Source organism: Oncorhynchus mykiss, chromosome 6 (genome assembly GCF_057628025.1).
Source record: "Oncorhynchus mykiss isolate SJ-2025 chromosome 6, ASM5762802v1, whole genome shotgun sequence".
Lineage (NCBI taxonomy): Eukaryota > Metazoa > Chordata > Actinopteri > Salmoniformes > Salmonidae > Oncorhynchus > Oncorhynchus mykiss.
Window position 1 is genome coordinate 6,046,154 of NC_143027.1, and position 57,518 is coordinate 6,103,671.

The 57,518-nt window shown below is 41.8% G+C and overlaps 1 protein-coding gene across 1 annotated transcript; it reads left to right on the forward strand.

Moving 5' to 3' along the window:
* Positions 1–21,008: 21,008 nt before the first annotated feature.
* LOC110510489 (uncharacterized) lies at positions 21,009–56,620 on the forward strand. Its single transcript, XM_090239237.1, has 11 exons — positions 21,009–21,170; positions 21,345–21,371; positions 25,838–26,196; positions 32,014–32,263; positions 43,572–43,598; positions 44,966–45,298; positions 53,585–53,728; positions 53,999–54,257; positions 54,323–54,420; positions 54,650–54,727; positions 54,821–56,620. Exons 2-11 carry the CDS (start codon positions 21,350–21,352, stop codon positions 56,131–56,133), a joined length of 2,883 nt encoding a protein of 960 aa, XP_090095363.1. The 5' UTR covers positions 21,009–21,170; positions 21,345–21,349; the 3' UTR covers positions 56,134–56,620.
* Positions 56,621–57,518: the final 898 nt, after the last annotated feature.

Consider the following 57,518-nt stretch of genomic DNA (forward strand, 5'->3'; position numbering starts at 1 on the left):
ATCTCCGCCTCGATCCACCGGCCACTTCCAGGGCTTTCGAATCTCCGGAGCCCAGAATCAATAACCCGCCGTGTTACTCTGGGGAGCCCACTGAATGCCGCTCGTTCCTCACCCAGTGTGATATTGTGTTTTCTCTCCAGCCTAACACTTACTCCAGGAGCACAGCTCGTATCGCCTACGTCATATCTCTCCTTACTGGACGGGCTCGTGAGTGGGGCACGGCAATCTGGGAGGCAAGGGCTGAGTGTACTAACCAGTATCAGGACTTTAAGGAGGAGATGATACGGGTTTTTGATCGTTCTGTTTTTGGGGAGGAAGCTTCCAGGGTCCTGTCTTCCCTATGTCAAGGTAATCGATCCATAACAGACTACTCTATTGAGTTTCGCACTCTTGCTGCCTCCAGTGACTGGAACGAGCCGGCTTTGCTCGCTCGTTTTCTGGAGGGTCTCCGCGCGGAGGTAAAGGATGAGATTCTCTCCCGGGAGGTTCCTTCCAGCGTTGATTCCTTGATTGAACTCGCTATTCGCATAGAGCGACGGGTTGATCTTCGTCACCGAGCTCGTGGAAAGGAGCTCGCGTTCTCCGTTGCCCCCCTCTCCGCATCACTACCATCTTCCTCTGCCGGCTCGGGTGCTGAGCCTATGCAGCTGGGAGGTATCCGCATCTCGACTAAGGAGAGGGAACGGAGAATCACCAACCGCCTCTGTCTCTATTGCGGTTCCGCTGGTCATTTTGTCACTTCATGTCCAGTAAAAGCCAGAGCTCATCAGTAAGCGGAGGGCTACTGGTGAGCGCTACTACTCCTGTCTCTCCTTCAAGATCCTGCACTACCTTGTCGGTCCATCTACGCTGGACCGGTTCGTCAGCTTCCTGCAGTGCCTTAATAGACTCTGGGGCGGAGGGCTGTTTTATGGACGAGACCTGGGCTCGGGAACATGACATTCCTCTCAGACAGTTAAGGGAGCCCACGGCCTTGTTCGCCTTGGATGGTAGTCCTCTCCCCAGGATTCAGCGTGAGACGCTACCTTTAACCCTCACTGTCTCTGGTAATCATAGCGAAACCATTTCTTTTTTAATTTTTCGTTCACCTTTTACACCTGTTGTTTTGGGCCATCCCTGGCTAGTTTGTCATAATCCTTCTATTAATTGGTCTAGTAATTCTATCCTCTCCTGGAACGTCTCTTGTCATGTGAAATGTTTAATGTCTGCTATCCCTCCTGTTTCCTCTGTCTCTTCTTCACAGGAGGAGCCTGGTGATTTGACAGGGGTGCCGGAGGAATATCACGATCTGCGCACGGTGTTCAGTCGGTCCAGGGCCACCTCTCTTCCTCCACACCGGTCGTATGATTGTAGTATTGATCTCCTTCCGGGAACCACTGGGAACCACTCCTTCCGGGAACGACTATACTCTCTGTCGGCTCCCGAACGTAAGGCTCTCGAAGATTATTTGTCTGTAGCTCTTGACGCCGGTACCATAGTCCCCTCCTCCTCTCCCGCCGGAGCGGGGTTTTTTTTTGTCAAGAAGAAGGACGGGTCTCTGCGCCCCTGCATAGATTATCGAGGGCTGAATGACATAACAGTGAAGAATCGTTATCCGCTTCCTCTTATGTCTTCAGCCTTCGAGATCCTGCAGGGAGCCAGGTTTTTCACTAAGTTGGACCTTCGTAACGCTTACCATCTCGTGCGCATCAGGGAGGGGGACGAGTGGAAGACGGCATTTAACACTCCGTTAGGGCACTTTGAATACCGGGTTCTTCCTTTCGGCCTCGCTAACGCTCCAGCTGTCTTTCAGGCATTAGTCAATGACGTCCTGAGAGACATGCTGAACATCTTTGTTTTCGTTTACCTTGACGATATCCTGATTTTTTCACCGTCACTCCAGATTCATGTTCAGCACGTTCGACGTGTCCTCCAGCGCCTTTTAGAGAATTGTCTTTTTGTGAAGGCTGAGAAGTGCACTTTTCATGCCTCCTCCGTCACATTTCTCGGTTCTGTTATTTCCGCTGAAGGCATTAAGATGGATCCCGCTAAGGTCCAAGCTGTCATTGATTGGCCCGTCCCTAAGTCACGCGTCGAGCTGCAGCGCTTTCTCGGCTTCGCGAACTTCTATCGTCGTTTCATCCGTAATTTCGGTCAGGTGGCAGCTCCTCTCACAGCCCTTACTTCTGTCAAGACGTGCTTTAAGTGGTCCGTTTCCGCCCAGGGAGCTTTTGATCTCCTCAAGAATCGTTTTACATCCGCACCTATCCTTGTTACACCTGACGTCTCTAGACAGTTCGTTGTCGAGGTTGACGCGTCAGAGGTGGGTGTGGGAGCCATTCTTTCTCAGCGCTCCCTCTCTGACGACAAGGTCCACCCTTGCGCGTATTTTTCTCATCGCCTGTCGCCGTCGGAACGTAACTATGATGTGGGAAACCGCGAACTGCTCGCCATCCGCTTAGCCCTAGGCGAATGGCGACAGTGGTTGGAGGGGGCGACCGTTCCTTTTGTCGTTTGGACTGACCATAGGAACCTTGAGTACATCCGTTCTGCCAAACGACTTAATGCGCGTCAGGCTCGTTGGGCGCTGTTTTTCGCTCGTTTCGAGTTCGTGATTTCTTATCGTCCGGGCTCTAAGAACACCAAGCCTGATGCTTTATCTCGTCTCTTCAGTTCTTCAGTAGCCTCCACTGACCCCGAGGGGATTCTCCCTGAGGGGCGTGTTGTCGGGTTGACTGTCTGGGGAATTGAGAGGCAGGTAAAGCAAGCACTCACTCACACTCCGTCGCCGCGCGCTTGTCCTAGGAACCTTCTTTTCGTTCCCGTTCCTACTCGTCTGGCCGTTCTTCAGTGGGCTCACTCTGCCAAGTTAGCCGGCCACCCTGGCGTTCGGGGTACGCTTGCTTCCATTCGCCAGCGTTTTTGGTGGCCCACCCGGGAGCATGACACGCGTCGTTTCGTGGCTGCTTGTTCGGTCTGCGCGCAGACTAAGTCCGGTAACTCTCCTCCTGCCGGCCGTCTCAGGCCGCTTCCCATTCCCTCTCGACCGTGGTCTCACATCGCCTTAGATTTTATCACCGGACTGCCTTCGTCAGCGGGGAAGACTGTTATTCTTACGGTTGTCGATAGGTTCTCTAAGGCGGCTCATTTTATTCCCCTTGCTAAGCTCCCTTCTGCTAAAGAAACGGCACAAATCATCATCGAGAATGTTTTCAGAATTCATGGCCTTCCGTCAGACGTCGTTTCGGAAAGGGGTCCGCAATTCACGTCTCAATTTTGGAGGGAGTTTTGCCGTTTGATTGGGGCTTCCGTCAGTCTCTCTTCCGGCTTTCACCCCCAGTCTAACGGTCAAGCAGAACGGGCCAATCAGACTATTGGTCGCATCTTACGCAGTCTTTCTTTTCGTAACCCTGCGTCTTGGTCAGAACAGCTCCCCTGGGCAGAATACGCCCACAACTCGCTTCCTTCGTCTGCGACCGGGCTATCTCCTTTTCAGAGTAGCCTCGGGTACCAGCCTCCGCTGTTCTCGTCTCAGTTCGCCGAGTCCAGCGTCCCCTCCGCTCAGGCTTTTGTCCAACGTTGCGAGCGCACCTGGAAGAGGGTCAGGTCTGCACTTTGCCGTTATAGGGGGCAGACTGTGAGAGCCGCTAATAAGCGTAGAACTAAGAGTCCTAGATATTGTCGCGGTCAGAGAGTTTGGCTCTCCACTCAGAACCTTCCCCTTAAGACAGCTTCTCGCAAGTTGACCCCGCGGTTCATTGGTCCGTTCCGTATTTCTCAGATCATTAATCCTGTCGCAGTGCGACCTCTTCTTCCGCGATATCTTCGTCGCGTCCACCCGGTCTTCCATGTCTCCTGTGTTAAGCCCGTTCTTCGCGCTCCTGCTCGTCTTCCCCCCCCCCCCCCATCCTTGTCGAGGGCGCACCTATCTACAGGGTCCGTAAGATTTTGGACATGCGTCCTCGGGGCCGTGGTCATCAGTACCTAGTGGATTGGGAGGGGTACGGTCCTGAGGAAAGGAGTTGGGTTCCCTCTCGGGACGTGCTGGACCGTTCGCTGATCGATGATTTCCTCCGTTGCCGCCAGGTTTCCTCCTCGAGTGCGCCAGGAGGCGCTCGGTGAGTGGGGGGGTACTGTCATGTATTGTCATGTTGTGTCTTGTTCCTGTTCTTTTTCTTCACCCTGTCTCCCTCTGCTGGTCGTATTGGTTTGCCTTTTCTCACCCTCCTTCCCCCAGCTGTTCCTTGTCTTCTCTAACCACCTCGTTCACCCCTTTTCCCACCTGTTCCCTTTTTCCCTCTGATTAGGTCTCTATATCTCTCTCTGTTCCTGCTTCTGTCTTTGTCAGATTCTCGTTTGTGTTTCTCATGCCAGAACCAAACTATCGTCGTGTTTGCTTTACCTTGTCCTGTCCTGTCGGAATCTGCCAGTCCATCTGAGCCTACGTGTGTTTTGCCATTAAAGGAACTCTGTTTTGTTAATCCGCTTTTGGGTCCTCACTCACGCACCTGACAATAAGTGCCTTCCTCACCATCTTAAATAAGCATGCTCCATTCCAAAAATGTGGAACCAGGAATAGATATAGCCCTTGGTTCACTCCAGACCTGTCTGCCCTTGACCAGCACAAAATATCCTGTGGCGTTCTGCATTAGCCTCGAATCGCCCCCGTGATATGCAACTTTCAGGGAAGTTAGGAACCAATATACACAGGCAGTTAGGAAAGCTAAGGCTAGCTTTTTCAAACAGAAATTTGCATCCTGTAGTACAAACTCAAAAAAGTTCTGGGACACTGTAAAGTCCATGGAGAATAAGAGCACCTCCCAGTTGCCCACTGCTCTGAGGCTAGGAAACACTGTCACTACCGATAAATCCACAATAATTGAGAATTTCAATAAGCATTTTTCTACGGTTGGCCATGCTTTCCACCTGGCTACCCCTACCCCAGTCAAGAGCCCTGTGATCCCCACAGCAACTCGCACAAACCTCCCCCACATCTCCTTCACCCAAATCCAGATAGCTGATGTTCTGAAAGAGCTGCAAAATCTGGACCCCTACAAAAAAAAGACTCTCTTCTCTGTATACATCAATGATGTCGCTCTCGCTGCTGGTGATTCTTTGATCCACCTCTACGCAGACGACACCATTCTGTATACCTCTGGCCCTTCTTTGGACACTGTGTTAACTAACCTCCAGATGAGCTTCAATGCCATACAACTCTCCTTCCGTGGCCTCCAACTGCTCTTAAATGCAAGTAAAACTAAATGCATGCTCTTCAACCGATCGCTGCCCGCACCTGCCCGCCCGTCCAGCATCACTACTCTGGACGGTTCTGACTTAGAATATGTGGACAACTACAAATGCCTAGGTGTCTGGCTAGACTGTAAACTCTCCTTCCAGACTCACATTAAACATCTCCGATCCAATATTAAATCTAGAATCAGTTCCGATTTCACAACAAAGTATCCTTCACTCATGCTGCCAAACATACCCTCGTAAAACTGACCATCCTACCGATCCTCGACTTCGGCGATGTCATTTACAAAATAGCCTCCAACAATCTTCTCAACAAATTGGATGCAGTCTATCACAGTGCCATCCGTTTTGTCACCAAAGCCCCATATAGTACCCACCACTGCGACCTATACGCTCTCGTTGGCTGGCCCTCACTTCGTACTCATCACAAAACCCACTGGCTCCAGGTCATCTACAAGTCTCTGCTAGGTAAAGTCCCACATTATCTCACATCACTGGTCACCATAGCAGCACCCACCCGTAGCACGCGCTCCAGCAGGTATATCTCAATGGTCACCCCCAAATCCAATTCTTCCTTTGGCTGCCTCTCCTTCCAGTTCTCTGCTGCCAATGACTGGAACAAACTGCAAAATTCTCTGAAGCTGGAGATTCCCCATCTCTCTCACTAGCTTTAAGCACCAGCTGTCAGAGCAGCTTAAAGATCACTGCACCTGTACATAGCTCATCTGTAAACAGCCCACCCAACTACCTCATCCCCATACTGTATTTATTTATCTTGCTCCTTTGCACCCCAGTATCTCAACTTGCACATTCATCTTCTGCACATCCTACCATTCCAGTGTTTAATTACTATATTGTAATTAATTTGCCACCATTACCTATTTAATGCATTTACCTCTCTTATCCTACCTCATTTGCACATGCTGTATATAGATTGTTCTACTGTATTATTGATTGCATGTTTATTCCATGTGTAAGTCTGTGTTGTTGTATGTGTCAAACTGCTTTGCCTTATCTTGGCCAGGTCGCAGTTGCAAATGAGAACTTGTTCTCAAATAGCCTACCTGGTTAAATAAAGATCAAATAAAAATTTAAAATAAATAAATGCAGATGTCAATATGACTGATAGGTGAGTAATTAAATAGACATGCAGTAACCATGCCTGACCAGCAGATGTCTCTGTTTTACCACCAGAGGAGCAGGAGGAACCATGAGGACTTTCAGAGTAGCAGTTGTCCATTCAACAGCTGACTCCAATAGTTGATTCCAACTCTTTTGATTTGATACCCAAACAGACACACAGAGAAATATCAGCATCATGTTGCTTGTTTTACTATATAGAAAGTGTTTTGTTGCTTTGTATCACACATAGTATATGTTACTTCAACAATATAGTATTAAATCAGTATCACTAAATACCATATCAGTTTTCTGTCTCCCATACCTTGATACCTTGATAATCAGAATATAGTGTGAATAATGTTGTAGCTTTTCATTGACGGTGTTTATAAGATGTTCCCTTTTAAATGTTCTGGTTATTTAGTGGAGCTTTGTCCTTTTGAGAGGCTGTTTTTACACCAGAAACTGTATTTATTTAAGACACATAGTGATGTCATAAGTCAATGGTGCCACCTGACATTGATTTTAAAAGGCAGGATAATGATAAATAGTTCCACTTTCCAGATCTGTCTACATTTGTAAGATATCCAGACACAATGCATGTCTGACTCCCTCCGGAGGTGTTCAGGAAAATAACAATCACATCATAATGTGTCTTTTCATCATCTACCCCAGTGGTTCACAAACTTTGTATCGTCCCGTACCCCTTCAAACACTCAATCTCCAGGGGTCTGCACTGCTCTCTACTACACCATGCGCCCTACCCTACACACACACACACACACACACACACACACACACACACACACACACACACACACACACACACACACAACTCCTGAATACTCCAAACACACACACACACACACACACACAACTCCTGAATACTCCAAACACACACCACTAAAATATAAGTGATGGAAATGAGAGAGGTGAAGGGAGGTGAAGGTGAGGGAGAAGGAGAAATGAGTTAGAAAGTGAGGGGTGGAAAGAGGAAAAGAGTGAGGACGTTCAGGGTTAGGGGTGATGAGAAGGAAAGGTTGCTGATGAAGGAGGGGAGAGGAGAGGAGAGGGGGCTGGCGAGAGGTGAGGAGAGGAGATAGGAGAGAGGTTAGGAGAGGTGACAAGCGAGAGGTGAGGAGAGGGGACAGGTGAGAGGTGAGGAGAGGAGATAGGAGAGAGGTGAGGAGAGGTGACAGGTGAGAGGTGAGGAGAGGGGACAGGTGAGAGGTGAGGAGAGGGGACAGGTGAGAGGTGAGGAGACACACACACACACACACACACATACAACTCCTGAATACTCCAAACACAGCTTGTTGTTGTAATGCTATGCACTCTATCTAGGTTGTTGTAATGCTATGCACTCTATCTTAGAGGTTGTTATAATGCTATGCACTCTATCTAGGTTGTTGTAACACTATGCACTCTATCTAGGTTGTTGTAATGCTATGCACTCTATCTTAGAGGTTGTTGTAATGCTATGCACTCTATCATAGAGGTTGTTGTAATGCTATGCACTCTATCATAGAGGTTGTTGTAATGCTATGCACTCTATCATAGAGGTTGTTGTAATGCTATGCACTCTATCTAGGTTGTTTTAATGCTATGCACTCTATCATAGAGGTTGTTGTAATGCTATGCACTCTATCATAGAGGTTGTTGTAATGCTATGCACTCTATCTAGGTTGTTGTAACACTATGCACTCTATCTAGGTTGTTGTAATGCTATGCACTCTATCATAGAGGTTGCTGTAATGCTATGCACTCTATCTAGGTTGTTGTAACACTATGCACTCTATCTAGGTTGTTGTAATGCTATGCACTCTATCATAGAGGTTGCTGTAACACTATGCACTCTATCTAGGTTGTTGTAATGCTATGCACTCTATCATAGAGGTTGTTGTAACACTATGCACTTTATCTAGGTTGTTGTAATGCTATGCACTCTATCATAGAGGTTGCTGTAATGCTATGCACTCTATCTAGGTTGTTGTAATGCTATGCACTCTATCTTAGAGGTTGTTGTAATGCTATGCACTCTATCTTAGAGGTTGTTGTAATGCTATGCACTCTATATTAGAGGTTGTTGTAATGCTATGCACTCTATCATAGAGGTTGTTGTAATGCTATGCACTCTATCATAGAGGTTGTTGTAACACTATGCACTCTATCATAGAGGTTGTTGTAATGCTATGCACTCTATCTTAGAGGTTGTTGTAATGCTATGCACTCTATCTATGTTGTTGAAATGCTATGCACTCTATCTAGGTTGTTGTAATGCTATGCACTCTATCATAGAGGTTGTTGTAATGCTATGCACTCTATCTTAGAGGTTGTTGTAATGCTATGCACTCTATCTAGGTTGTTTTAATGCTATGCACTCTATCTAGGTTGTTGTAATGCTATGCACTCTATCTTAGAGGTTGTTGTAATGCTATGCACTCTATCTAGGTTGTTGTAACACTATGCACTCTATCTAGGTTGTTGTAATGCTATGCACTCTATCATAGAGGTTGTTGTAACACTATGCACTCTATCTAGGTTGTTGTAATGCTATGCACTCTATCATAGAGGTTGCTGTAATGCTATGCACTCTATCTAGGTTGTTGTAATGCTATGCACTCTATCTTAGAGGTTGTTGTAATGCTATGCACTCTATCTTAGAGGTTGTTGTAATGCTATGCACTCTATATTAGAGGTTGTTGTAATGCTATGCACTCTATCATAGAGGTTGTTGTAATGCTATGCACTCTATCATAGAGGTTGTTGTAACACTATGCACTCTATCATAGAGGTTGTTGTAATGCTATGCACTCTATCTTAGAGGTTGTTGTAATGCTATGCACTCTATCTATGTTGTTGTAATGCTATGCACTCTATCTAGGTTGTTGTAATGCTATGCACTCTATCATAGAGGTTGTTGTAATGCTATGCACTCTATCTTAGAGGTTGTTGTAATGCTATGCACTCTATCTAGGTTGTTTTAATGCTATGCACTCTATCTAGGTTGTTGTAATGCTATGCACTCTATCTTAGAGGTTGTTGTAATGCTATGCACTCTATCTAGGTTGTTGTAACACTATGCACTCTATCTAGGTTGTTGTAATGCTATGCACTCTATCATAGAGGTTGTTGTAATGCTATGCACTCTATCTAGGTTGTTGTAACACTATGCACTCTATCTAGGTTGTTGTAATGCTATGCACTCTATCTAGGTTGTTGTAATACTATGTACTCTATCTTAGAGGTTGTTTTAATGCTATGCACTCTATCTTAGAGGTTGTTGTAATACTATGTACTCTATCTTAGAGGTTGTTGTAATGCTATGCACTCTATCTAGGTTGTTGTAATGCTATGCACTCTATATTAGAGGTTGTTGTAATGCTATGCACTCTATCTAGGTTGTTGTAATGCTATGCACTCTATCTAGGTTGTTGTAATGCTATGCACTCTATCTAGGTTGTTGTAATGCTATGCACTCTATCTAGGTTGTTGTAATGCTATGCACTCTATCTAGGTTGTTGTAATGCTATGCACTCTATCTAGGTTGTTGTAATGCTATGCACTCTATCTTAGAGGTTGTTGTAATGCTATGCACTCTATCTTAGAGGTTGTTGTAACGCTATGCACTCTATCTTAGAGGTTGTTCTAATGCTATGCACTCTATCTTAGAGGTTGTTGTAATGCTATGCACTCTATCTTAGAGGTTGTTGTAATGCTATGCACTCTATCTAGGTTGTTGTAATGCTATGCACTCTATCTTAGAGGTTGTTGTAATGCTATGCACTCTATCTAGGTTGTTGTAATGCTATGCACTCTATCTTAGAGGTTGTTGTAATGCTATGCACTCTATCTAGGTTGTTGTAATGCTATGCACTCTATCTAGGTTGTTGTAATGCTATGCACTCTATCTAGGTTGTTGTAATGCTATGCACTCTATCTTAGAGGTTGTTGTAATGCTATGCACTCTATCTAGGTTGTTGTAATGCTATGCACTCTATCTTAGAGGTTGTTGTAATGCTATGCACTCTATCATAGAGGTTGTTGTAATGCTATGCACTCTATCTAGGTTGTTGTAATGCTATGCACTCTATCTTAGAGGTTGTTGTAATGCTATGCACTCTATCTAGGTTGTTGTAATGCTATGCACTCTATCTTAGAGGTTGTTGTAATGCTATGCACTCTATCTAGGTTGTTGTAATGCTATGCACTCTATCATAGAGGTTGTTGTAACGCTATGCACTCTATCTTAGAGGTTGTTGTAATGCTATGCACTCTATCTAGGTTGTTGTAATGCTATGCACTCTATCTTAGAGGTTGTTGTAATGCTATGCACTCTATCTAGGTTGTTGTAATGCTATGCACTCTATCTTAGAGGTTGTTGTAATGCTATGCACTCTATCTAGGTTGTTGTAATGCTATGCACTCTATCTAGGTTGTTGTAATGCTATGCACTCTATCTAGGTTGTTGTAATGCTATGCACTCTATCTTAGAGGTTGTTGTAATGCTATGCACTCTATCTAGGTTGTTGTAATGCTATGCACTCTATCATAGAGGTTGTTGTAACGCTATGCACTCTATCTTAGAGGTTGTTGTAATGCTATGCACTCTATCTAGGTTGTTGTAACGCTATGCACTCTATCTTAGAGGTTGTTGTAACGCTATGCACTCTATCTTAGAGGTTGTTGTAATGCTATGCACTCTATCTAGGTTGTTGTAATGCTATGCACTCTATCTTAGAGGTTGTTGTAATGCTATGCACTCTATCTAGGTTGTTGTAATGCTATGCACTCTATCTAGGTTGTTGTAATGCTATGCACTCTATCTAGGTTGTTGTAATGCTATGCACTCTATCTTAGAGGTTGTTGTAATGCTATGCACTCTATCTAGGTTGTTGTAATACTATGTACTCTATCTTAGAGGTTGTTTTAATGCTATGCACTCTATCTAGGTTGTTGTAATACTATGTACTCTATCTTAGAGGTTGTTTTAATGCTATGCACTCTATCTTAGAGGTTGTTGTAATACTATGTACTCTATATTAGAGGTTGTTGTAATGCTATGCACTCTATATTAGAGGTTGTTGTAATGCTATGCACTCTATCTAGGTTGTTGTAATGCTATGCACTCTATCTTAGAGGTTGTTGTAATGCTATGCACTCTATCTAGGTTGTTGTAATACTATGTACTCTATCTTAGAGGTTGTTTTAATGCTATGCACTCTATCTTAGAGGTTGTTGTAATACTATGTACTCTATATTAGAGGTTGTTGTAATGCTATGCACTCTATATTAGAGGTTGTTGTAATGCTATGCACTCTATCTTAGAGGTTGTTGTAATGCTATGCACTCTATCTAGGTTGTTGTAATGCTATGCACTCTATCTTAGAGGTTGTTTTAATGCTATGCACTCTATCTTAGAGGTTGTTGTAATGCTATGCACTCTATCTAGGTTGTTGTAATGCTATGCACTCTATCTTAGAGGTTGTTGTAATGCTATGCACTCTATCTTAGAGGTTGTTGTAATGCTATGCACTCTATCTAGGTTGTTGTAATGCTATGCACTCTATCTTAGAGGTTGTTGTAATGCTATGCACTCTATCATAGAGGTTGTTGTAATGCTATGCACTCTATCTAGGTTGTTGTAATGCTATGCACTCTATCATAGAGGTTGTTGTAATGCTATGCACTCTATCTTAGAGGTTGCTGTAATGCTATGCACTCTATCTAGGTTGTTGTAATGCTATGCACTCTATCTAGGTTGTTGTAATGCTATGCACTCTATCTAGGTTGTTGTAATGCTATGCACTCTATCTTAGAGGTTGTTTTAATGCTATGCACTCTATCTTAGAGGTTGTTGTAATACTATGTACTCTATCTTAGAGGTTGTTGTAATGCTATGCACTCTATCTAGGTTGTTGTAACGCTATGCACTCTATCATAGAGGTTGTTGTAATGCTATGCACTCTATCTAGGTTGTTGTAATGCTATGCACTCTATCATAGAGGTTGTTGTAACGCTATGCACTCTATCTTAGAGGTTGTTGTAATGCTATGCACTCTATATTAGAGGTTGTTGTAATACTATGTACTCTATCTTAGAGGTTGTTTTAATGCTATGCACTCTATCTTAGAGGTTGTTGTAATGCTATGCACTCTATCTTAGAGGTTGTTGTAATGCTATGCACTCTATATTAGAGGTTGTTGTAATGCTATGCACTCTATCTTAGAGGTTGTTGTAATGCTATGCACTCTATCTTAGAGGTTGTTGTAATGCTATGCACTCTATCATAGAGGTTGTTGTAACACTATGCACTCTATCTTAGAGGTTGTTGTAATGCTATGCACTCTATCTTAGAGGTTGTTGTAATGCTATGCACTCTATCTTAGAGGTTGTTGTAATGCTATGCACTCTATCTAGGTTGTTGTAATGCTATGCACTCTATCTTAGAGGTTGTTGTAACACTATGCACTCTATCTTAGAGGTTGTTGTAACACTATGCACTCTATCTTAGAGGTTGTTGTAATGCTATGCACTCTATCATAGAGGTTGTAGTAACACTATGCACTCTATCTAGGTTGTTGTAATGCTATGCACTCTATCTAGGTTGTTGTAATGCTATGCACTCTATCTTAGAGGTTGTTGTAATGCTATGCACTCTATCTTAGAGGTTGTTGTAATGCTATGCACTCTATCTTAGAGGTTGTTGTAATGCTATGCACTCTATCTTAGAGGTTGTTGTAATGCTATGCACTCAATCTTAGAGGTTGTTGTAATGCTATGCACTCTATCATAGAGGTTGTTGTAATGCTATGCACTCTATCTAGGTTGTTGTAACACTATGCACTCTATCTTAGAGGTTGTTGTAATGCTATGCACTCTATCATAGAGGTTGTTGTAATGCTATGCACTCAATCTTAGAGGTTGTTGTAATGCTATGCACTCTATCATAGAGGTTGTTGTAATGCTATGCACTCTATCTAGGTTGTTGTAACACTATGCACTCTATCTTAGAGGTTGTTGTAATGCTATGCACTCAATCTTAGAGGTTGTTGTAATGCTATGCACTCTATCTTAGAGGTTGTTGTAATGCTATGCACTCTATCTAGGTTGTTGTAACACTATGCACTCTATCTAGGTTGTTGTAATGCTATGCACTCTATCTAGGTTGTTGTAACACTATGCACTCTATCTAGGTTGTTGTAATGCTATGCACTCTATCTAGGTTGTTGTAATGCTATGCACTCTATCTAGGTTGTTGTAATGCTATGCACTCTATCTAGGTTGTTGTAATGCTATGCACTCTATCTTAGAGGTTGTTGTAATGCTATGCACTCTATCTAGGTTGTTGTAATGCTATGCACTCTATCTTAGAGGTTGTTGTAACGCTATGCACTCTATCTAGGTTGTTGTAATGCTATGCACTCTATCTAGGTTGTTGTAATGCTATGCACTCTATCTTAGAGGTTGTTGTAATGCTATGCACTCTATCTTAGAGGTTGTTGTAATGCTATGCACTCTATCTAGGTTGTTGTAATGCTATGCACTCTATCTAGGTTGTTGTAATGCTATGCACTCTATCTAGGTTGTTGTAATGCTATGCACTCTATCATAGAGGTTGTTGTAATGCTATGCACTCTATCTAGGTTGTTGTAATGCTATGCACTCTATCTAGGTTGTTGTAATGCTATGCACTCTATCTAGGTTGTTGTAATGCTATGCACTCTATCTAGGTTGTTGTAATGCTATGCACTCTATCTTAGAGGTTGTTGTAATGCTATGCACTCTATCTAGGTTGTTGTAATGCTATGCACTCTATCTAGGTTGTTGTAATGCTATGCACTCTATCTAGGTTGTTGTAATGCTATGCACTCTATCTTAGAGGTTGTTGTAATGCTATGCACTCTATCTTAGAGGTTGTTGTAATGCTATGCACTCTATCTAGGTTGTTGTAATGCTATGCACTCTATCTAGGTTGTTGTAATGCTATGCACTCTATCTAGGTTGTTGTAATGCTATGCACTCTATCATAGAGGTTGTTGTAATGCTATGCACTCTATCTAGGTTGTTGTAATGCTATGCACTCTATCTAGGTTGTTGTAATGCTATGCACTCTATCTAGGTTGTTGTAATGCTATGCACTCTATCTAGGTTGTTGTAATGCTATGCACTCTATCTTAGAGGTTGTTGTAATGCTATGCACTCTATCTAGGTTGTTGTAATGCTATGCACTCTATCTAGGTTGTTGTAATGCTATGCACTCTATCTAGGTTGTTGTAACACTATGCACTCTATCTAGGTTGTTGTAATGCTATGCACTCTATCTTAGAGGTTGTTGTAATGCTATGCACTCTATCATAGAGGTTGTTGTAACGCTATGCACTCTATCTTAGAGGTTGTTGTAATGCTTTGCACTCTATCATAGAGGTTGTTGTAATGCTATGCACTCTATCATAGAGGTTGTTGTAATGCTATGCACTCTATCTAGGTTGTTGTAATGCTATGCACTCTATCTTAGAGGTTGTTGTAATGCTATGCACTCTATCTAGGTTGTTGTAATGCTATGCACTCTATATTAGAGGTTGTTGTAACGCTATGCACTCTATCTAGGTTGTTGTAATGCTATGCACTCTATATTAGAGGTTGTTGTAATGCTATGCACTCTATCTTAGAGGTTGTTGTAATGCTATGCACTCTATCATAGAGGTTGTTGTAATGCTATGCACTCTATCTTAGAGGTTGTTGTAATGCTATGCACTCTATCTTAGAGGTTGTTGTAATGCTATGCACTCTATCATAGAGGTTGTTGTAATGCTATGCACTCTATCATAGAGGTTGTTGTAATGCTATGCACTCTATCTAGGTTGTTGTAACGCTATGCACTCTATCATAGAGGTTGTTGTAATGCTATGCACTCTATCTAGGTTGTTGTAATGCTATGCACTCTATCATAGAGGTTGTTGTAATGCTATGCACTCTATCTAGGTTGTTGTAATGCTATGCACTCTATCATAGAGGTTGTTGTAATGCTATGCACTCTATCATAGAGGTTGTTGTAATGCTATGCACTCTATCTAGGTTGTTGTAACGCTATGCACTCTATATTAGAGGTTGTTGTAATGCTATGCACTCTATCTTAGAGGTTGTTGTAATGCTATGCACTCTATCTTAGAGGTTGTTGTAATGCTATGCACTCTATCTAGGTTGTTGTAATGCTATGCACTCTATCTTAGAGGTTGTTGTAATGCTATGCACTCTATCTTAGAGGTTGTTGTAATGCTATGCACTCTATATTAGAGGTTGTTGTAACGCTATGCACTCTATCATAGAGGTTGTTGTAATGCTATGCACTCTATCTAGGTTGTTGTAATGCTATGCACTCTATATTAGAGGTTGTTGTAATGCTATGCACTCTATCTTAGAGGTTGTTGTAATGCTATGCACTCAATCTTAGAGGTTGTTGTAATGCTATGCACTCTATCTTAGAGGTTGTTGTAACGCTATGCACTCTATCTAGGTTGTTGTAATGCTATGCACTCTATCTTAGAGGTTGTTGTAATGCTATGCACTCTATCTTAGAGGTTGTTGTAATGCTATGCACTCTATCTTAGAGGTTGTTGTAACGCTATGCACTCTATCTAGGTTGTTGTAATGCTATGCACTCTATCTTAGAGGTTGTTGTAATGCTATGCACTCTATCTTAGAGGTTGTTGTAATGCTATGCACTCTATCTTAGAGGTTGTTGTAATGCTATGCACTCTATCTTAGAGGTTGTTGTAATGCTATGCACTCTATCTTAGAGGTTGTTGTAATGCTATGCACTCTATCTAGGTTGTTGTAATGCTATGCACTCTATCTAGGTTGTTGTAATGCTATGCACTCTATCTAGGTTGTTGTAATGCTATGCACTCTATCTAGGTTGTTGTAATGCTATGCACTCTATCTTAGAGGTTGTTGTAATGCTATGCACTCTATCTTAGAGGTTGTTGTAATGCTATGCACTCTATCTTAGAGGTTGTTGTAATGCTATGCACTCTATCTTAGAGGTTGTTGTAATGCTATGCACTCTATCTTAGAGGTTGTTGTAATGCTATGCACTCTATCTTAGAGGTTGTTGTAATGCTATGCACTCTATCTAGGTTGTTGTAATGCTATGCACTCTATCTAGGTTGTTGTAATGCTATGCACTCTATCTAGGTTGTTGTAACGCTATGCACTCTATCATAGAGGTTGTTGTAATGCTATGCACTCTATCTAGGTTGTTGTAATGCTATGCACTCTATCTAGGTTGTTGTAATGCTATGCACTCTATCATAGAGGTTGTTGTAACGCTATGCACTCTATCATAGACGTTGCTGTAACGCTATGTAAGACCTACAGAACATGGAAGAGCTTAATCTTCCCTCCAACATAAAGTTGATCATGTCAAAACTTCCCCACAAACTAATGTAAAACTGGAGGTCTACAGAATGTGATATGTTAGAGAGAAGACACCTGAGAGCCCAGTTCAGTGACTTTGTGACGTTCATGGAAAAACAGGCCAAAATATTGCAGGATCCGTTGTATGGAGATATTCAATATCCCCTAAAAAACCTTTAAAAGAACAAACATTCAAAGTAAAGAGACCAGACACCTGCCCTTCTGATGCTCCCAGTAGTAAAGAGACCAGACACCTGCCCTTCTGATGCTCCCCGTAGTAAAGATACCAGACACCTGCCCTTCTGATGCTCCCCGTAGTAAAGATACCAGACACCTGCCCTTCTGATGCTCCCAGTAGTAAAGAGACCAGACACCTGCTCTTCTGATGCTCCCAGTAGTAAAGAGACCAGACACCTGCCCTTCTGATGAGCCCAGTAGTAAAGAGACCAGACACCTGCCCTTCTGATGCTCCCAGTAGTAAAGAGACCAGACACCTGCCCTTCTGATGCTATCAGTAAAGCGGGAGGAGACTGTCAGCAGTGCTCTTGTTTCTCTGGAAGCTGGTGAAGATACCGAGGTCGGTACAGATGGTGCACTTGCAATTGCGCCAGTTCAAGTAAAGCTGGAAAATGGAAGCAAGTCTGTGTTAACCAATGCATTTGTTGATTCTGGTAGTTTAGCAACATTTTGTACTGAGAGACTCATGATGCAGCTGAAAGCTAAAGGCAGTGAGACTGATATTCTGCAACACAATGAGGCATTAGAGTCCTACCAAGAGCTTTGAGATATCTGGGTTAGAGATTGGCAAAGTGGAAGGAGACATTTCTTGCTCTATCAAAGCAAATTCTACGAGCTCTGCAAGCTAAAGTGCGGATGGGACGAAGTCATCCCAAAGAACACTCTATTTCATGGAAGAAATGGCTCTGAGCTGGACCAGCTGTCCAGTTTCCAGATTGACAGGTGTATGATGCCTGAGAACTTTGGTCAAGTCAAGACGGCAAAGCTGCATCACTTCGGTGACGCAAGAGAACAAGGTTATGGCACGGCAAGTTACCTTGGGTTCACAAACAGTATGGAAAAGGTCCACATCCCATTCATACTGGGGAGATCAAGAGTGACTCCACTCAAGCAGATGATCCCCAGAATGGAACTTGATGCAGCAACATTGTAGATGCCAGTGGACAGGATGTTAAGGTTGGAGCTCCAGACTGAACTTGAGGAGTCAACTTTCTGGACAGACAACCAGTCTGTGCTAAAATACATCCGCAATGATACCAAGAGATTCCATACCTTTGTGGCTAATAGGGTTGCTATGATCCGTGACCTGTCGAAAGCAACACAGTGGAGATATTTGAACTCCCAACACAACCCAGCCGACGATGTCTCGAGGGTTACATGCTGAAACATTCCTGAACTCAAAGAGATGACTCAAAGGACCAGAATTCCTGAAGAAACTAGAAACACAATGGCAGAAAGTCCCCGAGGAGCTTGGCTCCATCCCTCTGGATGATCTGGTTGAGAAAGGACATCTTATTCCACATCCATGAGCAGGTTCGCCACTCTGGGAGAGGTCACATGCTTTCCATACTTCACCAGCAATATTGGATACCCTGTGCCAAACTCTTAGCAAGGAAGATCCTTAAGAGCTGTGTCTTCTGCAGGCGATGTAAGCTAGAGCTGGAGAACAGAAGATGGCCGACCTTCCACAAGATCAGGTGTCACCTGATTTGCTGCCATTCACCCATGTGGGCATAGATTACTTCAGCCCCATAGAGGTGAAGTGAGGCCACGTTCATGTGAAATGATATGGTGGGATCTTTACTTGCCTTGTGAGTTGAACTGTCCATCTAGAAGTTGCTAGTTATCTGGATACTGATTCCTGCATCAATGCCCTGCGCAGGTTCATCTGTCGAAGGGGCTCAGTAATAAGTGTCAGAACAGACATTGGCACCAACTTTGTTGGAACACACAGAGAGCTAGGAGAAGCTCTGAAAGAGCTGGAACACAACAAGATTCAAATGAATTACTGAAGGATGGAGTAACATGGCCATTCAACCCTCGCTCTGGAGCCCACCATGGGGGGTTATAGGAGAGGTTGATCCCTCTGGAGCCCACCATGTGGGGTTATGGGAGAGGTTGATCCCTCTGGAGCCCACCATGGGGGTTTATGGGAGAGGTTGATCTGTCTGGAGGCCACCATGGGGGGTTATGGGAGAGGTTGATCTGTCTGGAGCCCACCATGGGGGTTTATGGGAGAGGTTGATCCATCTGGAGCCCACCATGGGGGGTTATGGGAGAGGATGAGCAGACTGGTGGAAAAAGATCCTCTATTCAGTCCCTAAAGAGCAAGTACTGGATGATGAGGCTTTGCAGAAGTTGAGGTGATCATGAACAACAGACCAATCACAACTGTAACAAATGACCATAATGATCTAGAACCCCTACCTGCTACCATCAGCTTCATCTGAAAAGTTTGCGCTGTTCTTTGAAGTACAGTGCACAGCGTTGTATGAGATTTTCAGTTTCTTGGCATTTTCTCACATGGAAAAGCCTTCATTTCTCAGAACAAGAATAGACTGACTTTTTCTCTGCATGCTTCTTTATTACTCTTATATCTAACAAAAAAAATGAATCTCCAATAAACTTAAAGAAGAAGAAGAAGAAGAACACATAAAATGACCTGTTTGTTTGTCTGGTCAAAAGACTCTACCACTCCCGTGTCTGATTGGAGAATATGTTTTTTGTGAGATATAAGAAGAATAAACCTTTTTTGTTGCACCATATCCCTGGATCTCATTGAATGTTTTGGCCGTTTGGGAACTTGGAATGTGGACTGTATGCGTCCGAAACAACCCCACTTCAGGCTTGGGAAGTGGTTCTGGTCAAGAGGAAGGAAGCCCCTACAATCATCATAAATATGGAAGAACTGTTCAGATTGTTTTGGCTGGGAAGCATGCAGACGCCTTAATTCAGCCTCCCATACTTACAGTCTTTACCCCCAGCCCTGTCCCCTACACACCCTAACCCAAACTCAGTCTTTACCCCCAGCCCTGTCCCCTACACACCCTAACCCAAACTCAGCCTTTACCCCCAGCCCTGTCCCCTGTCCCCTACACACCCTAACCCAAACTCAGTCTTTACCCCCAGCCCTGTCCCCTACACACCCTAACCCAAACTCAGTCTTTACCCCCAGCCCTGTCCCCTACACACCCTAACCCAAACTCAGTCTTTACCCCCAGCCCTGTCCCCCTGCACACCCTAACCCAAACTCAGTCTTTACCCCCAGCCCTGTCCCCTGTCCCCTACACACCTTAACCCAAACTCAGCCTATACCCCCAGCCCTGTCCCCTACACACCCTAACCCAAACTCAGCCTTTACCCCCAGCCTCCTATATGGTATGTCTGACGTTCTGACGTAAGTTCACTGCAGTTCCCAACATTGACCAGCAGGTGGTAATGATACTCTCTTCTCAGACAGTAAATGACCACCAGTCAGCTACATTTATTTTGTTAGGAGGGGATGGAAAAGCATTGAGACTGTTTGTCATGGAAGCAATTTCACTCATTTACTCATGTGAATGTGTCCAAAGAGATAAGAGAAGCTAATATTGATAGACACTGTTAAATCTTTACAGCTCAGGATAATATGACTATAATTAAAGATCATCACTACCATCTGCTGGCTGGATCGGTCTTCTGATTTTAATTGAAACAGTTTTTAGAACTTTAGAGATGATGAACTAAAATATGATAGAAGATATAACAGCATAAATTAGAGACAAGGTCACAAACCCTCTAATGTTGGTCACTAGTTAACAAGGTCACAAAACCTCTAATGTTGGTCACTAGTTAACAAGGTCACAAACCCTCTAATGTTGGTCTCTAGTTAACAAGGTCACAAACCCTATAATGTTGGTCACTAGTTAACAAGGTCACAAACCCTGAACCATTTATACATTTTACCAGACTCTCTGTAGTGAGTCTATTCCTTTTCAAACTTTTTTAGTAATTGAAACCACAACTCAGGCATTGCAAGCACTATGCTCTACCAACTGAGCTACATTATTCCATTCTGATTTTAACCCTAAACCACACTGCTAACCTTATGCCTAACATTAAACTAAGATCAGAAATGTACATTTCTGTTTTCATGACATGTTACGAAGGCCTGTAGACAATTTGGACTTTGTGACTGGGTTTTCTATTAACCAGAGAGGCTGGGGGGGGGGAGTTTACTCCAAATACCTGAGCAAAGGGGAAAGTTGTGTCTCAGTATAGGACTGAGGTGTAGATTGTTCTGTAAAAACGTGTAGATATGCACATATAGTCACTATTAGAGTTGTTATGAATTTAAATCAACTATTTTGAATGTGAAGTCGAGGACGTGAAGACCAGTAAAGGTAAGAGGAGATCTCAGTATATTTCACTTTCCAAACTAGACACAACAGTCCTGTTTTAAAACAATGAGGACTGGAGAAAGAGGAAGTGATGTTTGTATCTGTGTGATTGAGCAAAAGAGAGAATTTGATGAAAGGTAATGATGTAAATATGAATGTTTTCTCTTTTTATTGCAGTTAAAATGGCAGAGTCCAGAGTTCATAGTAAGTCACCATGCTATAATTAATGATTAACTTTTCTTTCATGTATCTGGGAGAACAGAACTAAACCAACTATTGAAAATGAAACGTGTTTGTGGTTTTATTTGTCTTTATGTGTAAATGTGTGTCTGGATGAAATGTGTTTGTAACATGAGGGGCGACAGGTAGACTAGTGGTTAGAGTGTTGAGCAGGTAACCGAAAGGTTGCTAGATTGAATCCCCGAGCTGACAAGGTAAACATCTGTTGTTCTGCCCCTGAACAAGGCAGTTATAACCCACTGTTCCTAGGCAGCAGGAACAAGGCAGTTATAACCCACTGTTCCTAGGCAGCAGGAACAAGGCAGTTATAACCCACTGTTCCTAGGCAGCAGGAACAAGGCAGTTATAACCCACTGTTCCTAGGCAGCAGGAACAAGGCAGTTATAACCCACTGTTCCTAGGCAGCAGGAACAAGGCAGTTATAACCCACTGTTCCTAGGCAGCAGGAACAAGGCAGTTATAACCCACTGTTCCTAGGCAGCAGGAACAAGGCAGTTATAACCCACTGTTCCTAGACAGCAGGGTTGGCTGTCATTCTAAAGTGCCTTGCTCAAGGGCATATCAACAAACATTTTCCTTGTTGCCTCAGGGATTCAAACCAGCGACGTTTTTTGTATTTATTTTATTTCACCTTTATTTAACCAGGTAGGCTAGTTGAGAACACCTTTATTTAACCAGGTAGGCTAGTTGAGAACACCTTTATTTAACCAGGTAGGCTAGTTGAGAACACCTTTATTTAACCAGGTAGGCTAGTTGAGAACACCTTTATTTAACCAGGTAGGCTAGTTGAGAACACCTTTATTTAACCAGGTAGGCTAGTTGAGAACACCTTTATTTAACCAGGTAGGCTAGTTGAGAACACCTTTATTTAACCAGGTAGGCTAGTTGAGAACACCTTTATTTAACCAGGTAGGCCAGTTGAGAACAAGATATACATTTTGTGCAAAAGGCATGAGGAGGTAGGTGAATAATATACAAATAATACAATTTAGCAGATTAACACTGGAGTGATAAATGATCAGATGGTCATGGACAGGTAGAGATATTGGTGTGCAAAAGAGCAGAAAAGTAAATAAATAGAAACAGTATGGGGATGAGGTAGGTAAAATTGGGTGGGCTATTTACCGATGGACTATGTACAGCTGCAGCGATCGGTTAGCTGCTCAGATAGCAGATGTTTGAAGTTGGTGAGGGAGATAAAAGTCTCAACTAGCTGAGTTTGTGTCTGTGAGAAACAGCTCTACTGCTCCACAGTGACCTCTCCCTCCAAACATCTCTTTATTATAGAACCCATTTAATCCAGTCTGACACAATATGGAAGAAAATCAACCTTTTGTACTTTACTGGCTCTAGAGAAGTTAAAGTTGTACATATAAACAAATAAGTTGTTCTCCTGAGTGGAGCAGCGATCTATGGTGCTGTGTCTCAGTGTGAGAGGTGTCTCTACAGTCTCTGGTTCAATTCCAGGCTGTATTACAACCGCCCATGATTGGGTGCCCCGTAGGTCAGAGCACAATTGGTCCAGCGTCGTCTGGGGTAGGCTGTCATTGTAAATAAGAATTTGTTCTGAACTGACTTGCCTCGTTACATAAATAAAATGTGTATCCAGAGCAATTAGGATTAAGTGCCTTGCTCAAGGGCATATCAACACATGTTTTCCTAGTTTCCTCAGGGATTCAACCCAGCGACGTTTCGGTTACTGGTCCAATGCTCTTAAGTGCTCAGCTACCTGACAAACATGTCTGACTAATGGAGAAATACAGAGCCTCTAATTTATTCTATATATTTAGTCATAACAGATCCTTTTCTTCAGTAGATTTAAGTTGAGTTCGGTTCAGAATTTACTTCTAAATGATGTTCCAGATGATTTACCATCATCCATTAACCTTCACTGAGGTTTAAATCAGAGATTTTTACTGTAAAACATAATATGTTGTTATTTCAGGGGGAATTGGCCATGTATAGACCCATAAAGTGAATTAGTATAATAAATGAGGCTTGGACACTGGGGTAGACCTGGTTAGTATGAATGTTGAGGCTTGGACACTGGGGTAGACCTGGTTAGTATGAATGTTGAGTCTTGGACACTGGGGTAGACCTGGTTAGTATGAATGTTGAGGCTTGTACACTGGGGTAGACCTGGTTAGTATGAATGTTGAGGCTTGGACACTGGGGTAGACCTGGTTTGTATGAATGTTGATGCTTGGACACTGGGGTAGACCTGGTTAGTATGAATGTTGAGTCTTGGACACTGGGGTAGACCTGGTTAGTATGAATGTTGAGGCTTGGACACTGGGGTAGACCTGGTTAGTATGAATGTTGAGGCTTGGACACTGGGGTAGACCTGGTTAGTATGAATGCTGAGGCTTGGACACTGGGGTAGACCTGGTTAGTATGAATGCTGAGTCTTGGACACTTGGGTAGACCTGGTTAGTATGAATGTTGAGGCTTGGACACTGGGGTAGACCTGGTTAGTATGAATGTTGATGCTTGGACACTGGGGTAGACCTGGTTAGTATGAATGTTGAGTCTTGGACACTGGGGTAGACCTGGTTAGTATGAATGTTGAGGCTTGGACACTGGGGTAGACCTTGTTAGTATGAATGTTGATGCTTGGACACTGGGGTAGACCTGGTTAGTATGAATGCTGAGTCTTGGACACTTGGGTAGACCTGGTTAGTATGAATGTTGAGGCTTGGACACTGGGGTAGACCTGGTTAGTATGAATGTTGAGGCTTGGACACTGGGGTAGACCTGGTTAGTATGAATGTTGAGGCTTGGACACTGGGGTAGACCTGGTTAGTATGAATGTTAGGGCTTGGACTTTGGGGTAGACCTGGTTAGTATGAATGTTGAGGTTGGACACTGGGGTAGACCTGGTTAGTATGAATGTTGAGGCTTGGACACTGGGGTAGACCTGGTTAGTATGAATGTTGAGGCTTAGACACTGGGGTAGAATCCATATAAAACTTAAGAAATTTTAGGTACTCACACAGAACTTTAAGGATCATCCACACAGGATTGGTCAGACGTCCACACAGAACATCAGAACATAAAAACGTTTGCCCACACAGAGTCAAACGTACCCCGCTCACACAGAACGGTCCGACAACTATTACCTAGTGATCCCATAACAAAATACTCACACAGAGTAATGCAGGGCATACCTGGCTAGCACATTTAAAATAATTGGAATTCACCACCTCTGAGGGTCACTTAGACAATCACACAGACGCACAGAATGAGGTCCTTCTTCCAATAGGGCTTCACCAAGTGTCATGTTTCACCTAGAATACACAGTCCCCTGGCCCCTCACCCCACAGACCACACCAATCCACACTGTGATCAATTCAGTGTCATGACAGCTCTTGGTCACTCGCAACCGGACAGTGGCAGAGTATCTTTTGAGTCCACAAACCCTCAGATTACTCTCCCCTGACTCGGCCCTGCTTACGCCGCCAAGGTGCCTTCCTTACAAAGGAATTCACGCTCAGAGTATACGTAACAGGCTTCAAACTTGACTTCAAATCTGTGTGTGGTTCGCTCACCTTTTCCTTTAAAAAAAACTCAGTTCGAGATGTGGTATCCACTCGGCTCACTTCCTCTCAGATCAAAGGTTGGTCCATCTCCTTCGTTCCCAAAGTGTGGTTTCCCTAAGATCCCAAGTTTAGGGGATCCCTCGTGCACGATTTATTTACCTAGATCGTCAGGAACGGCGACCGAGTGAAGATTCATATCCCCTCCTCGTCGCCAAATGTCGTGGAAATTTCCTGTAATTACCAAATCATGAGAGCAAACCACAAGTCAGATTTATCATAAAGTCCATCTTTAATTATATGAGCTCCATCACAACCCTGTGACTCTCAGATCAATTCAGTGTCTATGAATGAATTCTCTGAGAGTCCTTACACATTGCAACTGAGATCTTTTATAGCAAAGACACACATAGCCAGACAGCATTGGCTATAAATGTTACCTAAATCATTTTGATTCCGCCACGACAATAGATATTGAGGTTGAGGAATAGGGGTAAATATCTGTTCATGTTATTATAGACAGAGGACTCTGTCACAACTGTGACCAAGAATAAAACATACTTTTAAATAAATAAATAATCAAAATGGATGACATGTTAGGCTACTAGTGACATAAGATTAGCATAGTGGCATGTCTGGGAAAGATGTGGGAACAAATGGGATAATATCATTCTAGACTGTAGCATCACATTCTTCTATGACATATAGACTTTCCTTCAAATTAATCTGTCTGTCTGGGATTGTGGGGGTTGTATTTTAGAATTGACATGGTCCTGGTTGTTGTATGTCTGTTGTAGTTATTAATTCAGATGTGTTTATAAATGTACTGAGAGGATTTGTGTTCCTGACACAGATGATGTCATTAAACATGAAATGTTCTCTCTTTCTGAACAGATCAGTTTCAACTCACCTCAGAAGACTATGTGTGGGCTGATGTTGGTGAAGAGGTCACCCTCCCCTGTCACCTCTCACCTGACTACAGTGCTGTTGCCACAACGATCAGGTGGTTTAAAGAGACAGAGTGTATTTACCTGTATAAGAATGGCCAGGTGACAGAGAGGAGTGGCTATGAGGGCAGAGTGAGTCTGATCACCCAGGAGCTGAAGAGAGGCAACGTGTCTCTGAGGCTGAGAGACTTCAGGAGGTCAGATAGAGTTGTCCACATCTGTCAGGTCATCCATGGAGAACAGAAGGAGGAGGCTGCAGTGGGTTTATGGGAAAGAGAAGGTAAGTGTTCTAGAACTCCAGTAATGTTTCTAAACACCTAAACAACAACAATAACAACCAGTCTCTTTCCCTGTACAGAACACTTGTACACTTGCACTTGTACTTTCTCATGTAGGTAGGAGTTCATAGTAGGAGTTACAGATGAATAGACTAGATTCATTCTGAATATCAACTAGTTACAATATTACCATCACTCTGAGCTTTGAGCTGGTCCTAAAGCATTAGAACCATTCCAACATTACTGTCACGTCCCTTGATTGTCATTAGTAATGAATGTGATGAACACTCACACCCCTCTGATGAACATCACATCACTATGGTATTTGAGAGGATCATGTGACAGATGGTGATTTGAAGGTCATGATAATAACTAATACATTCTGTTTTACATGATCATTATTCATGACTATCCATCTTGGATAATGGATGATCAGTACCAGGTGAGTAATTACTTATTTGTCTGTTTTGTTAATTGACAACCAATAACACAAGACAAAGAACAGACCAGAGTGTTAATCTGATACTATAAAAACTACAGGCCTTGTGAACATGTATAGATGTTCTTCAAACTACTCTTAATTTTCATATCATAGATCTCCCACAAAATATCTGCCATAGAGGTCAACATTTCACAAAGTCCTCCCACAAATTTCTGCCATAGAGGTCAACATTTCACAAAGTCCTCCCACAAATTTCTGCCATAGAGGTCAACATTTCACAAAGTCCTCCCACAAATTTCTGCCATAGAGGTCAACATTTCACAAAGTCCTCCCACAAATTTCTGCCATAGAGGTCAACATTTCACAAAGTCCTCCCACAAATTTCTGCCATAGAGGTCAACATTTCACAAAGTCCTCCCACAAATTTCTGCCATAGAGGTCAACATTTCACAAAGTCCTCCCACAAATTTCTGCCATAGAGGTCAACATTTCAGAGGGGACACATTGAATTTGAATACGTTCAGTTGGACAACTCTCTTTTCCGTTCCGGTTCACATGGCCCTCCCACAATATACAGTTGAAATCGGAAGTTTACATATACTTATGGAGTCATTAAAACTCGTTTTTCAACCACTCCACAAATTTCTTGTTAACAAATTATAGTTTTGGCAAGTCGGTTAGAGCATCTACTTTGTCCAACAATTGTTTACAGACAGATTATTTAACTTATAATTCATGGTATCACAATTCCAGTGGGTCAGAAATGTACATACACTAAGTTGACTGTGCCTTTAAACAGCTTTGGAAATTCCAGAAAATGATGTCATGGCTTTTGAAGCTTCTGATAGGCTAATTGACATCATTTGTGTCAATTGGAGGTGTACCTGTGGATGTATGTCAAGGCCTACTGTCAAACTCAGTGCCTCTTTGCTTGACATCATGGGAAATCCAAAGAAATCAGCCAAGACCTCAGAGAAAAAATGGTTCATCCTTGGGAGCAATTTCCAAACGCCTGAAGGTCCCACGTTCATCTGTACAAACAATAATATGCAAGTATGAATACCATGGGACCAGGCAGCCGTCATACCGCTCAGGAAGGAGATGTGCTCTGTCTCCTAGAGATGAATGTACTTTGGTGCGAAAAGTGAAAATAAATCCCAGAACAACAGCAAAGGACCTTGTGAAGATGCAGGTGAAGAAAGAGGTACAAAATTATATATATCCACAGTAAAACCAGTCCTATATCAACATAACCTGAAAGGCCGCTCAGCAAGGAAGAAGCCACTGCTCCAAGACCACCATAGAAAAGCCAGAGTACGGTTTGCAACTGCACATGAGGACAAAGATCATACTTTTTTGGGGAAAAAAGTCTGGTCTGATTAAACAAAAATAGAACTGTTTAGCCATAATGACCATCGTTATGTTTGGAGGAAAAAGGGGGAGCCTTACATGCCGAAGAACACCATCCCAACCGTGAAGCACGGGGGTGGCAGCATCATGTTGTGGGGGTGCTTTGCTGCAGGAGGGACTGGTGCACTTCACAAAATAGATACATTTGTGGGCAGAACCGAAAAAGCGTGTGCGAGCAAAGGAGGCCTACAAACCTGACTCAGTTACACCAGCTCTGTCAGGAGGAATGGGCCAAAATTCACCCAACTTATTGTGGGAAGCTTGTGGAACTCTAACCAAAACGTTTGACCCAAGTTAAACAATCTAAAGGCAATGCACCCAAAAACGAATTGAGTGGTTGTAAACTTGACACACTGGGAATGTAATGAAAAAAATAAAAGCTGAAATAAATCAGTCTCTCCACTATTATTCTGATATTTCACATTCTTAAAATAAAGTGGTGATCCTATCTGACCTAAAACAGGGATTTTTTTACCAGGATTAAATGTCAGGATTTGTGAAAAACTGAGTTTAAATGTACTTGGCTAAGGTGTATGTAAACTTCCGACTTCAACTGTATATGCCATAGAGGTCAACATTTCACACACCAAAATTAAAATAGAATCAGCTTGAATTTATCTTGATGTCTTATTATGAAGCAGTCAGTCATTCTCAGACTGCTCACATAGTAGTGCTGCTTACATCCCTTTCCCTAGATGTACATTAGTAATGAATGTGATGAACAGTCATTCCAATATGATGTATGGTATTTCATTAAATTATGTAATGAGACAGAAATTCAATGAACAATAATAACTAATGCATTCTGTTTTACATGATCGTTATTCATGACTCTCCATATTGGATAATGGATGATCAGCAAGAAGTGAGTAATTACTTATTTGTCTGTTTTGTTTATTGACAACCAATAACACAAGACAAAGAACAGACCAGAGTGTCAATCTGATACTATAAAAATTACAGGCCTTGTGAACAGCAGTGTGTCTTCTTCAAGGCTAAAAATTAAATCAGTTTCTTTACATTTATCAATACTCTCCCCAAATGTTCTCAAGGTAGGTTGGATTAAGATGTATAGATGTTCTTCAAATTATCCAGAATTGTCATATCATAGATCTCCCACAAAATATCTGCCATAGAGGTCAACATTTCACACACCAAAATTAAAATAGAATCAGCTTGAATGCATGTCTTATTATGAAGCAGTCAGTCATTCTCAGACTGCTCACATAGTAGTGCTGCTTACATCCCTTTCCCTAGATGTACATTAGTAATGAATGTGATGAACAGTCATTCCAATATGATGTATGGTATTTCATTAAATTATGTAATGAGACTGAAATTCAATGAACAATAATAACTAATGCATTCTGTTTTACATGATCATTATTCATGATTCGCAATCTTGGATAATGGATGATCAGGATTAGGTGAGTAATTACTTATTTGTCTGTTTTGTTTATTGACAACCAATAACACAAGACAAAGAACAGACCAGAGTGTTAATCTGATACTATAAAAACTACAGGCCTTGTGAACAGCAGTGTGTCTTCTTCAAGGCTACAAATTAAATCAGTTTCTTTACATTTATCAAATATAGATGTTCTTCAAATTATCCAGAATGTTCATACCATATCCCTCCCACAATATACAGTGGGGAGAACAAGTATTTGATACACTGCCAATTTGACAGGTTTTCCTACTTACAGTGCACTTAGAGGTCTGTAATTTTTTATCATAGGTACACTTCAACTGTGAGAGACGGAATCTAAAACAAAAATCCAGAAAATCACATTGTATGTTTTTTAAGTAATTAATTTGCATTTTATTGCATGACATAAGTATTTGATAAATCAGAAAAGCAGAACTTAATATTTGGTACAGAAACCTTTGTTTGCAATTACAGAGATCATACGTTTCCTGTAGTTCTTGACCAGGTTTGCACACACTGCAGCAGGGATTTTTGCCCACTCCTCCATACACGCCTTCTCCAGATCCTTCAGGTTTCGGGGCTGTCGCTGGGCAATACGGACTTTCAGCTCCCTCCAAAGATTTTCTATTGCGTTCAGGTCTGGAGACTGGTTAGGCCACTCCAGGACCTTGAGATGCTTCTTACGGAGCCACTCCTTAGTTGCCCTGGCTGTGTGTTTCGGGTCATTGTCATGCTGGAAGACCCAGCCACGACCCATCTTCAATGCTTTTACAGAGGGAAGGAGGTTGTTGGCCAAGATCTCACGATACATGGCCCCATCCATCCTCCCCTCAATACGGTGCAGTCGTTCTGTCCCCTTTGCAGAGAAGCATCCCCAAAGAATGATGTTTCCACCTCCATGCTTCACGGTTGGGATGGTATTCTTGGGGTTGTACTCATCCTTCTTCTTCCTCCAAACACGGCGAGTTGAGTTTAGACCAAAAAGCTCTGTTTTTGTCTCATCAGACCACATGACCTACTCCCATTCCTCCTCTGGATCATCCAGATGGTCATTGGCAAACTTCAGACGGGCCTGGACATGCGCTGTCTTGAGCAGGGGGACCTTGCGTGCGCTGCAGGATTTTAATCCATGATGGCGTAGTGTGTTACTAATGGTTTTCTTTGAGACTGTGGTCCCAGCTCTCTTCAGGTCATTGACCAGGTCCTGCCGTGTAGTTCTGTGCTGATCCCTCTCCTTCCTCATGATCATTGATGCCCCACGAGGTGAGATCTTGCATGGAGCCCCAGACCGAGGGTGATTGACCGTCATCTTGAACTTCTTCCATTTTATAATAATTGCGCCAACAGTTGTTGCCTTCTCACCAAGCTGCTTGCCTATTGTCATGTAGCCCATCCCAGCCTTGTGCAGGTCTATAATTTTATCCCTGATGTCCTTACACAGCTCCCTGGTCTTGGCCATTGTGGAGAGGTTGGAGTCTGTTTGATTGAGTGTGTGGACAGGTGTCTTTTATGCAGGTAACAAGTTCAAACAGGTGCAGTTAATACAGGTAATGAGTGGAGAACAGGGGGGCTTCTTAAAGAAAAACTAACAGGTCTGCGAGAACCAGAAATCTTACTGGTTGGTAGGTGATCAAATACTTATGTCATGCAATAAAATGCAAATTAATTACTTAAAAATCATACAATGTGATTTTCTGGATTTACAGACCTCTACATGCTTTGTAAGTCGGAAAACCTGCAAAATCGGCAGTGTATCAAATACTTGTTCTCCCCACTGTATCTGCCATGGAGGTCAACATTTCAGAGGGGTTGAGTTAAATGCTGAAGACACATCTCAGTTGAATACATTGAGTTAGACAACTGACTAGGTATCCCCCTTTCCTTTCCCTTTCACATAGTCCTCCCACTATATATCTGCCAATAAGGTCAATATTTCACATAGTCCTCCCAAAATATATCTGCCATGAAGGTCAACATTTCACACTCAAAAAATTAATGTGGAATCAGCTTGAATTCAGTTTGATGTCCTAGTGTGAATCATTCTGTGATGTTTAGACTGTTCCAATAGTAGCACTGCTTACATCCCTTTCCCTAGATGTACATTAGTAATGAATGTGATGACCAGTCATATCAATATGATGTATGGTATTTGGTTGAATAATGTAATGTGACTGAAATAGGATTGAATGTAACTGTAATAACTCATACACTGTGTTACACATGATCAATATTCATTCCTCTCCATCTTGGATAATGGCTGATCAGGAGCAATACCATAAACCTCCAACAATATATCTGCCATAGGGGTCAACATTTAAACACCAAAATTAGGCCTTGTGAACAGCAGTGTGTCTTCTTCAAGGCTACAAATTAAATCAGTTTCTTTACATTTATCAATACTCTCCCCAAATGTTCTCAAGGTAGGTTGGATTAAGATGTCATATGTTCTTCACATTCTACTGAATGTATATTCCATAGAACCCTGCCTCCTGACACAATATCCTGTATCTGACATAGAGCCCAATGCTGGTAATCACAAACAATGAAAATAATAATTTGATCAGAGAAAGGCCAATAACAAAACAACATTATTTATGAAGTTAACCAGATCTCATTGGTGCCCACAGTCCCTACATGAGGGAGGCTTGAGTGACAGGAGAAATCTGATTGGTCCTGTTTGTTCTGTATATAGTGATGTCGTCTACCACACAGAACTCACCTCTCTGTTTTACACCATAGTCTCAGGTTCACGGTATTTACAACGTGAGACCCAGGAGAACAAGCTGAAGAGGGAGGCATCAGCTGGTGAGCTTGGTAAGTATGAGAGAGTCTGGAGGAGAGAGGAATGAGTCAGGGAACATGAGTGATGTCATTCAGTTTTTCAGACTTGTTTATTTATAATGTATGAAATAGTCAATAGACCAGTTGATGATTGGTTCAGCTCAGATAACTGTTGACTGTAGGAAATAATAAAATATTGTACCACCTCCATCAAATGTTAATGTCCTTATCGGCAAACTATTGAATTAATTAATAAATGACTTATTCAAACAATGATAGAACACGCCAATAGCATCTCGCTAGGTCATGCCTGGCCCTGCCCACCTGGCCCTGCCCACCTGGCCCTGCCCACCTCCTTGCTTGTTATGACTCACATTGGAAACGACACTCCGTGTTCTACGGAATGACGTTAGAGTCTTTGCCAAATAAGCTTCTTGACCAATCAGGACGTGAATATGACACCACTTCTTAGGCCACGTCTTAGGTCACACAGTACCTGTGTGCATTTTGGGGTATATTGATGAGACCGAATGGGCAGCAATGGGATGTCCATAGGCTGCCGAAACAGTCATTACTATTTCTCTCTATAGCTGGAACAGGGAGCTGGCTGGATGAAGTGGGCCCCCTGGGTTGCCCCAGCCCGTGCAGGGAGCTGGCTGAATTTAGTGGCGCCCCCTGGTGGCCCTCATTGGGCCCTCTCCCCTCTTCTCCTTGGTGCAGGGAGCTGGCTGGATGAAGTGGCTACGACAGGGGTCAGACCTCCTGTCCAGGGGTCGGCTCGGCTCCCTGGGTCGGCCCCAGCCCCCTCTGGGTGAATTTGGTAGCACCCCCTGGTGGCCACGGGCAGGGGCCTCGCTTTGGTGGTCGGCCCCCCCTCCCTGGGCTTGTCCATCCCTCTCTGGCCGTCTTCCCACTCTCTTCCTGGTGAAGAGAGCAGGGTGGATTTAGTGGCGCCGCCTAGGGGGTCGAGGGAAGAGGGTCAGCCCCAGCCCTCTCTGGCCCTTTCCCCCATCTCCCTGGTGCAGGGAGCTGGCTGGATGTAGTGGCACCCCCTGTTGGCCGTCGGTGGGGGTCAGCCCCCCTCTCCGTGTGTTGGCCCCCCTCTCCCTGGCTTGGCCCCATCCCTCTCTGGCCCTCTGTAGGGAGCTAGGTGGTTGTAGAGGCGCCCTCTGGTGGCCTCTCCCCTCATCTCCCTGGTGTAGGGAGCTGGCTGGATGTACTGGTGCCTCCTGGTGGCCGTGGGCGGAGGTAGGCACCTACGGGCCCCCCTCCCTGATTCATCCTCATCCCTCTCCGGCCCCTCCCCCCATATCCCTGGGGAAGGGAGCTGGCAGGATTGGGCCCCATGCCCAGGGGCCGGTCCACCCAGTCTCTGGAGCGAGACACTAGACAGGGTCTCAGAGTCTCTAGAGCATTAATATCCCCTGTAAAAGCACACTGGACAGGTGTAATGAAGGCATGTAAAAATGACCATAACAAGCATTCTAATCACCTGTAAATGAACACTGAACAGGTGTAATGGGGAATATACATGGCTGTGACTATAACCGAAGATAATTCTCTTGGGAGGTAATACGGTCGGCATTTCATCGTGAGATATTTATTCTAAGGCGGGTGAAAGAAAGGACTTGAGTTATTTTATGTTTTCACAATCACACCATGTGTCGTTAATCATGAAACATACTACCCCGCCCTTCTTCTTCCCAGCTGTATGTAATAACACACTAAAATGTCTGGCTAACAATGTAAGAAATAACACTGGAATGTTGCCTCGGGGCTAGAATCACTTCCTCCCTCTCTATCGGTGCCATTTTATATATTGACTACGTCCCTCCTGGCTCGTTCATTAATATCTTAATCTAAATGACGGATTGTCTCTTATCCACTTGTTGTCCCATTATGCCATAGTTTGTCCATCTCAATTAACAGTAGAAACCACATTTGTTTAAGCAAGTCATCCATATCAGCTATGTTTTTTAAAAGCAGTAAATGAGGCTGAATGAACTGTTTCACTGAATGGGGCTCAATGAGAAATAGTTCATGACAAATCACCAGTAACCTTCTAAGACGACATGGTAATATTGTCTAGATAGAGAACGACAGATCAGCTGTAAACAAGCAGGGCAGGTGGTAATACAGGCAATTAACTTAAAAACAAACGGTTGAAATCAAATGCAACTTTAAATATCTCCCTGTAAAACATAATATCTAGCATCACCTGTATATTTTGTACTCAAAATAAAAAACATGATAAAATAAATCTATAACATTTACATTGAATTCAGTTGCAGAAAAGCCACCTATTGTAGTGATTTGCTGCTATACTGAACATCTACAGCTGGGTCAGAACATACTGGTTTGGGTTTGAGGATGAACAGGGTAAAACACTGTTGCCAGGGGCTACCACATGACACAGCATTGTGCAGAATGTCACAGTAGAAACTTGTTGAAAATAGTCAAACTGAGACTAAATTTAAAGATAATTGACCCCCCAAAATATATGGTTTCTGATGACTTCTGTGAAAAGTAAAGTCTTGATTAACTTAAGGTGCTGACATGGATACTGTCTGTAAGATACTGTCTGTAAGATACTGTCTGTAAGATACTGTCTGTAAGATACTGTCTGTAAGATACTGTCTGTAAGATACTGTCTGTAAGATACTGTCTGTAAGATACTGTCTGTAAGATACTGTCTGTAAGATACTGTCTGTAAGATACTGTCTGTAAGATACTGTCTGTAAGTACCCAGATTGTAATGGTTTTAAATAAGATACTGTGGCTTTGATAAACAGAGAGGTTGTCTTCCCTCTGGAAAGGGGACTGTGACTGTTACAGAAGCAAAGCAATACTTCCATCCAGAGGACTAGGGAGGAATTTGACAGTGAACCAGAAATACCAAAGCCAAATTATAGACATTGGGTATAAAATACAATCTTTCATATTGCATTTCAAAACATCCTAAACCTTTTTACAATCAGTTAACACTAGTATTATTGGTTTCGGTTCTCCTCTCTAACACTGTGAGTGTTCCTCTTGCAGTGTGTGATATGAACCCAGGTAGCTCTTTCAGCTATTCTCACCGCGAAGGCTGTCACCAGGAGTACTTGGTATGGCCCCTCCCGTCTATTCTCCTCAGGGACTGGATTGAGTAAATCACCTTCTCCTGTAATTCACCTGTAGTGCATAAAATATTGGACATACAGGTTTGGTTATCAAACATTTTCTCATTTGTTCTATCTGATTATATCTTTACCTCTCCAGGGTACGTGGGACGCTAGCGTCCCATCTGGCCAACAACCAGTGAGATTGCAGAGCGCCAAATTCAATTACAGAAATGCTCATTATAAAAATTCAGAAAACAAACCATATTTTACATAGGTTTAAAGATTAACTTCTTGCTAAACCAACCACAGTGTCATATTTATAAAATGCTTTTCTGCGAAAGCATACCTAGCCCAGAACATACCTAGCCCAGAACATACCTAGCCCAGAACATAGCCCAGTTGACAAATTATTACAAACAGTAACCAGCCAAGCAGAAGTGTTACAAAACTCAGAAATAGAGATAAAATGAATCTTACCTTACCTTTGATGATCTTCATATGGTGGCAATCAGAAGACATTAATTTAGTCAGTAAATGTTCCTTTTGTTCGATGTATTCTCTTTATATCCAAAAACCTCCGTTTTGTTAGCGCGTTTTCTTCAGTAATCCACAGGCTCAAACAATCAGACAAAAAATCCAAAGTGTATCTGTAAAGTTCATAGAAACATGTCAAACGATGTTTATATTCAATCCTCGGGTTGTTTTTTTAGCCTAAATGATCTATAATATTTCAACCCGGACAATAACGGCGTCAATATAAAAGGTAAACAAGAAATGCACATGCGCATGAAAAAAACTCTGCGACACGTTAGGGTCCTCTCGTTCAGACTGGTCTTACTCCCTCATTTATAAGAAGACTGTTCTAGTGGAAGGCATAGGAACTGCAAATTGAGTCCTATGTCAATGGATACAGTAATGGCATTGAATAGAAAACTACAAAAACAACAAAAACAACAACTTCCTGAATGGATTTCTCTCAGGTTGTCTGTCGCCTGCTAAATCAGTGCTGTTATACTCACAGACACTGTTTTAACACTTTTGGAAACTTTAGAGTGTTGTCTATCCAAATCTACCAGTTATATGCATATCATATCTTCTGGGCCTGAGTAGCAGGCCGTTTAATTTGGGCATGCTTTTCATCCCAAATTCCGAATGCTGCCCCCTACCTTAGAGAGGTTAACTTCTATGCCTACTTGTTAGCTAGAATTTGTTTTATTTATTTTTTAGTTTATTATCCAATAGGCCACATCCTATCCTAGACCACAACTTAGCCATCCCCCTTTGATACCTGGCTCTGCCCAGGTAACAACCTTGCCTACTCTAAACAAGGATTTCTCCTCTGTGGTTCAAACTATAATTATGTCCAAGAGCTATAAACTCCATTATAATTATTTTACCTTAAAACCAGTACCACAAATGACCACAAATTCATTATCCAAATGGCCCTCCCCTGAGGCTGATCAGACCACAAGGGAAAGCCATGATAGAGGTCAAAGGTTATCCCACTCTTTTACAGTCATAGTCCATACCATATTAGACATATTAAAGAACCCTTTATCTAAAGAATTCACTTGTTTAATTAAAACTCAGAAAATAAAACTCCTAATATTCCATATGTGAGTGTAGCCCTTTAAGATTTCTTGTCTCTGGGAAACATGGAAATCCCCTTAAACCCAAACGTTTACTACAAACAAAACCTAATAGTTATGATAATACTATTGTACTCCCTCATCGTTCGTTTAAAATTTCATCAATGTTTCATGTAACTCATTTCAGTCTTTCTCCAAATAGTCTCCTCAAAATGCTTGATAGGAACACCCTGCCATTAGATACCCACAACTGTGATTAGCGTGCACTGTCCCTTTAAAATGAACTAACCCACAATCCACTCTGCGGACCTTTCATTGTTCCCTGTAATGAAAACAGATTATAATGTTAGTATACCTTAACTTCCTGTTAAATGTCACTGGTGTTACCTGAACAATCAAACCAAAATCCATAACCGGGAACTATCACAAACTTTCACAATTCAACTATACAGACCTCCCTCTCTTATAGCCAAATATAGCCCAGTGAACGCCACCAATCAGTGATGGCCACCTAGCAATTTTGTTGCTAGTTTTAGCATCTTTTCAGACTACCCTGACAATATTCAGCTACTTTTAAAAAAGTATTTGGAACTTTGAGTCACTTCACTGAAAAGTGACTCAAAGCTATAATGCACGCATTTTCCCTCTAAATGACACAAACCATTTTCTCTGTCACCCTCAGTCACAACATCATTGCCTGGCGGCAAAAGTGCATTGCGAGTGATGTCAGCAACAGGCGCTCAGCCTGTGCCCAAGCCGCAGCAACTTTCAACGAGTTGCAAATCATTGTTGGCTAACTGCAGCAGCAGTGGTACGGATCCGATAAACCAAACCCAATTTATCACAAATGTTGGATCTTGAATAGAATTTACAACATCAGTCAACATCTCTCAATCACAATTGTGCTGCCAGAAGTACAGAAAAGAGTGTACCTGAACAACGGTCAAATCAATTTGAGTAATGTTATTGTGTATTCAACGTAATGACGCAGTTTTACGTTATCATGCAACAGTTCAACCTACATCTTGGCAAAACCCCCTATTTTTTTCGTAAAAGTAAAATCAAACTTTCTCCAAAATGTAAACGTACCATGTACTTCGCAAAATTTCTAAGAACATTTCGATGGGCACAACTCTATCGTAATTGTCTCTTCGTTATTATTCAGAATTCATTAGATTTAGGTACGTAACTGTCTCTCAATGATACAGTAATTTAAATACGACTCAATTCTCAATACATTATTCCAGCAGATCATTTAGGCAACAGACACCGTCTTCCATCAAAATTCCCTTCGCTATTATTTTGAATGAATTAATCACTCAATTTAACCTAAACAATCTATTAAAAAAGTTCAATTTATATCTTATACAAACACTAGCGACCGTATCTTTCTAGGCAAAACATACAAATTGTTTAATTACAATCAAAAACTCTGATTTTAGTCAGAGCATTTACCAGGAACCAAACCTGGACCTCCCACATGGCAGGTGAGAATTCTACCACTGAACCACCATCACCACTTGAATGACAGCGTTTCCCCGCCAACAACCATATTATTATAATTGTCTGTCGTTGCAAACTCCGGCACCAAGACAATTCTCCGAAAATAGTCCTAATTCAAAATGTCCAAGTTCTTCCCCAGCGAGGATTCTCCTTACTCTTTCTCTCTCGTTTTTCTCTGTATGTACAGCCCACTGTAAAACCATCGCTGCCCCCTGGGGGTCCCCTTTTCCTTTTACATATATAATCATATACAATCCTTTTTCTGTCTCATCTTCTTCTATGTTCTTTTCTACCTCTATCCAATTACTATAGTTATGTTCTACAGTATATTTTTACAATCTAGGTGTATGTATTTATATGATCTATGTATGTGCTGTTTACCGTTACCTAGTTACAATCTATGTGTATGGATTTATATGATTTTCTCCTTTCTGGAAACTTTATCTATAGCGTTGATTGTCGTTCGGATATTAGGTTTTACCTATACAACTATAAGCCATTACCCAGGGGTCGTGAATCCCTAGTTAACCTCTTATTTTGGGTTGTGTCGGAGGATTTTTAAAGTACACCAATATCTCGTATCTCCCTTCACTACTTTAGGCTTCCCTCTCTTCCTTTTTGGACACTATCTCTTTCAGTATTGAAGTGCAGTTATCTTGTTCGCATAGAATTACCTTTCTTTCTCACCAAGCCTAGTTTATATCCTCACCTATTTTAATATATCTACCGCTACTTTTCATAGTCAGACTCATATACAGATAGACTACTTAGGTTAGGACTTTATTTAGGTATGTTTTTTGAATTAATGGCTGTCCTATTTGTACAACACGACCGTACTATCTATCAACACCTATTTAGTGTCCCCGCTTAATCTCTGGCGAACGGGTCTCTGTTATTAAGATTAGTTTTATTTATGGTAGCGCACCTTACCTCAGGTCATCGCGGACCTGCTACAACTGTGTACATTGGTCCTACAAAACCCTGTTTATCTGTTTGGAATAATGAAGCTCCTATCATTGATCAATTCTAAACATTTTTAGAACATCAAATCAAAGATAACTTAAATCATTCCCCCCAAATTCGAGAATAAAGACTATTTACCGTCGTCTTGTAGACTGGAAAAAAGCAATGCCGGTTGGACTCTAGTCACCGTTCCTGTCAACCTGGGGTATTTACCGGCCTGTTATAGAGCCCCAATTTCAGGGGACAGGACTTTGTTCTACGGGACCGCGGCCCGCCCGTGCATGGTTCTCGGCTTGTTTCCTTCGGATGACAGGGACAGATATTTAAGTCCGGCTTCGAAGGACCAATTGTTAAAGGGATATCACAATTCCTATATGTGTTCATTAACCAATTCGATTAAAATCATTATTTCTGTTTCTAGGAATTTGTAAGATCCTTATTTGCATGAAATAGACAGAGACCAGTCTATCACAATTAGTCAATAGTATTTATTCTCGGAGCGCGCTGCCCATAGAACCATGTACAACAGCTTATATATCACATATGACGTCATTGGTTATAAAATGTATCGCCTCCTCTCGACCAGGACAAAACAGGTTCAAAAGTTCATTCCAACTTACTAGCGCACATACATGACACACAATATATCTGGACTATCTCCTGAAGTCTCACCATAGTATATTACTACTTAGCAGACAGTTCCAGATACGGAAAACCTGGAGGGGCTCTCACTGTCTTATTTAATCACCACAGAGTTATAGCTGAGTGGGTTCAAACATAGGTTAATGATCCCCTTTGCTTACTTCAAACACACACAACACATTCCTCTCCAAACTAGTTGGAATGGTGTTTATTATGTTTAATTACTCCTTGTTCATGCTACATAACCTCTAATCCCTAATGGTTAAGTTTCTGAGTAGATTATTTAATCATTCATGTTAAACTTTTGATAAAATCTCTTAAGTAGCTAGGTCACGAAAATCAGAAAAGCTTCGGATGTTTTCACTCCCAGTTACACAACAAATGTTCCTTTTGTTCCATAAAGATGATTTTTATATCCAAAATACAGGCGTTTCTTTGTCGCGTTATGTTCAGAAATCCACAGGAAAGAGCGGTCACCACAACGCAGACATATATTCCAAATAATATCTATAATGTCCACAGAAACATGTCAAACGTTTATAATCAATCTTCAGGTAGTTTTTAAAATAAAATGTGATAATATATCAACCGAGTGAGTAGCTTTTTCCATAACAGCGGGAGGAACAATGGCGGCTTTACTCAGTTGCACAAACCTCACTCTGAGAGCCCCCACCTCTCCACTTACGCAATGTGATCCTTCACGCTCATTTGTCAAAATAAAAGCCTGAAACTATGTATAAAGACTGTTGACACCTTAGGGAAGCCAAATAAAAAAGGAATCTGGTTGATATCGCTTTAATGGAGGATAGGCATGCATAGGAACAAAGAGGTTTCAAAATAAGAGCCACTTCCTGATTGGATTTTCCTCGCCTGCAATATCAGTTCTGTTTTACTCACAGACAATATTTGTACAGTTTTGGAAACTTTAGAGTGTTTTCTATCCTAATCTGACAATTATATGCATATCTAGTTTCTGGGGTTGAGAAATAGGCAGTTTCAAAATGGGTACGTTTTAAAGCCAAAAACAAAAATACTGCCCCCTACACTCAACAAGTTAACAACTAGACTACATCTCTTAACAAAAATATACAACAAATAAAAAATAAAAAAAATATGTCTAAATGCTATTTTTTGAATGTCGTGGGTTTGAGGGAGATCGTTAATCCCATTTTTAAAACTGTCCAAAACAATTTTTAAAAAAAATCACTAAATATTGTTGTTAGAGCCGATGTGGACATATTTGTATAAAAGACAGAACATACAGAACTCCATGTACGTGTGTGTAAATATATGAAATATGAATGTATATGATTAAATATCAGGTACCTTGATGATTTATATTGACCTCATTGACTTATATTCCTTTGTTATAAGTGTACCTTAGTTTTTAACTCCTCCTCTTGACCATTCATTGTACTGTGGTCAGTGTGTTAGTGACAGGATAAAGACAGGAAGTTGGGCCTTCGGGGGAGGGGGAGTCCTAGCTAGACACGGGAGTGGTATAGTCTTTTAACCAGACAACAAACAGGTCATATTATGTATTTTTCACGTAAAGTAATCTATGCTTTAAGTTGATCGGAGAATATGTTTTTTGTGAGATATAATAAGAATAAACCTTTTTGTTGCACCATATCCCTGGATCTCATTGAATGTTTTGGCCGTTTGGGAACTTGGAATGTGGACTGTATGCGTCCGAAACAACCCCACTTCAGGCTTGGGAAGTGGTTCTGGTCAAGAGGAAGGAAGCCCCTACAATCATCAAAATTAAGGAAGAACTCTTCAGATTGTTTTGGCTGGGAAGCATGCAGACGCCTTAACTCAGCCTCCCATACTTACAGTCTTTACCCCCAGCCCTGTCCCCTACACACCCTAACCCAAACTCAGTCTTTACCCCCAGCCCTGTCCCCTGCACACCCTAACCCAAACTCAGCCTTTACCCCCAGCCCTGTCCCCTACACACCCTAACCCAAACTCAGTCTTTACCCCCAGGCCTGTCCCCTACACACCCTAACCCAAACTCAGTCTTTACCCCCAGCCCTGTCCCCTGTCCCCTGTCCCCTACACACCCTAACCCAAACTCAGTCTTTACCCCCAGCCCTGTCCCCTACACACCCTAACCCAAACTCAGCCTTTACCTCCAGCCCTGTCCCCTAAACACCCTAACCCAAACTCAGCCTTTACCGTCAGCCCTGTCCCCTGTCCCCTACACACCCTAACCCAAACGCAGTTCCCAACATTGACCAGCATGTGGTAATGATACTCTCTTCTCAGACAGTAAATGACCACCAGTCAGCTACATTTCTTTCGTTAGGAGGGGATGGAAAAGCATTGAGACTATTTGTCATGGAAGCAATTTCACTCATTTACTCATGTGAATGTGTCCAAAGAGATAAGAGAAGCTAATATTGATAGTCACTGTTAAATCTTTACAGCTCAGGATAATATGACTATAATTAAAGACCATCACTACCATCTGCTGGCTGGATCGGTCTTCTGATTAGAATGGAAACAGTTTTCAGAACTTCAGAGATGATGAACTAAAATATGATGATTGAAGACGGCACCATGCTGCATAAACTCTCTAATGTTGGTCTCAAGTTAACAAGGTCACAAACCCTCTAATGTTGGTCTCTAGTTAACAAGGTCACAAAACCTCTAATGTTGGTCTCTAGTTAACAAGGTCACAAACCCTCTAATGTTGGTCTCTAGTTAACAAGGTCACAAAACCTCTAATGTTGGTCTCTAGTTAACAAGGTCACAAACCCTCTAATGTTGGTCTCTAGTTAACAAGGTCACAAAACCTATAATGTTGGTCTCTAGTTAACAAGGTCACAAACCCTCTAATGTTGGTCACTAGTTAACAAGGTCACAAACCCTCTAATGTTGGTCACTAGTTAACAAGGTCACAAACCCCGAAACATTTTTACATTTTACCAGACTCTCTGTAGTGAGTATTCATTTTCATACTTTTTTAGTAATTGAAACCACAACTCTGGCATTGCAAGCACTATGCTCTACCAACTGAGCTACATTCTAAATTCTGATTTTAACCCTAACCCACATTGGTAACCTTATGCCTAACATTAAACTAAGATCAGAAATGTACATTTCTGTTTTCATGACATTTTATGATAGGCCTGTAGACAATTTAGACTTTGTGACTGGGTTTTCTAATAACTAGAGGCTGTGGGGAAGCGTTTACTCCAAGTGCCTGAGCAAATGGGAAAGTTGTGTCTCAGTATAGGACTGAGGTGTAGATTGTTCTGTAAAAACGTGTAGATATGCACATATAGTGACTATTAGAGTGGTTATGGATTTAAATCAACTATTTTGAATGTGAAGTGGAGGACGTGAAGACCAGTAAAGGTAAGAGGAGATCTCAGTATATTTCACTTTCCAAACTAGACACAACAGTCCTGTTTTAAAACAATGAGGACTGGAGACAGAGGAAGGGATGTTTGTATCTGTGTGATTGAGCAAAAGAGAGAATTTGATGAATGGTAATGATGTAAATATGAATGTTTTCTCTTTTTATTGCAGTTAAAATGGCAGAGTCCAGAGTTCATAGTAAGTCACCATGCTATAATTAATGATTAACTTTTCTTTCATGTATCTGGGAGAACAGAACTAAACCAACTATTGAAAATGAAATGTGTTTGTGGTTTTATTTGTCTTTATGTGTAAATGTGTGTCTGGATGAAATGTGTTTGTAACATGAGGAGTTGTAGCTGAGTTTGTGTCTGTGAGAAACAGCTCTACTGCTCCACAGTGACCTCTCCCTCCAAACATCTCTTTATTATAGAACCCATTTAATCCAGTCTGACACAATATGGAAGAAAATCAACCTTTTGTACTTTACTGGCTCTAGAGAAGTTAAAGTTGTACATATCAACAAATAAGTTGGGCTCCTGAGTGGAGCAGCAGTCTGTGGTGCTGTGTCTCAGTGTGAGAGGTGTCTCTACAGACTTCAATTCCAGGCTGTATCACATGATTGGGAGTGGCATAGGGCAGAGCACAATTGGTCCAGTGTTGTCTGGGTGTCATTGTAAATAAGAATTTGTTCTGAACTGACTTGCCTCGTGAAATAAATATATATCCAGAGCAATTAGGATTCAGTGCCTTGCTCAAGGGCATATCAACACATGTTATCCTAGTTTCCTCAGGGATTCAACCCAGCAACGTTTGGGTTACTGGTCCAATGCTCTTAAGTGCTCAGCTTCCTGACAAACAAGTCTGTCTAATGGGATAATACAGAGCCTCTCATTTATTCATATTTTATAATTTATTTTAAACGCCTGTATCTGTACTTGATTGTATAGGTTTGAGGGTATTGGCATGTGGGGATTAGGGCATGGGGGTAACAGGACTGGGGTGTGTGGGTCATTGAGTTTAGGTGTGTGGGTAAGTGGGCTGAGGTATATAGATATTGAGGTTGAGGAATAGGGGTAACAGGACTGGGGTGTGTGGGTCATTGAGTTTAGGTGTGTGGGTAAGTGGGCTGAGGTATATAGATATTGAGGTTGAGGAATAGGGGTAAATATCTGTTCATGTTATTATAGACAGAGCACTCTGTCACAACTGTGACCAAGAATAAAACATACTTTTAAATAAATAAATAATCAAAATGGATGACATGTTAGGCTACTAGTGGCATAAGATTAGCATAGTGGCATGTCTGGGAAAGATGTGGGAACAAATGGGATAATATCATTCTAGATTGTAGCATCACATTCTTCTATGACATATAGACTTTCCTTCAAATGAATCTGTCTGTCTGGGATTGTGGGGGTTGTAGTTTAGAATTGACATGGTCCTGGTTGTTGTATGTCTGTTGTAGTTATTAATTCAGATGTGTTTATAAATGTACTGAGAGGATTTGTGTTCCTGACACAGATGATGTCATTAAACATGAAATGTTCTCTCTTTCTGAACAGATCAGTTTAAACTCACCACTAAAAACAATGTGAGGGCTAATGTTGGTGAAGAGGTCACCCTCCCCTTTCACCTCTCACCTGACACCAGTGCTGTTGCCACGACGATCAGGTGGTTTAAAGGGACAGAGTGTATTTACCTGTATAAGAATGGCCAGGTGACAGAGAGGAGTGGCTATGAGGGCAGAGTGAGTCTGATCACCCAGGAGCTGAAGAGAGGCAACGTGTCTCTGAGGCTGAGAGACTTCAGTTGGTCAGATAGAGGAGTCTACATCTGTCAGGTCATCCATGGAGAACAGAAGGAGGAGGCTGCAGTGGGTTTATGGAACAGAGGAGGTAAGTGTTCTAGAACTCCAGTAATGTTTCTAAACACCTAAACAACAACAATAACAACCAGTCTCTTTCCCTGTACAGAACACTTGTACTATCTCATGTAGGTAGGAGTTCATAGTAGGAGTTACAGATGAATAGACTAGATTAATTCTGAATATCAACTAGTTACAATGCATATTACCATCACTCTGAGCTTTGAGCTGGTCCTAAAGCATTAGAACCATTCCAACATTACTGTCACGTCCCTTGATTGTCATTAGTAATGAATGTGATGAACACTCACACCCCTCTGATGAACATCACATCACTATGGTATTTGAGAGGATAATGTGACAGATGGTGATTTGAAGGTCATGATAATAACTAATACATTCTGTTTTACATGATCATTATTCATGACTCTCCATCTTGGATAATGGATGATCAGAAGCAGTACAGGGTGAGTAATTACTTATTTGTCTGTTTTGTTGATTGACAACTAATAACACAAGACACTGTGTTAACTAACCTCCAGATGAGCTTCAATGCCAACTCTCCTTCTGTTGCCTCCAACTGCTCTTAAATGCAAGTAAAACTGAATGCTCTTCAACCGATCGCTGCCCGCCCTTCCAACATCACTACTCTGGACGGTTCTGACTTAGAATATATGGACAACTATAAATACCTAGGTGTCTGGTTAGACTGTAAACACTCACATTAAGCATCTCCAATCCAAATTTACATCTAGAATAGGAATCCTATTTTGCAACAATGCATTCTTCACTCATGCAGCCAAACCCTAACCATCCTACCGATCCTTGACTTCGGCGATGTCATTTACAAAATAGCCTCCAACACTCGACTCAGCAAATTGGATGCAGTCTATCACAGTGCCATCTGTTTTGTCACCAATTTGGTCACCAAACCCGATATACTACCCACCACTGTGACCTGTATGCTCTCGTTGGCTGGCCCTCACTTCATATTCGTCGCCAAACCCACTGGGTCCAGGTCATCTATAAGTCTTTGCTAGGAAAAGCCCCGCCTTATCTCAGCTCACTGGTCACCAAAGCAGCACCCACCCGTAGCACGCACTCCAGCAGGTATATTTCACTGTCAGGGCAGCTCACAGATCACTGCACCTGTACATATTGCATCTGTAAATAGCCCATCTGTAAATAGCCCATCTGTAAATAGCCCATCTGTAAATAGCCCATCTGTAAATAGCCCATCTGTAAATAGCCCATCTGTAAATAGCCCATCTGTAAATAGCCCATCAAATGACCTCAGCCCCATACTGTTATTTATTTATTTTATTTTGCTCCACCCCAGTATCTCTACTTGCTATTATTATTATCTATTTACTTTCCTCTACACTCATCTTCTGCACATCACTCCGGTGTTTAATTGCTATATTGTAATTATTTTGCCACAATGGCCTATTTATTGCCTTACCTCCTACCTCATTTGCACATACTGTATATACGTAGACATTTATACTGTATTATTGACTGTATGTTTGTTTATTCTATGTGTAACTCTGTGTTGTTGTCGAACTGCTTTGCTTTATCTTGGCCAGGTCGCAGTTGTAAATGAGAACTTGTTCTCAACTTGCCTACCTGGTTAAATAAAGGTGTTCTCAACTAGCCTACCTGGTTAAATAAAGGTGTTCTCAACTAGCCTACCTGGTTAAATAAAGGTGTTCTCAACTAGCCTACCTGGTTAAATAAAGGTGTTCTCAACTAGCCTACCTGGTTAAATAAAGGTGTTCTCAACTAGCCTACCTGGTTAAATAAAGGTGTTCTCAACTAGCCTACCTGGTTAAATAAAGGTGTTCTCAACTAGCCTACCTGGTTAAATAAAGGTGTTCTCAACTTGCCTACCTGGTTAAATAAAGGTGTTCTCAACTAGCCTACCTGGTTAAATAAAGGTGTTCTCAACTAGCCTACCTGGTTAAATAAAGGTGTTCTCAACTAGCCTACCTGGTTAAATAAAGGTGTTCTCAACTAGCCTACCTGGTTAAATAAAGGTGTTCTCAACTAGCCTACCTGGTTAAATAAAGGTGTTCTCAACTGGCCTACCTGGTTAAATAAAGGTGTTCTCAACTGGCCTACCTGGTTAAATAAAGGTGTTCTCAACTAGCCTACCTGGTTAAATAGGTAGGTGTTCTCAACTAGCCTACCTGGTTAAATAGGTAGGTGTTCTCAACTAGCCTACCTGGTTAAATAAAGGTGTTCTCAACTAGCCTACCTGGTTAAATAAAGGTGTTCTCAACTAGCCTACCTGGTTAAATAAAGGTGTTCTCAACTAGCCTACCTAGTTAAATAAAGGTGTTCTCAACTAGCCTACCTGGTTAAATAAAGGTGTTCTCAACTAGCCTACCTGGTTAAATAAAGGTGTTCTCAACTAGCCTACCTGGTTAAATAAAGGTGTTCTCAACTAGCCTACCTGGTTAAATAAAGGTGTTCTCAACTAGCCTACCTGGTTAAATAAAGGTGTTCTCAACTGGCCTACCTGGTTAAATAAAGGTGTTCTCAACTAGCCTACCTGGTTAAATAAAGGTGTTCTCAACTGGTCTACCTGGTTAAATAAAGGTGTTCTCAACTGGCCTACCTGGTTAAATAAAGGTGTTCTCAACTGGCCTACCTGGTTAAATAAAGGTGTTCTCAACTAGCCTACCTGGTTAAATAAAGGTGTTCTCAACTAGCCTACCTGGTTAAATAAAGGTGTTCTCAACTAGCCTACCTGGTTAAATAAAGGTGTTCTCAACTTGCCTACCTGGTTAAATAAAGATGTTCTCAACTAGCCTACCTGGTTAAATAAAGGTGTTCTCAACTAGCCTACCTGGTTAAATAAAGATGTTCTCAACTAGCCTACCTGGTTAAATAAAGATGTTCTCAACTGGCCTACCTGGTTAAATAAAGATGTTCTCAACTTGCCTACCTGGTTAAATAAAGATGTTCTCAACTAGCCTACCTGGTTAAATAAAGGTGTTCTCAACTAGCCTACCTGGTTAAATAAAGATGTTCTCAACTAGCCTACCTGGTTAAATAAAGGTGTTCTCAACTTGCCTACCTGGTTAAATAAAGATGTTCTCAACTAGCCTACCTGGTTAAATAAAGATGTTCTCAACTAGCCTACCTGGTTAAATAAAGGTGTTCTCAACTAGCCTACCTGGTTAAATAAAGGTGTTCTCAACTAGCCTACCTGGTTAAATAAAGGTGTTCTCAACTAGCCTACCTGGTTAAATAAAGGTGTTCTCAACTAGCCTACCTGGTTAAATAAAGGTGTTCTCAACTTGCCTACCTGGTTAAATAAAGATGTTCTCAACTAGCCTACCTGGTTAAATAAAGGTGTTCTCAACTAGCCTACCTGGTTAAATAAAGATGTTCTCAACTAGCCTACCTGGTTAAATAAAGATGTTCTCAACTGGCCTACCTGGTTAAATAAAGATGTTCTCAACTTGCCTACCTGGTTAAATAAAGATGTTCTCAACTAGCCTACCTGGTTAAATAAAGGTGTTCTCAACTAGCCTACCTGGTTAAATAAAGGTGTTCTCAACTAGCCTACCTGGTTAAATAAAGGTGTTCTCAACTAGCCTACCTGGTTAAATAAAGGTGTTCTCAACTAGCCTACCTGGTTAAATAAAGGTGTTCTCAACTAGCCTACCTGGTTAAATAAAGGTGTTCTCAACTAGCCTACCTGGTTAAATAAAGGTGTTCTCAACTAGCCTACCAGGTTAAATAAAGGTGTTCTCAACTAGCCTACCTGGTTAAATAAAGGTGTTCTCAACTAGCCGACCTGGTTAAATAAAGGTGTTCTCAACTAGCCTACCTGGTTAAATAAAGGTGTTCTCAACTAGCCTACCTGGTTAAATAAAGGTGTTCTCAACTAGCCTACCTGGTCAAATAAAGGTGTTCTAAACTAGCCTACCTGGTTAAATAAAGGTGTTCTCAACTAGCCTACCTGGTTAAATAAAGGTGTTCTCAACTTGCCTACCTGGTTAAATAAAGGTGTTCTCAACTAGCCTACCTGGTTAAATAAAGGTGTTCTCAACTAGCCTACCTGGTTAAATAAAGGTGTTCTCAACTAGCCTACCTGGTTAAATAAAGGTGTTCTCAACTAGCCTACCTGGTTAAATAAAGGTGTTCTCCACTAGCCTACCTGGTTAAATAAAGGTGTTCTCCACTAGCCTACCTGGTTAAATAAAGGTGTTCTCAACTAGCCTACCTGGTTAAATAAAGATGTTCTCAACTAGCCTACCTGGTTAAATAAAGGTGTTCTCAACTAGCCTACCTGGTTAAATAAAGGTGTTCTCAACTAGCCTACCTGGTTAAATAAAGGTGTTCTCAACTAGCCTACCTGGTTAAATAAAGGTGTTCTCAACTAGCCTACCTGGTTAAATAAAGGTGTTCTCAACTAGCCTACCTGGTTAAATAAAGGTGTTCTCAACTAGCCTACCTGGTTAAATAAAGGTGTTCTCAACTGGCCTACCTGGTTAAATAAAGGTGTTCTCAACTAGCCTACCTGGTTAAATAAAGGTGTTCTCAACTAGCCTACCTGGTTAAATAAAGGTGTTCTCAACTAGCCTACCTGGTTAAATAAAGGTGTTCTCAACTAGCCTACCAGGTTAAATAAAGGTGTTCTCAACTAGCCTACCAGGTTAAATAAAGGTGTTCTCAACTAGCCTACCTGGTTAAATAAAGGTGTTCTCAACTAGCCTACCTGGTTAAATAAAGGTGTTCTCCACTAGCCTACCTGGTTAAATAAAGGTGTTCTCAACTAGCCTACCTGGTTAAATAAAGATGTTCTCAACTAGCCTACCTGGTTAAATAAAGGTGTTCTCAACTAGCCTACCTGGTTAAATAAAGGTGTTCTCAACTAGCCTACCTGGTTAAATAAAGGTGTTCTCAACTAGCCTACCTGGTTAAATAAAGGTGTTCTCAACTAGCCTACCTGGTTAAATAAAGGTGTTCTCAACTAGCCTACCTGGTTAAATAAAGGTGTTCTCAACTAGCCTACCTGGTTAAATAAAGGTGTTCTCAACTGGCCTACCTGGTTAAATAAAGGTGTTCTCAACTAGCCTACCTGGTTAAATAAAGGTGTTCTCAACTAGCCTACCTGGTTAAATAAAGGTGTTCTCAACTAGCCTACCTGGTTAAATAAAGGTGTTCTCAACTAGCCTACCTGGTTAAATAAAGGTGTTCTCTACTAGCCTACCTGGTTAAATAAAGGTGTTCTCTACTAGCCTACCTGGTTAAATAAAGGTGTTCTCAACTAGCCTACCTGGTTAAATAAAGGTGTTCTCTACTAGCCTACCTGGTTAAATAAAGGTGTTCTCAACTGGCCTACCTGGTTAAATAAAGGTGTTCTCTACTAGCCTACCTGGTTAAATAAAGGTGTTCTCAACTAGCCTACCTGGTTAAATAAAGGTGTTCTCTACTAGCCTACCTGGTTAAATAAAGGTGTTCTCAACTAGCCTACCTGGTTAAATAAAGGTGTTCTCTACTAGCCTACCTGGTTAAATAAAGGTGTTCTCAACTAGCCGACCTGGTTAAATAAAGGTGTTCTCTACTAGCCTACCTGGTTAAATAAAGGTGTTCTCTACTAGCCTACCTGGTTAAATAAAGGTGTTCTCAACTGGCCTACCTGGTTAAATAAAGGTGTTCTCAACTGGCCTACCTGGTTAAATAAAGGTGTTCTCAACTAGCCTACCTGGTTAAATAAAGGTGTTCTCAACTAGCCGACCTGGTTAAATAAAGGTGTTCTCTACTAGCCTACCTGGTTAAATAAAGGTGTTCTCTACTAGCCTACCTGGTTAAATAAAGGTGTTCTCAACTGGCCTACCTGGTTAAATAAAGGTGTTCTCTACTAGCCTACCTGGTTAAATAAAGGTGTTCTCTACTAGCCTACCTGGTTAAATAAAGGTGTTCTCAACTGGCCTACCTGGTTAAATAAAGGTGTTCTCAACTGGCCTACCTGGTTAAATAAAGGTGTTCTCAACTTGCCTACCTGGTTAAATAAAGATGTTCTCAACTAGCCTACCTGGTTAAATAAAGGTGTTCTCAACTAGCCTACCTGGTTAAATAAAGGTGTTCTCAACTAGCCGACCTGGTTAAATAAAGGTGTTCTCTACTAGCCTACCTGGTTAAATAAAGGTGTTCTCAACTGGCCTACCTGGTTAAATAAAGGTGTTCTCAACTAGCCTACCTGGTTAAATAAAGGTGTTCTCAACTAGCCTACCTGGTTAAATAAAGGTGTTCTCAACTAGCCTACCTGGTTAAATAAAGGTGTTCTCAACTAGCCTACCTGGTTAAATAAAGGTGTTCTCTACTAGCCTACCTGGTTAAATAAAGGTGTTCTCAACTAGCCTACCTGGTTAAATAAAGGTGTTCTCAACTAGCCTACCTGGTTAAATAAAGGTGTTCTCAACTAGCCTACCTGGTTAAATAAAGGTGTTCTCAACTAGCCTACCTGGTTAAATAAAGGTGTTCTCAACTAGCCTACCTGGTTAAATAAAGGTGTTCTCAACTAGCCTACCTGGTTAAATAAAGGTGTTCTCAACTAGCCTACCTGGTTAAATAAAGGTAAAATAAAATACATTTAAAAAGACAAAGAACAGACCAGAGTGTTAATCTGATACTATAAAAACTACAGGCCTTGTGAACAGCAGTGTGTCTTCTTCAAGGCTACAAATTAAATCAGTTTCTTTACATTTATCAAAACTCTCACCCAAGTGTTCTCAAGGTAGGTTGGATTAAGATGTATAGATGTTCTTCAAATTATCCAGATTTTACACAAATGATCTTCCATAGAGAACAACATTTCACATAGTCCTCCCACAATATATCTGCCATAGAGGTCAACATTTCACACACCAAAATGAAAATAGAATCAGCTTGAATTCAGCTTGATGTCTTATTATGAAGCATTCAGTCATTCTCAGACTGCTTACATAGTAGCACTGCTTACATCCCTTTCCCTAGATGTACATTAGTAATGAATGTGATGAACAGTCATTCCAATATAATGTATGGTATTTTATTAAGTTATGTAATGAGACAGAAATTCAATGAACAATAATAACTAATGCATTCTCTTTTACATGATCATTATTCATGACTCTCCATCTTGGATAATGGATGATCAGTATTGGGTGAGTAATTACTTATTTGTCTGTTTTGTTTATTGACAACCAATAACACAAGACAAAGAACAGACCAGAGATGTTCTTCAAATTATCAAGAATTTTCATATCATAGATCTCCCACAATATATCTGCTATGGAGGTCAACATTTCACATAGTCCTCCCACTATATATCTGCTATAGAGGTCAACATTTCACATAGTCCTCCCACTGTATATCTGCCATAGAGGTCAATATTTCACATAGTCCTCCCACTATATAGCTGCCATAGAGGTCAATATTTCACATAGTCCTCCCACTATATATCTGCCATAGAGGTCAATATTTCACATAGTCCTCCCACTATATATCTGCCATAGAGGTCAATATTTCACATAGTCCTCCCACTATATATCTGCCATGGAGGTCAACATTTCACATAGTCCTCCCACTATACATCTGCCATAGAGGTCAATATTTCACATAGTCCTCCCACTATATAGCTGCCATAGAGGTCAATATTTCACATAGTCCTCCCACTATATATCTGCCATAGAGGTCAATATTTCACATAGTCCTCCCACTATATATCTGCCATAGAGGTCAATATTTCACATAGTCCTCCCACTATATATCTGCCATAGAGGTCAATATTTCACATAGTCCTCCCACTATATATCTGCCATAGAGGTCAATATTTCACATAGTCCTCCCACTATATATCTGCCATAGAGGTCAATATTTCACATAGTCCTCCCACTATATATCTGCTATAGAGGTCAATATTTCACATAGTCCTCCCACTATATATCTGCTATAGAGGTCAACATTTCACATAGTTCTCCCACTATATATATTTCACATTCCAAAATGAACATGGAATCAGCTTGAATTCAGTATCTTTACATTTATCAAAACTCTCCCCAAATGTTCTCAAGGTAGGTTGTATTATGATGTCATATGTTCTTCACATTCTAATGAATGTATATTCTATAGAACCCTGCCTCCTGACACAATATCCTGTATCTGCCATAGAGCACAATGCTGGTTATCACAAACAATGAAAATAATAATTTGATCAGACAAAGACCAATAACAAAACAACATTATTTATGAAGTTAACCAGATCTCATTGGTGCCCACAGTCCCTACATGAGGGAGGCTTGAGTGACAGGAGAAATTTGATTGGTCCTGTTTGTTCTGTATATAGTGATGTACCACACAGAACTCACCTCTCTGTTTTACACCATAGCCTCAGGTTCACTGTATTTACAATGTGAGACCCATAAGGACAAGCTGAAGAGGGAGGCATCAGCTGGTGAGCTTGGTAAGTATGAGAGAGTCTGGAGGAGAGAGGATTGAATCAGGGAACATGAGTGATGTCATTCAGTTTTTCAGACTAATTCATTTGTAATGTATCCAATAGTCAATAGACCAGTTGATGATTGGTTCAGCTCAGATAACTGTTGACTGGAGGAAATAATTACTAATAATTGTACCACCTCCATCAAATGATAATGTCTTTATAGACATACTATTGAATTAATTAATACATTACTTATTCAAACAACCAATTAAATATGTTAATTTCTCTCAGAGTTGAAGATGTTTAAAGAGATGATGAATCAACTAGAGGACAGCAACCACAGACTGGGAGAGAAGGACAAACTACTGGGAGAGAAGGACAAACTACTGGAAGAGAGAGACAAACAACTGGAAGAGAGAGACAAACAACTGGAAGAGAGAGACAAACTACTGGAAGAGAGAGACAAACTACTGGAGGGAAAAGAAAATGAACTAAAAGAGAGGAGACAGGAAGTAGAAGAGAGGAGACAGGAAGTAGAAGAGAGGAGAAACCCAGAACTCCCCTTCAGTAGGTCTATGTGCCTTCATGTGTCACTGAGGTAAATGTTCCCATTCTAAATGGTTGTTCTATTATTCTAGAACATGGAGAGATGTCAGATACAGGTTCCATCCTCGCAGTCAGGAGGAGAAACAGCAAGGACCTTCCTCCATTCAGTGAGTTATCAATATTGTCCTGTTGTCTCCTACTGTTTCTAGTCTATAGTGGTCCATCCTTCACTTAGTGAGTTATCAATGTTGTCTCAAAATTTCGTTATCTTAAAATTCTCTATTTTCACCAATAATCTATATTTCAATATGATGTGTAATGTATTTGTTTATACTATGTCTTAAATGTGTCTCTGATGAGTCAGTATGTTGACCAGTTCTCTATGTTGTGTTACAGTGGGAGGAGAGACCTCTGATACAGACCCCACACTTCCACTGAGGAGGACAAACAGCATGGAGTTTATTCCTCCAGATAGTGAGTTATGGGTGTAGATGATATTATATTAGACAATGTTGTACATCCTCCAGAGAGTCAGAGTGTTGATCAGTGCTGTGTGTTGTGTTGCAGTGGGAGGAGAGAGCAGCAGTCCAGACTCCCCAGTGTCTCCCAGTGTGTCTGAGCTGAGACTGGTGCTGCTGGGGAGGACTGGGGCTGGGAGGAGTGCAGCAGGAAACACCATCCTGGGCAGAGAGGAGTTTGGGGCCCAGGCCAGCCCCTCTGCAGTGACCCAGAGGACTAAGAGGAGAGAGGGGGACGTGTGTGGGAGACGTCTGGTGCTGGTGGACACTCCAGACTGGTTCTGTCCTGGACTCTCTCTGAAGGAAATGAGACAGGATGTGGGGCTCTGTGTCCGTCTGTCTGCCCCGGGACCCCATGCCTTCCTCCTGGTCATACCAGTGGAGCCCTCTAAGTGGGAGGAGAGAGGGGTGCTGGAGAGAATGGAGGAGATGTTTGGGGAGGATTTTTGGGGACACACTGTGATTCTATTCACCCATGATGATGGACTGAAAGAGCAGAGCATTGAGGAGTTTCTCCAAGCAGGAAGTCAGGACCTCCAGCAGCTTGTAGAGAAAAGTGGGAGCAGGTACCACGTCCTCAACATTAGGGACAGGGCCCATGGCACTCAGGTATCAGAGCTGCTGGATCAGGTAGAGGAGATGGTGGCAGGAAACAGAGAGAGATTCTACAGCAGTCAGACCTACCAAGAGGCAGAGGACCAGGTTAGAGAGATGGAGGGGAAGATCCAGAGAGAGAGAGGAGAGAGGAAACAGAGGGAGGAGAGAGACTTGAGAGAGAGGCTTCAGAAGGAGTTGCAGGACTCTCTGATAAAGATAGAGGGAGTGATCCAGGAACATGAGGGAGATATCAGAACACTCAGTGAAAGAACCAGTGAACTGGAGAGACAGGTGGAAGAAGAGAGGGATGAGGAGAAGAAAAGAGAGCTGGAGAGGGAGCTGAAGAGGGAGTCTGATAGGAGGGAGGAGATGGAGAGAAAGCTGGAGAGATTTAGAGAGAAGAGAGAGAATGAGAGGAGGGAGATGGAGGAGAGACACAGACAGGAGATAGAGGAGATGATGGAGAACTATGAAGGAGAGGCCAGAGTTGAAGCAGAGAGAAACCTGATGAAGATAGTCCTACCTGAGTTACAGAGGAATATCATGATCTCACAGACAAAGATGGAGAGGGAGTTCAGCAGACAGATGAAAGAGAAGAATATAGAGATGGAGAGACTAAGACAGAACTTGAAAGAAGTCAGGGAAGCTCACTCAGTGTTGCAGAAGGGACTGGAACGAGAGGGGAAAGGTCAGAGGGCACTGATAGGGTTGTTGGGCTGGGTCAGGAGAAACTCATCAAGTTGGCTTCTCCACAATCTGATATGATTCACCATCACCGTCTATGATGACGAACCAGACCAGGTCTACTGTCCACTGTACCGTGGGGGGTGACCATGGATCATGGTGGTCATGGGGAAAACAGGACAGAATCATGTCTGGTCCAGTCTACAGTGTCAAGAGAAGGAGGGGAGGGAGGTCTGTAAAGATCTTGATGAGACGTAAAACACAATTCCAATCCAACGTAGATTATTGACCTTTGCACTGCAGACCTTTAGAATGGAGAGGGTTATGGGGGGTCAGGAGGTCAGCGGGCGGAGTCAGAGACTGAGAACTCTAAAGATCTGAGTGAGACTTTTACTCAGTGTTTGAGGAGGTCTACTATTGAACAGAGAACCATACTGTATTTACCACACACTACTTCCTGTTCTTATTCAAATTGTTTCATGTTGAAACTTTAAATATACACTGAGTGCACAAAACATTAAGAACACCTTCCTAAAGGTGTTACAATAAAATGTAACTTTGTAAGACATCAGTGTTTGGACATTGTTTGTCTTGCATGATTCTCTACCGTACAGAGCTGAGCTGTCAACACTGAGCTGTCAACACTGAGCTGTCAACACTGAGTTGTCAACACTGAGTTGTCAACACTGAGCTGTCAACACTGAGATGTAAACACTGAGGTGTCAACACTGAGGTGTCAACACTGAGGTGTCAACACTGAGCTGTCAACACTGAGATGTCAACACTGAGCTGTCAACACGGAGCTGTCAACACTGAGCTGCTGTCAACACGGAGCTGTCAACACGGAGCTGTCAACACGGAGCTGTCAACACGGAGCTGTCAACACGGAGCTGTCAAAACTGAGCTGTCAAAACTGAGCTGTCAACACTGAGCTGTCAACACTGAGCTGTCAACACTGAGCTGTCAACACTGAGCTGTCAACACTGAGCTGTCAACACTGAGCTGTCAACAGTAGGCTGGTCTCTACATGATACTGCTACTACTACTGCTACTACTGCTACTACTTCTACTACTACTACTGCTACTACTACTACTACTGCTACTGATGCTACTACTACTACTACTGCTACTGCTACTGCTACTGCTACTGCTGCTACTACTACTGCTACTGCTACTACTGCTACTGCTGCTACTACTGCTACTACTAATACTACTACTACTGTTGCTACTACCACTAATACTACTACTACTGTTGATACTACCACTACTACTACTACTACTACTACTACTACTACTGCTACTACTACTAATACTCTAGGACAGCAGTTTGAGAAGACCAGAGGAAGTGATGGAGAAACTAATGTTCCAATGTCCAATATTTTATTTATAATCTAACAATTCCCCAACAACGACCTTATACACACAAAGCTAAAGGGGTGAATGAGAATATGTGTATATATAAGTAT

What these genes read in the sequence shown, in the direction of transcription:
- LOC110510489 (XM_090239237.1), top strand. Translation starts at nt 21,350, where the DNA reads ATGGCAGAGTCCAGAGTTCATA. An exon ending in GTTCTAGAACTCCAGTAATG is followed by an intron (nt 26,197 to 32,013) that starts TTTCTAAACACC and finishes TAATTTGATCAG; the next exon opens with AGAAAGGCCAATAACAAAAC. An exon ending in GGAGTTTATTCCTCCAGATA is followed by an intron (nt 54,728 to 54,820) that starts GTGAGTTATGGG and finishes GTTGTGTTGCAG; the next exon opens with TGGGAGGAGAGAGCAGCAGT.